The 71270-nt window shown below is 41.9% G+C and overlaps 4 protein-coding genes across 15 annotated transcripts; 2 read left to right on the top strand and 2 right to left on the bottom strand.

Annotated features, from left to right (window-relative positions):
• Window positions 1–15746: 15746 nt before the first annotated feature.
• On the top strand, window positions 15747–27207 carry chrm5a (cholinergic receptor, muscarinic 5a). The gene is made up of 2 exons (XM_034575349.1): window positions 15747–16466; window positions 24834–27207. The coding sequence occupies exon 2, from the start codon at window positions 24902–24904 to the stop codon at window positions 26480–26482; it is 1581 nt and encodes a 526-aa protein (XP_034431240.1). The 5' UTR covers window positions 15747–16466; window positions 24834–24901; the 3' UTR covers window positions 26483–27207.
• A 1-nt stretch (window position 27208) lies between these two features.
• zgc:194887 (uncharacterized protein LOC571819 homolog) lies at window positions 27209–30050 on the bottom strand. Of its 4 annotated transcripts, none has more exons than XM_034575363.1 (3): window positions 29629–30050; window positions 29338–29499; window positions 27209–28587 (listed from the first exon to the last, which is right to left on the bottom strand). In XM_034575363.1, the coding sequence occupies exons 2-3, from the start codon at window positions 29486–29488 to the stop codon at window positions 27893–27895; spliced, it is 846 nt and encodes a 281-aa protein (XP_034431254.1). In that variant the 5' UTR covers window positions 29489–29499; window positions 29629–30050; the 3' UTR covers window positions 27209–27892. The 4 variants fall into 4 exon arrangements, with proteins under 4 accessions (XP_034431254.1, XP_034431253.1, XP_034431255.1 ...); XM_034575362.1 differs by having other exon boundaries at window positions 29338–29494; XM_034575364.1 differs by having other exon boundaries at window positions 29338–29489.
• A 132-nt stretch (window positions 30051–30182) lies between these two features.
• LOC117755509 (KATNB1-like protein 1) lies at window positions 30183–66976 on the bottom strand. 4 transcript variants are annotated; one of them, XM_034575357.1, is made up of 10 exons: window positions 66775–66976; window positions 32508–32620; window positions 32380–32417; window positions 32013–32289; window positions 31808–31923; window positions 31674–31724; window positions 31511–31600; window positions 31280–31384; window positions 30607–30700; window positions 30183–30486 (listed from the first exon to the last, which is right to left on the bottom strand). In XM_034575357.1, exons 2-10 carry the CDS (start codon window positions 32613–32615, stop codon window positions 30454–30456), a joined length of 912 nt encoding a protein of 303 aa, XP_034431248.1. In that variant the 5' UTR covers window positions 32616–32620; window positions 66775–66976; the 3' UTR covers window positions 30183–30453. The 4 variants fall into 4 exon arrangements, with proteins under 4 accessions (XP_034431248.1, XP_034431250.1, XP_034431247.1 ...); XM_034575359.1 differs by lacking the exon at window positions 66775–66976 and adding an exon at window positions 42422–42442; XM_034575356.1 differs by lacking the exon at window positions 66775–66976 and adding an exon at window positions 33571–34124.
• On the top strand, window positions 33199–46486 carry acp7 (acid phosphatase 7, tartrate resistant (putative)). 6 transcript variants are annotated; one of them, XM_034575350.1, is made up of 15 exons: window positions 33199–33283; window positions 34132–34259; window positions 34420–34537; window positions 36059–36259; window positions 36354–36536; window positions 37686–37711; window positions 38612–38709; window positions 42457–42519; window positions 43652–43766; window positions 43948–44061; window positions 44798–44864; window positions 45285–45352; window positions 45450–45521; window positions 45887–46024; window positions 46138–46486. In XM_034575350.1, the coding sequence occupies exons 3-15, from the start codon at window positions 34429–34431 to the stop codon at window positions 46201–46203; spliced, it is 1320 nt and encodes a 439-aa protein (XP_034431241.1). In that variant the 5' UTR covers window positions 33199–33283; window positions 34132–34259; window positions 34420–34428; the 3' UTR covers window positions 46204–46486. The 6 variants fall into 6 exon arrangements, with proteins under 6 accessions (XP_034431241.1, XP_034431244.1, XP_034431246.1 ...); XM_034575353.1 differs by having other exon boundaries at window positions 34417–34537; XM_034575355.1 differs by having other exon boundaries at window positions 34377–34537.
• Window positions 66977–71270: the final 4294 nt, after the last annotated feature.

The following is a 71270-nucleotide window of genomic DNA, read 5'->3' as shown; positions in this document are numbered from 1 at the left end:
CCGCTGGATTTGGGCACATTTTCATTTTTATTTTGCAAGAGTAACATAGTAAAATGTAACTATTGTACCACAAGCTCACTGTGTCTTGTGCCCTCCTGTGTATTCTTGATCGATGCAGTTTAATAGATTTCAAACATGTTTCAGTGCAAAAATGATTCTGTACAGGAGTTGCATTTATTCGATCACCTGAGGCCCAGCTGGTGAGGGACTGTTGTAGCAAAAGCTGCCAACCTGGACAAGGAGTGGGGCAGCTCTGGCACATTGCACATGGCAGGACTCCATATCTCATAGCCGCCCTGAGGTTAATAAAGAGGCGAGCAATTATGTAATTTTGCTCTAGACAGCACTGAAAATGGAAAACAGATACAACAATGCCATTTGCTGCTTTGTGGAATCCTTAAGTGCGTTCCACAGGTAATTTCAACATGACATGAGCTTATAAAGGCAATTTACAATTGTTTTTTACTCCGCCTTATTAAATTTTGTGTCCCAAGACTTGGTTGTTAACTTAGACAGCTTTAGGTTATTGTGCACATAAAAACATGGCAGGCATGTTGTCACCAGAGTCCAAAGCCAGTATCTGTAATGGGTTTTATGCTGCCAGAGTCATCTTGCTGTGAGATAAATGGAACAATAAGTTATTGATTAGAGATACTATCGTGGCTGTAACTCCCACCTTGAGAATATTTTCCTTCTGTTTTGGCTGCAGATGGAACACTGGTGTTGTAATGCGACAGCCACCACGAGGCTGCAGTCACCGTTAGTGATGGGCCGCTACATCTCTGCAGTTTATGAATTACCAGCAGTGATTTGGATTGTAAGACCCAGAACTGCTGTTCTGGGTCTACTGCTTGAGATTTTTTTTCCTTCGCTCTCTTCAACCAGTAGCTACATGCAGAGTTACTGAGAGATGAGGTGGACATGTGTCTGTTCATCAAATAGACTGTAGATAAAGATGGACGACGCATCTCCACTTCCTCCCACTATCCACAAATGAAGCAAAAATATCCCAGATGTGAATCTTGTGTATTTGGAGCCATAGATGGCACAGTAGTGATCGTGGGATGGAGGCATAGTAGTGCGATCCATGCTCGACCAATCATGAGTCAGTCTAAGCTGTCAATCAAGATATTCCACCTCATTTCTATAGCATCAAATAACCAAACCAAACAAACATCAGTTTGATCAAAATTACCAAAATGAGAGAAACCATAAAAATGATTTATTGGATGTGTACTTTGACTCTTTAGTCCCATCAAATAACATGGAGGAGGCATGATTTATGACCTATACTGCAGCCAGCCACCAGGTGGCGACTGAGATGCTTTGGCTTCGCTTTTCGGGGACAGTGATGACATCCATATTTATAAACAGTCTATAGTTCATCCACAGTGTTTGAAAAAAAATGTCTGACCTTCATCACTCATTTGATATCGTCCATCTTTTGCTCACACGCTTAACTGTAACTGCTTAGTACTGTGTGTATCGTTGTGTAAATTTTGCTTTCAACCACAACAAAGTCTTCCAACACCATGCAAGACCTTTGAAAGCATGACCTGTGTGAGTTATTATCCAAAGTGCTGCCTTAGCTTTATTCTTCTTACTCAACTCTGCAGCTTAGTGCAAGTTCAACCAATTAGCACACAGCACCACAGGAAAGTGAATCTCATCAATAAACCATGGCACATTATTGTAGGATGGAAATGAAAGATTCATGCTCGAGAATCCTAAAATGACAAGTACGGAACTTGAAACCATCAAAGTGCACTTTATGAATGAGCTTTGGTTCATCCTGGAACTTTTGGAGGGATGTCACTTTGAATATCTCCTCCACGGCCCAGCTGTATGAGGCCGCACTTCTGACAGTGGATGCATCAGGAGTTCTCAGCAGTTGGGGGAAGCCATCTGTGTTTATTTTCCATTAAGAGCGGCTCTCTCATCTCTCTTCATCACGGATACACTTTACATTGTATGTATTAATTAATTATTCAGCGGTATTGAAATGGGCTGATCTCGCTGATGAGCACTGTACTTACAGATTAAACTTTCCCAGCATGCCAGTGGAGATATTCAGCAGCAGCGTTTCTGACTCATGCCGACTCCATTTATCTACACAAGAAATGAATTGGTAAAGCTGAAACAATATGGCGAGGCTTGCTTTAGGCGAAGCACAGCGAGGTTTCACGAGGATGGAGAATTCAGCTGGGCTTTTGAGATTTAATGCCAAATTCATGAGCTGGGCTGTGTGTGTGTGGGAGCCAGTAATTTGGGCGGGATGCTAAATTGTTTGTGTGGAGGGAGAAGGGACCACATGATGGGCACTGGCTGCACGCCCAAAATAAACACCTTATCGGAGGAGTTGGTGCAGGGTGAATGGCCCACAGACATTAGCCTGCTGAGGACACCTGACAGTTATCTAACCTACTTAGCATTCAGCACCGTGCCGACTGCTTAGGGCAACAAACACTATTTTAATGCGGTGCAATTTTCATCAAGAGCAAGCAGGGGGACTATTGTGTGTGATAATTTTAGTAGGAACTTCAGCAAGTCCAGGCAAGTGCTCAACAAACAAACACACAAGGACGAAAAACACACCAGAAACTCATTATAAGTCTGTAGATGTTAAACGTGCACATTAATACAGGCAAAGTTGTGGCTTCTTGGTTGATCAAAAATAATAATGACATTATTCAAGATAGATTAAATCTAAAGTTGCAGAAGACTCACTCAGTCTACAGGTGCATGAGGGCCAATGAGTTTCTAAGCCACCGTGTCGCTCCGGTCCACCTCCTCACAGCTTCACATCTCTCCCTCACTTCAACCAGGACTTCACCTGTGTTGAAGTGATAGTATTACAGACTAGAATGACACTCAGTAGAGCACAAACCCCCGCCAAGGTCCAACAGTCCCCTTAAATCAAGCTGCACACATTCTTTTCCCCTGGGAAATCTGTGAAAATGATGAAAAACGCCCTATCTCGCAATGTTAAAGAAAGTGAAAAAACATAGCTGGATCCACCCTCTGATTCGGATCCGTACCGAAATTGAATGGGTTCTTTCTTTCCCCATCCCGCATCCTTCCACCAAGTTTCGGGGTAATCCATCCTAGAGTTTTTGTGTAGTCATGCTTACAAACAAACATACAAACCAAAAGACAAACAGACAACGGTGAAAACATAAAATAAAAATATCTTGTGTCGACACACAAAACCGTTGCTGACTGTCTTTATGCACACACACATATACATATGTGAAGCATGTTAATTTAACTGCAGTGAGCTATATTGTTTTGAAGGTTATGGTGCATAATAATGCAGTTTCATCCCTTTTTTTCACTCTGTAACTTATATTTTATTAACGGTTCATAAGAAACCAGGACAGAGAAAATGAAAACCATGACAGAGGGACAAATGATTTGCAAATAAATTCTTAGATTACAAGCTTCAGTTTGGAAAATATGATTCTGAGTGAATTCAGAATCAGGGTTAAGTAAGGTGTCAGAGTAAAGAGCGTGGTGAAAATAATCGGGTAATAAAAATATACTGGTATTTGCATATTAAAGTTCATCCTAATTTAAAAAGGTCATTTAAAGCTACAAAAGGAAAGCAGCAGAACAGGTAATGAAATATTGTTCATTTAACTCTAACGGACTGCGAGGCATATGAATGTGACTGCTGATAACATTTCCATCCCTGCTGGGCAGTGCCGTCCCCAGGTGACATTAGAATACAGCCACAGGCTTGGCATGGCTGGGAAAACCTTTATTTTCAGTTAACTGCGCCGACAAATTACTGCCAAACAAAATGAGAGAAAAGTCACAACAGAGGCCGAGCTTAAAGGAGAAAGCGCTGCCTTGTGTGTCACAACTTACTGAACGTTTCCACTCAGTCAGAGCAACGTCCTGAATTCATGCCTCACATCTCAAACTTTCACTTTAATGGGTCTGACAATGGAATCGCCTATTAAGCTAGTTTTGGCCAAACCGATGTGTACGTACAAATCTGTGTCCCTCGGGTGCCATTAGAAAGGGCGACTGGGTCGGCCCCTGGTCCCAGTGAGGGGCTAAGCTGCTGTAATTTGTGGCTTCAGAGCAGTGAGTGGAGGCAGTCCCACCATGTGGCTGTGTCAGGGCCTCGTGGAGCTCCGATAATGAGGCAGGTTGCCTCATTAAAAGCCATGAGGCCTGCACACAAAGGAACCTGAGATCAAAAGCCTTCAGTATGACTGTGCACACATGCTTTGGACCAGAGTATTAACGGCACAATGTTACACAAACGTCCTCTCCTCTTCTGCTGCTGCTGCTGCTGCTGTCTGGCACATTAAAGCAGCTCAGCTGTGTGTTTTGCTTGTGGAAATAATTTATCATTCTTTCATATTTAACATCAACAACAAAAAAAGAGAAGAAAGATGGTCTCTTAGATCTGTGAGGTGGAGATGACAGAACAGAGATTGTATTTGTAACCTTACTAGACAGAGATTGAGGAAGATTTCTCGTGCATCAGAGATACTGGTTTGAAACGGCACCATCATTTCTTTGCATATTTTGTAATGGTATTTATCCTCCTGACTGTGCTCGGTATGGAATACTTCACGTCTTTATCTCTTACCATGCTAGCTGTCCAGATTGATATCTTAACAATTATTGGATGGTTTTTCATACAATTTCATGGTCCCCTGTGGATAAATTGTAATACAGTACTTTGGTGATTTTAACATGAGCATCGCCATCATGGCTTGGTTCTGCTTCATTTAATGGCTCTATGAAATGTGGTCAGTGTTAGGGTGTGGAATCCCACACCCTAACATTAAGTTGCGTTAGCTCAGGTTATAACATATTGTTTGTTTTTCGTTTATCCTTAACGTGGATCCCCTCCTTGTCACGTCCCCTAAGGCAGTTCATAACAAATGGAGGCTCAAATGGAATAACCAAACCCATTCGCCATTCCTGCTAAAGTCTTCAGGTGCCTCCATTGGTGTTAAGGAACAGTCCCTTCTCACTGTAGTCACACCAAGGACACGCCTGAAGCTGCCTGTCTCCCTCACAGGACACTGATTAGTCTGGACCACTGTGGTTCAGTCACTAGCAAACTTGGATTCTTGGTCGGGAGAAATCCATCCCTGTCATAAGTTTATTTTATAACATTATGGAAAGGTACTACACAGCAGTGCACATATCCTCAGTTGTTTGTTTGTGAAGCCGTCTATAGAACTTTCTGAGTCATTTTAAAGGTCTCCACCTTGCTGCAGGCTTTCTTTTCTAATCCCAATGCAGTTAAGTTGCTCAATAACATGTTTGCGCTCAATAATATATTTTGCTGTGGGCAGTGTAATGCATTTAATGCTTTATGGTCTCTTCAGTTCTCAAAAGTTCAAGAGTATATTTTTGAAAGTAGATATATAAAAACATAAATCACATTTTTTTCATCAAACATGTTTTAACCTGAGAAACTTTAACGCATCTATTCAAGATAAGAGAATCTTCGATATCTCTCTTTTCATAAGCATCACACTTCTTTAACATGGTGGCATAAGGACCTTTCAAACACTTGAATGTTTTATCTTCAGATAAAACATCACCAGCTCCAGAAAGCATGAAATGTATGAGGTGGTTCGGAGTCAGACATTTTGATGCCCATCTTTTGTTGCATCAAATCAATTATACAGCGTGCTACATTGCTGGAATTCCACACAGGTCCTTGAAAACTTGAAGCAAAGAGTCTCGCTGTCATCGACTGAGCCGTTAAATAATTACTCATCTCGTCCTTCCTCTGCCGGCATTTTGCCACTGAGCTGTAAGGAGTCATGGGGGGATTGATGGTGAGTGTGTGCGTCAGGGATCAGATGAGATGCGCTCTGACAGCGCCGCTGCACAACCGCTGGACTGCACATGTCGGGATCCAGACAGCATATGTACAGATAAGAGTGAGAGAGTGGCGTCGTGGCTGTGTTTTATGGGTCTGGGGGTGTATACGTCTCCGTGTCTGTCATCCGTCTGTGGCTTTGAGCGACAGATGTGTGCATGTTGAACTGTGTGAATAGTTTGTTGGAATATCCAGTGGGGCTTCAGGGTTATTGTTTAACTTCTTTACTTCACTGAACACCGGGGGCTGTTTAACGTGTGTAAACATCCAAACACGGGTCCCCAGGTGCATCAGCTGAACTCAGGTTAGTGGCTCTGTCACCAGACACATTCAGAGCTCGTGGAGCTCAGGCCGTGAGGAATGGATGAGGACGGGCAGATGCTCAGGCATGAAATGCTTACCAAGGAATTTCAACAGAGCGATAGAGAACTAAAGTGACAGAAACAGAGGAGGCGGAAAAACTGAATGAGTCACCATGAAGAACACAACGCATATTCTTCTGTTTCTCGTGCAGATGAGTCACAGTGGAGTAACGTACAATGATGTTTTTGATGCTTTTATCCTTCATGTCATATTTTCGCATGATCGCTGGCATTTGGGAGACACGGCAGTGGAGATGAAAATGCTAATCTAGACTTTATCTCTATTTCTGTGCAAACGGTCGATGACGTTGAGCCCAAAAGGCGATGACGCAGGCGCTCAGGGCGGCGGTATAGTGATTTGGGTTTTATGTCAATATTTTCCTGCTGCTGTATCTCAATATCCCAATTAAATGTTAAATAAACAATCATAGATTTGTGCTCTCAACCTCTTCTGGGTTATCAACAGTGCTATGACCATTCGTATTGGTTAGTAAAGGTAACCATACATCCATCCATCCATCCATCCATCCATCCATCCATCCATCCATCCATACATACATCCATACATCCATACATCCATCCATACATCCATACATACATCCATACATACATAATTACATAATTACATACATCCATCCATACATCCATCCATACATACATCCATACATCCATACATCCATACATCCATACATCCATACATCCATACATACATACATAATTACATACATCCATACATACATCCATACCACTTATACTTTGAGGGGTTGTGGGGGGCTGGATCCCAGCAGACATTGGTTGAGATGCAGGTTAAACCTTGGATAGGTCACAAGTCCATCACAGGAACGTTCAAATCCAGAACATTGTCACTCTGAGTGGACAGTGCTAACCACTGCACCACTGTGCCGCCCAAGGTATCCATTATTCATTCTGCATAACGACCAGAATTGCATAAAAAACTCCCCAAATTACACCATTCTCTCTTTTGCTGTTGAGTCATTAAACTGAAGGTAGAACCGAGCCTTTAAAGTCAGCAGTCATAATTGTGCATGCAGTAGCTGGTGAAAGGCCTAAATTCTGGGATATTTTTTCTTCTAAGTAATTAGAAATTAAATTAAGCATTTTAACCTTTTGGTTTAGGGGTCTTTACCAAAACAGACCAACTTATTTAACAGTAGCCTAATTTTATGGAGCTACAGAGACCTCACCACTTCCAAAGTGAATTACTTTCAGTGAGTCGTTGTTTGTGAAAACCTGGTCAAGCCAGTCGCCGCCGAAAAAATTTGATGCTGGTCTGTCTGAGATGTTCTGTTACAGATGCTTTCTTCCCTTTTGGCTGCTCCAAGCTTCAACCTGTACCTACATCTTAAATTGACAAGCATCCAGTTTTTTAGCAGCAAGTGAGTTTTCATTGTGTGGTTTTTGCAATTGTCTTGTGGATATTGCGGTTGTGTTGTGGCATTTGTACCCATGTTGTGGCGTTTGTAGTTGTGTTGTAACTTTCGCATTTGTGATTTCCATTTATGCGCTTGTGTGAGACATCTTGGTTCCACGTAAACAAGAGCCAGTAAACTCTGAAGGTAATGTTGGATCTAACAAAACAGTTAAAACATTCTTTAGAGTAAGTGCACCAATGTATGCTAACAACACATTGCTCTAAGCAAATGGACATTCCTCTCCAGTGATCAATACCCATTAGTTTGGCCTGAAGAATACTTCATTGTGAAACAGCCTTTTCTTTTTTGGCAGTCCAACTTCATGCTGTACTCGCAGCAAAAAGCCGCCCTGGCTCTAATCCACTACAGTGATCTGAATTTATTTCTTACAGGAATGCATTTCCAGAGAAAGGTGTTCCATTTTAAATGGCTTCAAACATCTGATGCACAAATGTCTTGGATTCTTGTTGTTGTGGGATGTTTGCTGTGACGTACAACAGTAATGGATGGGCTGTGAATGCACCTGAGGGCACAAACACTCAAGCACTTGCAAGGGATCTATGTAAGTGTTATGACATGTGAATTAAATGTGAGAATGTCTCTTCATATGTCCTCAAAGAGACCCTGTTTATTATCAGTGACATACAAAGATAAATGAAGAAGCACAGCTCTTGCAGTGCAGCTCAGTATTGGTTGACTCCTTGATCACCAATCACATTTTGAACACCTCCAAATCACATTAGACTAAATAAAATGAGGTAGTTATCTCCGATCTGTGTTTCAGCTACACGCTTTGTGGCTGTCACTCACTCCCTACCCCCATCTTATCTCCATACGTCATGTTGTGCATGATCTATAGCTCAATAATATTTGTCTGTTGGGTTCTGCTCTGTATATCACTCCTGGGGGGGTTGACATATGATATCTGTTTCACAGTGCATTAGGGAATAAGCCATTCCTGCAAATAAACGTATGCAACCATCCACTTTCATCACCTTTATTCACACACAATGATTATTGTCTGAATTATTCATATTTTTTTTATTTTCTTGTATGAAGCCAGTTCAATAATGTTTTCTTTACCAGTGGATTTTTTAAAGCAAATTATACTTATTGTGAGTGAGTGTAAACTGTAAAGGTCGCCATTTAAAGAAATGACCCTTGTTTGTCAATAGATTTGTTTTAAAAGCAATAGTTTGACATTTTGACTGAGAAATCACTTTCTCTTGGAGCTTTAGATGAAAGGACAGATATCACTTTCATATCTGAGCAGTTACTATGAAGCCACCAGTTAGCTTAGCTTAGCACAAACACTGGAAACAGAGGGAACATTTTATAAAATGGTCACTATGAATACAAAAAATATTTTGCTGTGTAAAGAAGTTTATCTTTACATTCAAAGTACAATTCATATTACTGGCATTCACTTGACACGTGTGTGTATATGTGTGTGTGTGTGTGTGTGTGTGTGTGTCCGTTTGAGACAGTGAGTGACGTGAAGCATTTTGCTGAGCTGCCAGGAGATACTGGGTGGACTGCGGAGGAAAACACTGATGATGTATTAGAAAGGAGTCATGAAACCTAAATTAAAAAAAATCAAATCAATTACATTAAAAGAATAATAAATAAAACAACACACCCTGACGGTGTGAGGTGAATGTGGGTAGATAAAGCCTGCGACCCTGGAAAAAAGCTTTCGCCTTTTGACCTATGAACTCACTTCCACATTTACCTTCAGGTTTCAGTGGGACATGTTTGTCGTGGAGTCAACGCCGGCTGTTCGTCACCTATGCGAGCGCAGCTGGCGGACGCAGCAACCGTCAGGTGAAGCCCTGCCAGCCTCACCAGTGCTGTGGTGCTAAAACAAGAATGATCACGGGTTGATGGAGCGACGGCACTCATCTGTGAAGCCAAATTATCTCCCTTTCTCTCTGACACTCACCCAAACATAACACCAGGTTACACGGAGCCATCACAGGTTCGGCTCACTGCTCATGTAACAGAGGGTTAAAGGAGATTTTACCTGCGTATGACTGTATAGACGCATGGCAGCGATTTGAGGTCATCTCGTGCTGAACTGGGTCTATGGGTTAGCAGTGGCTCTCGATGCCAGAGGCAGACACTCTGTCACAGATTGCGTCATGCTGGATGTAACAGTGTCTTTTTGGCCCACAACAGTTCTATCTATAGAATAGTGGAGACTGCTCTGTTCAACTGATGTTGAGCACAAGTCTTTGATTTTGTGACAAGTGGCGCATGTGGAAGTACTTTGTTGTGATGGGCCTCCTCTGACTTCAGACCCAGGATATGTTCAATCTCTGAAGCAATCATTTCTATCATTTTCAATCAGGATGTTGGGGCAGCATTCGTGTTTATTTTGAGTGCACATTCTTTTTGAAGTATGACATGCAAGGTTTCATGACGCTATAGTGGAGCAGAAATTCAGGAGGGTAGAGCTGACCTCAACAAGGTTCAAGCTCCAAAACAGGGGCTGGATATTGTATTAGTGACCGTGTATAGATACACTCTCCACTGTGAGGTGGTGTTGAATGTTTTGATGACCAGATCGAAGTTTGGGTAAGAAATTGCAGTTCAGGTGTCATGTAGTGAAAAAGACGGAAAACAAAAAATGACACGACATCCCATTTAATTTCAGATCCCGCCTCATCTTTCTCTTCACAGCTCCTCTTGCCATCATCTCTCTGAAGGTGATGGTCAAAAGATCAAAAAAGCAATTGAACCTGACAAAAAAGGTGTCATCTCCTTCTGGCAATTTACGGAAAACACCTTTTTGCCAAAGCTTTTTTTTTAGCAAGAGACTTACAGCTCAGGAGGAAAACTGTTTAACTTCAGATCATGTGCTCATTCGCTGTATTGGGGGAATTGAAAGAGAGGGTTGATAACACTTTGCATAAACAGAGAAACAGCCTGACTCCGTCCATGAATTAACACAGTGCATGTTGTTTCTTTATTTCGTTCAGGAACTGCAGTGTAAAAACCACAGGTTGGGGTTTTACATCATGTTGTGTGCTGCACCATTTCTTGGCTGCTGCACAGTGACGTCCCAGAGTTCCTGTGAGGTGACTTGCCAGGTTGTTAATGAGCTTTAGAGGTGCCAACTATAGACTGCACAAGAAACGTGGCGGCTCCGCAAAAAACGAATCCAGAGCGTCTTGATCGCCACCTTTTGGCTGGCTGCAGTATTCTTTATATATCTTACCTCCTCCATGTTAATGGGTGGGATATGGACCAAGCTAAAAAAAACTAAGTTTTTGTCAAATGGAGCGAAGCTTACAATCTAGTTCAGGCAGCCAACTCGAGCTGCACTCCTCCAATAATGTTATGCCTCATTGTCTCACGTCTGAGCCTAGACAACAAACACAAACTATGTTCTGCTGCAATAAACATTTCAAACGTGAGTTGTCTTCTGTCACTTTAGATAGTTCTTGTCACACTGATGTTTGATCGATTAGTAATTCTTCTGGCAAGTTTGGTTTGAATTAGTTATTTGATGCCATGACAAGAGGGTGAAACATCATGTGCAAGATTGCAACTTCGTATCCAGGAAATTTTGGCTTCATTTCTGGATAGTGGGTGGTAGATAAGTAGAGACGCTTCTGTGGACAAGTTCTCCTTGTCTCCTAGGATTATTATTAAAACGACAGCACTTTGCTGCTGTGTGGCAAGTTGAATGGTCTGTCTGTTTCCATCTCTCACCTCAGAGAGAGGCAGATGGAAGCATTCAGCGGGTGGTCCTGAGTTATTTGAATAATAAAAAGACACAGAAGCCCATCCAACATGAGAGCGGGGCTGTGCCCAGACAGACGGGCAGGGTAATGGAGACGGAGATCAGATATTGATCACTCTCTATCAATTATTTTACTCCTTCTGTGTCTCCCTGGGGTCAGACGGGAGGGTAGCCATGTTCGAAAAGGTGTTCAGTTTAGTTTTTCTCCTCACAGTGGAAATTTGGCTGCTGCTGATAAGAATGAGACATTGGGCTGAGCTCCTTTGAAGCCTTGAGTCTGGAGACCAATAAATCAGTCGAATGGAGGCTGGACAAAATGATAGAGAGGGAGTCTGGGCAGTTTGTACACAATGTCCACAGCAGGGACTGCGTCGGGATGCACATGAGCAAGTACACATATCACACGACTGTAGACATAAAGATAGGCGTTAACCCATTGAACGTGGTGTGAAAAGGAAAACTATAACTTGGGTTTGTAGCCTCATGGTTGATGCATTTATTGTAAGTCGCTTTGGATAAAAGCGTCAGCTAAATGAAATGTAATGTAATGTAATGTAATGTTTTCTTTTGGTAAACATGAAGCTGTGAGGGTGTGTTTTCAACTATGGGTGGAGATATGGGTGTGCTGAATGGTCCTTTATATAAGACACACCCACTACAAGTAACATTTACCATGAGACACACCCATTTCAGGTATCATTTACTATAGGACACACCCACTACATGTAACATTTACCATGAGACACACCCATTTGAGGTTTCATTTACTATAAGACACGCACACTACAAGTAGTCAAACTATGAATCGCGCCCACAACATGAAATGTGTACTATAAGACACGCCCATTCTACGTAACATTTACTGTAAGACACACCCGCTACATGTAAAATGTACTATAAGACACGCCTACTGCAAGCCCACACGCATATTTCCAACGGTTTCTGTCACTCATTATGCTCATGCAAAAAGCTGCTAAAACAAACCTATGCCATACTTATATACAGTTTTATGTCCAACACATCTTAATTAACTTAGTCTTTTTGTGTGTTTGGTTCCTTCATTGTGACGATCCGATCATGTGACAGGATGTGCACAACAGTATAAATAATTGCTCTGTAATTCATGGTCTGTAATCTAAAGCTTCACCCACATGGATTACGTTGGAAGTGCTTATTGCTCTCGTAACATGAACACACGTGCAGAGGTCCGCGCGGCCTCGTCTCACCCAGACAAGGTCACTGTTGTTGACGCAGGAGTGTCTGAAGTGTTGGTGTTGGATGTCGGTATAGGAGTGCAAACCACAGGTCCACAATAACAGCTCAATCAAGGCCGCCTACTAGCTAATCTCCTCTGTCAGTGCAACATTAAAGTTGCATTGTAGAGAGGGAGAGCTTGTGTGCCACGAGGCCCCAGCTGATATCTGGAGGAGGTGAACAAAGCTGGTGTTTATCGGAGACATGGATACTGCCAGATTCTAATTTCAGTGTCAGCACGTACATATTCATGACCTTTCATTCTGTATAGCTTTTAATAAAATATTGAATAACTTTCTTAAAAGTCGCACAATCATCAAGAGTTTTTTTGTAAACAAGGTGTTTATGTGGCAAAATGCTTGAAACCGGCAAAACCATCGTCTGAAGAGCTCCAAACACACCCGTCTTTTATACTCGGGTATAAAAGTGAGCTTCACAGCGGGGGGACTTGTAAATCCACTGACACGGTACAAGGTATTGGAAAATCATTATATCAAAAAAGGAGATTTTGCTCGGGGGCCAGCGGGAGACAGAAAACAAAAAAGGAAAATAGGCAGGCACGTCGGCAGATAAACATTCGTTGCACATCAAAGCCTCGGAGAGAGGGAGAAGGCCGGCGGAGGAGTCGATACTTTCAGCCGGCATGGAGAGACATACGCCAGGGATCAACTAGATTAAAGGAGGCTGCGGAGTGAGGGATTGATCATGTCAGCAAGGTTATTCTGCTGGGGCTTTATCGTTTATAGTGATGGCGGTTAATCTCTACTTTGGCTAATAAAAATAAAGCCATCAACAAAGTGTTGGAGGTCATTATTCAGCTAAATTAAGCTCACTTTGGACCTGTCCTTCGCTCGAATTAATGAAAAGAAAGGACAAAAATGGAAAGGAGGAAAAAAAAGACGTCACAATTGCACCGTGTAGAGGCTGATCTTTTTTGCCAGCATATGGGTGCACAATTGGGTCAGGGGATAAGCAAGCCCCTGTGGACTGTGGACAGATGCAATCCATCTCCGGCTGTGTTGATGTCCTCCCCCATCTTGTCTCTCTCGCAGGCACGCAGTGATCAGACAGTGACCTGTGGAAAAAACAGCCATGCCTTCAGGATGCAGATGAGGATGAGAGGAGAACGCTCTCTGAACGACGGCAGATTTCAGCGCTCCTCTGACATCTGCTATCATGACGTATCATTAGGAGCTTTTGCGAGTATGCCTTCTCCGGAGAGGATGAGGCAGGGATGATCAAATTCAAACGGATATCATGAGGGGGGAAAAAAGAAAAAGAAGAATTGGAAAACCATTATTTTGTGGTTCTCATGTTAAAGGTCATTGCAGTTGTCAATTTCCAGTCACACGTTTAATTTTGAAGTTAATAATGCATCGGTTTGTCATGATTTTATGATTTAATCAATACGGCAAGTTGTACAAAGATAATCAATATGAACGAGCTCAAAAAGGCGGCATCCTTGTACGTGTGTGTGTGTGTGTGTGTGTGTGCGCACCTGACCCCGTGTGTTGTGTAATGTATGGTAATATCAAATGAAAAATATGACGACCCTATAAACTTTGTGCAGGTCAGCGATTCAGTGGTAATGATGAGCCAGGTGTCTGTCCCTTGGCCGTGTGCCTGGAAACGGCATTAGATTAGACTGTCAGGCAGGGCGGGAAGTGGAGGGACGGTAAGATGGGTGATATACGGCGCTCTGCGGAACGGACATGGCGGGACTTTCATGAAACGCATCAATCATGTCATCAGCATACAGTGGCGCTCTGACCTAGTGGCAATATAATTTCAGTGTGCATTATGATGAGTGTCAATGTGAAGTATGGGAGCGTGTGTTTTCCGTCCATTATCCGCTAACCAGATTTTTCTGCTTCTCAGGGAAAAGTGCAGGTCTTATTCTGAGTGTGTTTGCACAGAAGTCATCGGGTTATCTCCACGGCTACCGCCTTTATATTTTTAAAATCTATTCTATTTATGTGTTTTGTCTCCAGATTTTTTTATCTTTTGTCTTTTATTTTGATTTGAACTATTCTAGGTACTTCATTTCTTTACTCTTACTTGATTACACTTGCACTTATTACCTATTTCTTTTTTTTATTTCCTTTTCTTTTAAATGTAATTTTTAACACGTCCTTATGTTTCTTAAAATTTGATTAATATTTTAACATGTTTTTATCTGTGTTGTATGTGTAGCACTTTGAGCTGCATTTTTACGTACGAAAGGTGCAACGCAGGTAAAGTTTATTATTATTATTATTATTGCCTGATATCAGTATTGGTATAGGCCCCCAAAACCTGTCCTGGGTTTAAAATGCGAACAATCATCTCAGAACCCCTCACATTAATCCTGCTGCTCCTTGGGAGGGGGGAGGGGGGGTGTCCCGATGATCAGATTCTAAATCACTTTATTAGATTATACAAAACAACAGCCGTGCTTTAGACTCCGTGCTTAGAAACCCTCCCCTGCAATGAATAAGCATCAGATCAGCAGCCACTTTCGTCCTGTGACCTTGCCATCATTTGAATGGAGGGAAAATACCTACTGTATATTCTACAATACAAAGTACTATATTGGCCGCAGCTGGATTTATTAGTGTGTCTCTGTGGAGATTTGATTGGAGCTCATGGCACAGATCAGCCCCCATGATCCAGATTAAAACATATAAAGACTTTACACCCATCGAGGGCAGTCGCCTAATGCCGAGCGAATAATTCCCCAATCAGGACAATGGCCTGCATGATATATAAATGCTGCTTATCTGGACCTGGCCATGTCACTGCTCTGCCATGTGAGCACAGAGGCAGCGCTGATGTTTTATGGTCTGGAGATGAGTGTGCTGATATCCACCCAGAGAGCAGAGCGAGGGCTGATATCAAGGGTCACGCTCTCTTGTTCTCGCTCCTCTGTAAAGAGGCGGACAAATGACATGCAAACAGAGGTAATTAATGCTTCGTGTGACACTGGTGTGCAGCCACACAAAGACAGGGCTTTGGTTTGACTTATTGGCTTGAACACCACCCCCCCCCCCCCCCCCCCCCCCCCCACGTTTCCCAAACGAACCCCCTTGAAGCCACAGGGCCACCTCCTTCTCTGCCTCACCTCCCTCTGTCCCCCCTCCCTCACTCTCTCCGGTCTAAGCTGCATGCTCACTGTCCCGAAACATGATGAACCATTCAGCCCTGTGGGAATTTCTCCTCCCTTCTAGCGAGCGTCAGCTACATCTGTGTCTGTCAGCCAGAGTGGATGCAGCAGCAGCAGCAGCGGCAGCAGCAGCGGCAGCAGCAGCGTGGCAGCAGCAGTGACTCGTCTCAGGCAGCCTCGCTGTGACATTCTGCTTCAACTTGACTCAGAGCAGCTCATTCAGCTCAGCCCAGGAAAAGTTCCTTCCTTTGCTGTTTCTTTGGCTCCTGAATCAGATTCCTACAAAGTCATTTATGACAGAGGAAGGATGCTCTGCAGTTTGAGGATACCCCTCTCATGTGGACTCACAGGGGCTGTTTTCGGACGGATGATGGGAACATGATGCTGTGCTCTGCGCCTCTTGAGCAGGGATGGCCGAAGCCTTCTGGTGTCCACCCCCCTCCTCCTCCTTCTCATCTGTCTCTGAGCTCACACTTTTCCTCCGAATCCCCCTGGCATGCGAGGTCAAGTCAGCAGGCTCCCTGAACCACCTCAATCCTGCCTCCGACTGTGCTGTGATCCTGCTCCTCTGTGCCACACTTGACCCGAAGGCTTCCCAGGCAAAACAAAGGGATTAACCATGAACTTCGCTCCGACCAGGGGACACAGCTCTGATGAAAAGTCAACTGTAAGTATATGTATTTATATTTTTTCCTCTACATCAATGACTTGTAACCCAGTCTGCAGAGAAAAAGGACTGATTGAATATTCACTTTTTCATTGATGCGCACAGGCGCGACCTGGATTTAAGGGGAAATAGCGTCATGCGTGCACAAGTGCATGTCTGAGAGGTCTGAGCATGTATTTTTAATGTAGCCTTTTACCCTAATGAAAGCAACAGAGGGCGTGCTCCCGGAAAGGTGTGTGTGTGCCTCCGTTCTTCTGGAAGACTTCATACATAGAAAAGTGCGATATTTTTATTGGATGTGTGTTTATTTGCTCATACATGAGGTACATTTTTAAGCCTATTAGATATTTATGAATAACAGGGGGGAAAAAATGTGTTTCCATAGTGAATACCTTTTTATAGCGCAATCCTATTTCTCCCACGCCCTGTCGCGTCTTTACTCCAGCTCCCTCTAGACTTGTCTTTAATAGTATATACAAATTTCAACTCCATGGTTGAAAAATGTGGATTTTTAAAAGGAATATATATATTTTATTCCAATACCAATACAAATGACATTTTTCTTGAAAATCTCAGGTCTCTCACCTCCGCTCCCCTCTTCTCTTTGATTAAGGGGCAAATGACAAAACAGGGGAGGGTTAGGCGGCGAAGCATGATTTTAACAAGTCCCCCCAGTCCCCACAGATTCTGTGAGGTGTCACAATAGATATAGAAAACTGGTGCTCTTCACAAAACAGCTATGGTTTGGTAGTTTTCGGACAAATCGTGACTGATGTGTAGACAGGTTTTGTTCTTTTTTCCTTTCTGCAGCTTTTGTAGTTTAAATAGTATTTTGAGGTTGGAGTTGTCCAGCAAGCATCAGACCTGGACTCATTTTGCTCTTGTTTTCAAAAAGCTAATTCCAAGCATTGATCTGAGCTTGAGAGGAAGATGCACAGATCTGTTCTGTTGTCCTGGTGCTTTTGTGTGTTTGCTGCGTGTGTGAACAGCACAGAGAAAAAAAAACACCTTTGCTTTTTCAGACAAATGTAACATCACCCCGAGGAAATGTGATGTGTTAATGAGTTGGGAACAAATGACATATGATCCCGGATTCAAACTCTTCACACTACATTGTGTTACTGGCGGATCATGATCTAAATGATGGGGCGTTAATGAAATGTACTCACTCATTAAACAGAACTCCTCAAGGCTTTAAGTGTTTTCATTCCCGTTCCCTTCAGAAGCAGCCAAAACCACTTTGGTGTCCACAAGCGAATCATAATATTCATAATGATCATTATCTCTCATCAGAGCAGCAATGACACTGGTTTATAATTCCACAGAAGAATTTCTATTAAATGTAATCAACGACAGAGAGAAGTGTGCGTTAGAAAATATGCATTCAACAGATGTCTCCCCCCCCCACCTGATCTTTTTATATATGGTGTAAAGGCTGTGTTCTATCTTTGGTCACACACAGATTAATATTGCAGATTGCATGTTTTGGAGCAGCCGTTAATGTGAACATGTATAATCCTCCTCCGATGCCTTATCCACAGAATGACTCAAGGTCTTCTTAGGGTCCTTCATCCAGGACACCACATATGTACAAGAATCTCAAGCATGGGTCAGTGGGCTGACAACAACACGCCCCAACCATTGTGCCAAAGAGCTCGGGGCTGATTTGCACATCATACATAGTCACCACCACGCAGACACACACAGCGTCCTTCACCTCCTTGGCTTTGACTCTGCGCTCTTTTGCTCCCTGCTTCTTTTGTCTTATGTTGGTCTCTCTCATCTTCTTTCCCTTTTATTTCACAAATGCCACACAGAGACACACACAGAGACACACACACACACACACACACACACACACACACACACACACACACACACACACACACACACACACACACACACACACACACACACAATGTTTGCTTTCTTGTGTTCTGGTGTGCAGAGCAGTTGTGCTGCAACCACATAGGAGGGTGTAGAAAAAGGTTACATATGTCTGGGAGGCCTGGTGGGGGCCAGCGTATACGGAGCCACAGCACCGGAGCAGTGATGGCCAGGTGCCAGAAGGACCTGCAGGAACTGCCACCGTTCAACACGTCCACCTCTGCAATCAGTCAGGACGCTGAGGACAGATTTGTGCTACCTTGTCCGTCTGTTAATCACTGGATCGATGGCCATCACTTATACGTATTTCAGAAAGCAGTTTGATAATCTTCGGGATGTACCATGATAAGGAAGACGTGGGTTTCTTAGCAAGAGTGAGATTTCTGTGCACCACTATTTGTCACTGATTCACTGCAATGCCCTCTGGGTACTTTACTTAGCATATATATATTTATTTTAAAAAAACAAGTCGCAAACACATGTGGTAAAATTGTTCCGCATGCAGAGCCTTTCTATTTCAACCCCTTCCGCCCTTTTTATCCCCATGACCAGCGTCACAAAGCTCTTCGAGACCATGAGTCACATCTGATACCAAACTGAATCTATGAAAACTTTAAAAAAAACAGGCCAGAACAAACCATATTCACTATTTATAGTGTCTACCCCACCCTCAGAGCTCTGAGTGTACCATTAAAATGCTTCCTGCTTCGATTTAGAAGCTATTAGCAGGCTTGACTTGTTCTGCCTCTTGAGGTCAAGAGGCAAAACAAGTCTATTGTTTGTGTGTGTGTGTGTGTGTGTGTGTGTGTGTGTGTGTGTGTGTGTGTGTGTGTGTGTGTGTGTGTGTGTGTGTGTGTGTGTGTGTGTGTGTGTGTGTGTGTGTGCGTGTGTGTGTGTGTGAGTAGGCTTAGTAAGACAAACGTCATCGATGAGTCAGGATTCGTTGTTTCTCAAACGCTGTACCTCTCGTCATTAATAACTTCTTTTTATGGAGCAGCCATCCACTTTTTGTTCTGAGGAAGAAAAAAATCGAAACTACTACTACACTGCCTTTAGATGGCCGACACCCAACACTGTAAAAAAAAAAAGGCTAACATCAGTGTTGATATGTACTTTAGTTTGGCCCACGTCCCATCTGCTTACATGGAGGAGTTGGGATTTATGCTGTATACCACAGAAGGCCAGCAGGGCGACGATTGGGACGCTTTAGATTAACTTTTGGGGAACTATATGTCTTCCATCTTTGTATACACTATGGTTAACACTTGCTAATTAGCAATAAACTCACTTTGTTGAATGGTTGAAATGCTGAAATGTTGCTGTGTGTTACTTCCCCGATATTGAGGAAAACATCCAAAGAGCCCATGGCCATTTCATTGTGTTTGTGAGGCTCTACTAAAAGGGATAGTTCACCCAAAAAGGAAAATTCACTCATCATCTACTCACCACTATTCACTCATCATCTACTCACCACTATGCCGATGGAGGGGTGGGTGAAGTGCTTGAGAAACTCCAAAAAACCTTTGGAGTTTCAGGGGTAAACAGTGTTGCAGCCAGATCCAATACAATTGAAGTTACTGGTGGCTCCTTCTTTAAACGTAGAAAACAACAGAAAAAACCCCCAGAAAATGCCTCCATACTGCTCCTGTGGTGTCATCCAAGAGTCCTGGAGCCCTGAGATTCAATTTGACTGTTAAAGTTTGTAAAAAGCACAAGAAGAATGAAATGTCGTGACACCCCTACCTTCCTCTCCACATGATGTAAATATCAAGGACAGTGATGCTCTGGGGTGAAGTCACCTTCTAACCATGTTCACCATCGTTTAGTTTATTAATACTTTAACATTTACTAATTAAAAGAATGACAAAATACAGCTGAGGCTTGTGGGAATCGCCGAAGGCTAAAATGCTTGTAAGAATTTCCCTCCCCTCTGTGTGCAAAAGGAAAACCTCATTATCAGGGCATCGTGCCTCATTACCAGGGTTTCTGCTGAGGTAAAACGGTCCATACCACAAAACCGCTGAGAATCTGTGGACAGATTAATGGCACCACCTCTTACAAACAGTGTAATGATGTGGGGAGTTGAGCGATGTAATATGAAATGTCCTTCTACAACAAGACATGGTACGATCCAAGTCCTGCAGGAGGACCCCCGCAGTGACTGGAATTTTATTTGTGTTGGCCTCGGGCTGCTGCTGGCACTGCTGCTAACCTGGCACTGTCAACTCAATGGCAAGAATAACAAAGTTATAGCTCAAGCATTGTTTTTTATTGATTGTGTCCAAAATGTTAACGTGGGTATAAACTATGATACATCTTAGAAAGTAGTAAAGAGAGATTTCCATTTACTAGATCTTAGAAAAGGGTGAATTCGGGTAATCTGGGACATGTTTAGCAAGATGTTTTCTAACCACACCAGAAGAAAGAATGGAGATAACATACAAGGACACAGCTATTTGGGTTCTAATCTGGGACACTTTGTAATCTGGGACACTAGTATTAGGCTTTAAAAAAAAAAGCCTAAATCACTTTTCTTAAAGCATACCAAGCTCAATATTACCAATTTCATTAACTCATATTTACATATAAAAAATGCTCATTGTCTTGAATGGGAAAGGGGACTGAAAGACATCACCACAGCTTTTAGCTTTAATGCTCCGAGTCCCTGGAACTCTCTACCTGTTGAAATCTTTTAAACGCAAGCTTAAAACCTTTGTCTTTAGCCCAGCTTTTAATATAGTATGGTTTATAGACAATATTGTATTCCATTTATGTTTTAAAGTCAATTAAATTTCTATTTTACCACCACTTTAGTATTTACCCATTTTGTTGACTTTTATTTGTTCTATTTCTTGTGCTTTTTAGATTAGTTTTTATAGCCGTTAAAATCTATTTGATGGCATCTCATTGTCAGCATTTTTATTTGCTTTGTCTGATTTCTTACTCATCAGTCAGTTGTGATGCACTTTGATCTGCACTAACACTAAGCTGTGTGAGAGGTGACCAACTTTGATTTAAAATGTGATTGATTTATTGATTGATTGCTTGATTGCTTGATTGCTTGAATGCTTGGTTGCTTGACTGCTTGATTGATTGATTGATTGATTGATTGCTTGATTGATTGCTTGATTGCTTGATTGATTGATCACCCTATTAGAGAGCCGGAGGTACATTTAGTAAGTTCTCTGTTTGGTATCTCAACCTCAGAGAGAAGATTTAGCCAACTTTCTCGGGTTCAGTTCTCCAAAGTTGATAGTGGTGATCTGATTAAGTTGTAAGAAACTCGAGTCCTGGTGTATGGACAATGCGAGTGGTCTGGACTGGTCATTCAAGTGTGGTGCTAATACATGAATTCACTCCTTTCCTTGCTTCTCTGTGGCCGTGTTTTGACGGATCATACTGGCTAAAGTTGTGAAAGTTTAAGCAATCTGTTTTCCCGAATACGTGCCAGAGTATCTACACCCTTTGCCTGCTTTGGCTGATGGCCTGGAGGTTCAATTCAATTTATGCACATTGAGGATTTTCTCTGCAGAGGTGATGTACCCTCGAGTTCACCGTCGCTTCACACTGAGAGCCACACAGCATCTGGGCCTCTCTAATCGTACATTTATGCTCTCTGGGTGTGGGAGTCATTTCCAATAGGTAGTAACGATTGTGGAGAATCTGAATTTTACAGCTTGGAAGGTCATGCACTGGATACAGATGCTCGTCGTGGTGCTGAAACTTCCTCATTTTAGGCAGAGCAAGTGGCACAGCTGAAAATATGAATGTCACGGTGCCCAGTTGGCAGGGGTATTTCCTGAGGGAGAGGAGTGTCCTCTCTGGAAAGCTGGAACGAGCGGGTGAGAATTTATTAACCCAACTGACAGTGTGGAAAATTATGACACACCAAAGCTTCATGCTCATGTAACTGGATGGGTACAAGTCTGTGTTTTCCCCGGGCGTAACCATTGGCATACGTAAGTGTCTTCAAACTGAGGGGATTTAATGCTGCTTCAATACATATCTACTGAAAAACCTGCGAGGCAAGCACAAGACCAAATGACACAGTCATGCATTTGTAGGTCATGAAAGGAGAAGGCAACACGCCGTAGAATTTTCCTGTGGTCTTATTTTGAAAACACAGGTCCAAGTTGGCATGAATAGCCCCTCATCCACTATTAATTGTTGTGTCCAGCACCCAGGGATGAAATGTGCATGCACACCACTGCTCTAAGCCGCAGAGTGGAGGGACCATCTGAGCTGTGAGCTTTTGTACCTGGAGGGTGTTTACTGCCCTCTACTGGTGTAAGAGGATACTAGAGAATGGATGTGGCTTTGTTATTACAACAACAGCAGTGATACATTTTTCCATCATGCAGTACTAGGTCAGTTATGGACAACTTTTCAACTCCCCCTAGTGTTTCCAAGTGGTATAACTATTGGTGCAACTGTCTTAGTGCTATAATGAGACTGAGTAAAACCAGTAGCTTTAATAAATAGACTTGACCCAGGTGCTGTACTCGTGGCCTATAGTAGAAAGAGAATTACACTCAGTAGAGCTACGCCTCCTCCAAGGCCAAACACTTCTACGCATCTTTGTCTAGCTCTTAGCTCTGGCTCGATAAATCAAGAAATAATAATTTAGCAAATTCATAAATCTGAAAACATGTCTGATTTTATACTAATGTGTGTTATTTTGTAGTTGGCTGTGGAAATGTAAAGAAATGTATTCAAGAGAGAAATTACTGCACAGACAATTCTCTGCTGGCCAGTAATGGTCTCTGTGATTGATTCCATAAGGGAGAACAGTATATTGCAGGACTAAGGTATTTCTGAAACTCTACACACAGCGGATGTTTTCTTGTTTACTACAGTGCAATCCCTCTCAGAAATGAGTTACACACTGAAATAGCAAATTTGATGCTTGGCTGATAAATTAGCCGGCGGTGAGTTTGAAACGCAGGCAGAGATTTTGATGTTTCAGCAACTTCAGAGCTGCGGCACAGATTTTGTTTGTCATAAACTTTTAACACATTTCATGACTGAGTGAACGAGAGTGCATCAGATTGATTTTCTAGTCTCGGTGCCTTCTAGCTGTAATTTCTCGTAGTGTTTTGGAAATTATGTTGACACATTTGGCTGGTAGAAAGAAATCATAGCAGTTTCTCAGTATTATTTGATAGTCTTTATTATTTATACTTTATATCAATCAATCAATCAAATTTGATTTGTATAGCCCATATTCCCAAATCCCAATTTGTCTCATAGGGCTTTAACAGGGTGTGACATCCTCTGCCCTTAACCCTGAACAAGAGTAAGGAAAAACTACTAAAAAACCCTTTTAACAGGGTGAAAAGAAAGTAGAAACCTCAGAGAGAGCCACATGTGACGGATCCCTCTCCCAGGACGGACAGAAGTGCAATAGATGTCAAGTATATATATATATATCTGTGATCAAGAGATAGAATAGCTCACATAAGTAACCTTGTATTTTTGGGTTTGGAAATTGACTGTAACCATACGGGTTTAGACGTATTTAAGAAAATGGTCTTGGATACTTACTTAATTTTTGAACCTGTGCTTAAACCACTTTTATATTGTCTTTCTTATATTTGTTTTGTCTTGTTCTGTTTTTTTATTTATTCCAGTGTATTTTGTAAAGCAATTTGTAACCTTTTTTAGATAAGCGCTATAAAAATAAAATGTTATTATATTACCATTATTATTATTAATTTATTCTTCAAACAATAAATTTGTCTTCTATTGTCCTGAAAACTTGCAGATGAACTGGAAATTGTTTATAGGTTGTGAGTGTGAATGGACTTGTTTTGTTTCTTGCAATCATTTTTACTAAATCCCTCAATGTGTGTTGTACAGAAAATAGATTTAAAAAAAAATTGAAGTGACACTTTCTGCAAACAAAGCAGATACTTTATTAAAATTATATTTATTATGATATTTTTGATTGGATGATTGATTTAGTCTAGGATCTGATTTCAGACATGTGAACTCTCACAGCAGCAATGCAAACAGACTTTTAAGGCCATTAACAATCCCCATTATCCTTTGTTGGGTAGATTTCCCTCAAACTAGAACTAGTTGTCGTATTTTGTTATTCAGGACGTCACCGATAAATTTCTCTCTTAATGAACAGAGTTTCAGCTCTATTAATAAATCAGCACAGATTTAGTGGAAGGAACAAAATTATGTGTTGACCTGGATTTTTAAAATGTGCCACAGATGTTTGAGTCAGTCTCCATGTGGGAAAACTCACATGATCTACGTCTGTCTTCATGCTGTCTGTGAACTGCATGAAGACAGTATATTAATGATTCTTTCATTAGATACAGTTCACAAAACATGTTAAGCTTTTATTTTCACCTCATTTAATGTGAAGACAAATGTGACGATACTCAACATGCTGAAAGGAGGCCATCTAGTGGCAATGACAAAGACTTTTTTTTTTTTATTGTGACCTTTTCTTTCTTTTCTTTCCAGAAGATCTTCATGACGATGAGAAATCAAGAAAAACTTGTCAGGGTCGGACGCCAATAAAACTCAAGACCATGGAAGGAGAAAATTTACTGAATTCCACTGCGAACAGCAGTACGACTGATATCCACCTGGTGTCACACAGTCTGTGGGAGGTGATAACCATTGCAACTGTATCGGCCATAGTCAGCCTCATTACCATTGTGGGGAATGTTCTGGTCATGATCTCCTTTAAAGTCAACAGCCAGCTAAAGACTGTGAACAATTACTACCTGCTGAGTCTGGCAGCTGCAGACCTCATCATAGGTGTTTTCTCCATGAACCTGTATACCTCTTATATACTGATGGGCTACTGGGCCTTAGGAAACCTCGCCTGTGATCTGTGGTTGGCTTTGGACTATGTAGCCAGCAATGCATCGGTCATGAACTTGTTGGTGATCAGTTTTGACAGATATTTCTCCATCACCAGGCCTCTGACCTACAGGGCCAAACGGACGCCCAGGCGAGCTGGGATTATGATCGGTTTAGCCTGGCTGGTGTCGCTCATTCTGTGGGCTCCACCGATACTATGCTGGCAGTACTTTATAGGGAAACGGACCGTCCCTGAGAGGCAATGCCAGATCCAGTTTTTCTCTGAGCCTGTGATAACCTTCGGGACGGCGATCGCAGCCTTTTATATCCCCGTGTCAGTCATGACAATCCTCTACTGTCGAATCTACAAGGAGACAGAAAAGAGGACCAAAGATCTGGCTGAGCTTCAGGGGATTAACTATGCCACAGACTCTGGGGTCGCTCAGCCTCCAAAGACCATTATCAAATCCTGCTTCAGTTATAAACTAAGATCGGCTTCGCAAGACAGGAACCAAGCATCCTGGTCGTCTTCCAGCAGGAGCAACGCTGCCAAATCAGCAGCCACCACCAATGACGAGTGGTCCAAAGCAGGTCAACTAACCACCTTTAACAGCTACGCGTCCTCAGAGGACGAGGACAGGCCTGTGTCTCCGGGAGGCTTCCAGGCCTCGTTCAGGAACCAGGCTTGTGAGACCAGCAAGAGTGTGGTGGGCAGCGAGAGTGAGCAGCTCAGCAGCTACGACGAGGACAGCTACTTCCAGACACCACCGAAAAGCAACTCTCAGAAGAGCGGCAAGTGCGTGTCATACAAGTTCAAACCTATGGCCAAAGAAGCTCAAGCGGAGCACCAGGTCAAGAACGGAGACACCAAGATGGCATCGTCAACATTTTCCTCAGCCGAGTCCATGAGCATCCCATCGACGTCCTCGACGACCAAGCCCATCGACGCCACTCTGAAGAACCAGATCACCAAGAGGAAGAGGATGGTGTTGATCAAGGAGAGGAAGGCAGCGCAGACTCTCAGCGCCATCTTGCTGGCATTCATTCTGACATGGACGCCGTATAACATCATGGTGCTGATTTCCACCTTCTGCTCAGACTGTATCCCCCTCTCCCTCTGGCATCTTGGCTACTGGCTGTGCTACGTTAACAGCACCGTCAACCCCATGTGCTACGCCCTGTGTAACAAGAATTTTCAGAAAACCTTTCGCATGCTCTTACTCTGCCAGTGGAAGAAGAAAAGGATCGAGGAGAAACTTTACTGGTACGGACAGAACCCTGTGGTCAACTCCAAACTGACATGAACTATTGTTTGTTTGTATTTTTAAATGGCATGTGACGAAGGCTGTAGATCTAGTGTTTCTACTGATAATCTTGGCTATATAAACTTGAATTCTACATAGAAAAATATAAATATTAAACTAAGACGCTGGTCAAATTTGTAGAGTTGCCCTAAACTCAATAGTACAAGTTAATTACTGCTCAAACTATGAAAATGAAAGACCCCAAAATTGTCCGAATACACTAAAACTATTAATAATAATTTAATCAGATTCAAATATATTGAAAACATCAGTATTCCCCCCTTAAATTGGCGCATATACACAAAATGCCAACGATTTACACACAGATTATTTCATATTATACTGTATTTGTATTCCAGATGCACTGTTGGATACATGAGACCCTAATAAAATTGGTCTAACCTAATAACTGATGCTTTACAATGGTTTAAAACTGTTAAAATTACCAATTTCCCCTCCGAGATGAACGTAACATGAAAAAAAAAACCGCAGATCTGTTTTAATATTGTAGCTAATGTGCTTGTATTGAGGATGAACATTTCAGAGTTGCTACTTTATTTTAAAGGGCTAACATGTGTCGTATTGATGTCGGAATCCGCTTGCAAAGTTAAGATTTTAACTTGATGATAACTGAAGCCTTTTCACACGTGCCGTCATCATTTGTAAGATGTTCTGCAAAGATTTCAGCGTAATTATTTCATAAATGAAAAATAACACCAACCCTTCAAAATAAAAGACCATTTTTACTCAAACAACATGACAAACATGCTAAACAATATCACATGTTTACATAGAGAACGGTCTGGAGGGTTTGAGAGCACACATAGTTAAATATAATCTGTTTATTACTCTTCATCCTCAGGATTTGTTTTTGTATTTTCCTTTGAGTATTGAAATACAGTATTTGTTTTTTTCTGAATTACTGTAACTAAATCAAGTTGTCTTCATATCTTTATTGTATTTCTGGCAAACTTGTAATGTACTGTGGCAAAAAATGCTCTTTGTTTGTGAAATGTTCCTTTCTGTAGACAGTGAGAGGAAGACGATGCAAAAGATGTTTGATAAGCTAAATGTCATGAAACCCTTTTTTCGTTGTGATGAAACAGAAATCTGCACTTGCAATTTGGGGAATGAAAGACATGCTTTGCTTCATGTACTGACTTGCTGGAAACATAGCTAGAGTTGAAACAGTGATGCATTTTTATACTGTGTTCCAAGCTTGTGATTCTTTTTGTTTTTTTCAGTATTTTGTGATTATGTCCATGGATTTCTGAATAAAATGTGGTGAATTCAACGTCCAGCATGAGAGAAAATGATTGATGTTACCCATCGCAGAAAGAAAACCTTGAAAAAACATAAAGCTGAACACTTAGTCCTTAATATTTATCACTTAGCTCTTAATCAGACAGCTTATAGCTCGTCCCTGATGCAGTCTTTGCTGTGAATCACTTTTACCGTGTCTGAGGGTCTCACCATCATCCATGCATATTTGCACAATCGCTCCTTGTTGCAGTCCTTTTGCCAGTAGATAACATTCCTGCGGTTTAGATTGGCTCCGGCGCAGGCATCGTACCACCAGCCTCCACCGGGAACCCCCTGAAACTCCAGCTTGGCACAGTTTTGGAAGTAGTTGTCATTGTCTCTGTCTTTCGTGGTGAATTTCTGGTTGTCGTGCAGGTAGTTCTCTGTGTCCAGGGTCAAAGCGTCTACAGACGTGCCCTGGAACAACCCCAGCCTCAACCTGTACGCCGACGCTTCGTCCTCAACTAGTAAGGGGTCGTACTCCCCCAGCTTGGTGACGGCGTCCGGGCCTACTAGTTTTACTCCTAGTTTATAACGTCCAGGGCCGCGCGTGAGCTGATGAAGGTGTTCATTCCCAAGCCAGTGATCCCCAGACAGCCCCCCGAAGCCGTGCTTGTACTCGGCCCAGGTACGGTCAAAATTCACGCTGCTGTTGACGGTGATGTGCTGCACGACAGTCCACCCTCCCTCCTGCATGGCACAGTAGGCCACAATGGGGGAGTCGCCTGGTTGGATCAGGTAAACACCATCTGTGGCCTGGCCTGAAGAGATCATCAGCATTTCATGACAGTCTCTGGGCAGCGCTGATGGGCAAATACACACAACAGTCATGACTGTGAATTAGCACAGGGTGATTACACACATATTCCTCAGCCGCAACAATCCGTGAACATTTTTGAAAAGATGCCGGGGTGAGTTAGAAAGTTTTAGAAAGTGTGTAAAAGGTTTACTCATATTAGATACCCATGATGTCAGTGATGTTGACCGTCCCTAAAAAGCTAGGTGGCGCTAGACTTGGAGGACACATTTAGCTTTTCCACCAGTTGCCCATTTACTCATTCAAGAATTATTCAGATTTACATTTCCCTAAAATCTCAGCTTATTCCTTTAAAATCACAACGTCAAAAGCTACACTGTGGTAAACGGATAAGCACAGGGAGGATATAGACGTTATATTGAATGTAACGACAACACTGCTTCTCAATGGCTTCCGGGCAAGTCCTTGATCAATTGCTAAACTACTACAACTGTCTATCTCCCTGAGGTACACAAATCACCTCCCGGGACACAGTGAGTCACTGAGTGATTTGTATCTACAGTGGAATTTGACCCACGCCCACAGGAGAATACACAGATAATCGGAAATAAAGTTATTGCAGCATTTCAAAAGCCTAACATGGGAGTTTCATAGCAAATAAATACTCTATTATCAGCTAGAGTTTGGAAAATTCACCTTCAAATTCATTGCATTTCATTTCATAACAAAAACAACTAGATAGACAGCAGAGAAGACAAGTCAAACTGAAAGCGACAGGCTACACGAACAAATGTACCTCTCATTTCACGGTTCCGCACCATGTTCTGCTCCTCCGGGGGAAGCAGATGCAGGTTCTCAGCTTTGAGATGCTCCGTGTCAGTTCCAGCGACACAAAGCAGAAACATCAGGGCCACGGCAGCTGGCACCCAATATCTCCAACACCTCATCCTGCACTTTCCTCCATCAAACCACGAGATGTTAGTTATTGATACAGGGCTTCTAATTGAATTCAGTGAAAACACAACAAAACTGTGCTCAAGAAAATATACATTTACGGCCTCTGACAGTTTAAAGTCTATATGCTTACCTTCAGTAAAGCGCCTTGTGTGAGGTGACAGAAATATGTTGTCACTGAATCTTCACACACAGTATTAGCCTCCTCTGACGGAATGACAAAGCACCAGAATGCAAACAAGGCCGGCGACCGCTGAGTTCAGATTCAGAGTTCAGTGAATGGCAGGTCTCTTCACACACAGCCTCCTCCTGCCCAGCCACAGCTGGACTTCAGCCTCGGGTTCACATCACAATGACAGACACCAATTCTCCACTTATCTGTGTCAAGTGAGATAAAGCTGTGTAGAAAACAAACCCATATCTCTGCCTCATTTAAATCACTTCAGTGAGGCTGAAGTCCAGGTGAGACTGAACTGAAGGGATTAACTGAAGTCTGATGCTGTGTTAAAACTTGAGGTAAAGAACAGTGAGTTAAAGTACAATGTCTCCTGTTGCAGAAAGGTTGTGCATTGTTTTTATTTATTAACAGAAACATATTTGTACATTTTCTTCCAACAAACAAAATCATAATAACATCCACAAATTGTATCATCAGGGAAATCAAATTAGGTAAACTCAAACAACATATCAATGACACAAATTTTGATTCTTAGTCATCGAACAACCACATTTCTGTGACAGAACTTCAGAATATGATCGTTTCACACAAAAAAATGTATATTGCACAGCCTCAGTATTTAAACTGTTCAAGTTCCTTTGTAAACTAATAAATACACCAACCTCTACAGACACGGTACAGTACAATCCAAGGGCACAATCCAGGGGCAACTCTTATCTTTTTGAATATTTCAGGTCACTGTTACCAGAGAAACCTCTGTTATATGGCTCTTTATTGCTGTCAGGTAAGTTGAGACAGGTAAGAATCAATGACCTGGGGGGGAAAGATTACGTAAGTATGTAAGACACACATGTTTGTACAGTTTGTACAGTTTAAGGACACTCACAGTCAACAATGATGATGAAATTCATCATGTATTCATACAGCACTGACCTTTGCCTTTTTTCCTGCAGCTCCTGGAACAAATTTCAATGAAGGTTCCTCAAGCCATAACTCCACCAACCGCTGATTAAAGACCTGAAAATTCCTATAACAAAAAATAAAAAATAAATAAAAACTGTTTAAAATGTTTTTTACCACACATTGTGACTAATTCTGACTCTGGGCTTATATCTTAGACTGTATATAAAGATGGACGAGGCGTCTCCTCACACTATCCAGAAATGAAAGTAAAATACTCCTTTCCTCGCAGTAGCAATCTGGGGATGTAGCTGCAGTAGTCCTCTACCAATCAGGCATCACTCTCAGCTGTCAATCATGATGTTTCACCTCATTTTTATATCACCTAATAACTCACTCCCATCAGCATGTTCAGAACTACCTCAAATAAACCATCTTTGAAATAAATTTATTTGACGTGGTCCATCTCCCGTCCATTAACATTGAGGAAGTGGGATTTGTGACCCATACTGTAGCCCGCCAGCAGGGGGTGATCCAGACAATTTGGCTTCACTTTTGGGGAGCCATCACGTCGTCCATCTTTATTTGCAGTCAATGTTTTATATACTGTATGTTATTTTACTGCATCTTAATATTGTTTGTTCTTTGACAAGACAATGTTGTATGGGTAAATGCAGCATGTTTTCACATCTCATAAAACTCTTACTTCTCTAACACAGCTTCAGATGATCCACTGTAGCCGCTTGCTCTTAGTTGCTGCCACCATTTTTTCAAAACTGAATGTATCCAGTTCAAACCAACTATAAGATACCTGCAAGCATAAAAGACAAACAATCATTTATTTGCATTTATGTAATTACTGTCCTGTATGTCCTTCTGTGCTTTATTTTTGCAATAGTTCTGTGAAATAAGAGTTTACTTCAGCAGGGATACTCACTCTTCATACGGCTTGGTGAGGACTTCCTTAACTAAAGGAAATAGGTCAACACAACAGCCAATGGTAATCCTCAGAGAGTCCTCGTCAATGCTGCGGGGAGATTTGGATTTAAATAAAAGCTGCAAGCGGTATTTCTCAGGTTCTTGCCAAATACAATGCTTACCTTCTGCTTATCAGTGGGAGAAAATCGACAAACACTCCAGTGTCTTGGATTCTGTACAAAAACAGTAATGCAACACTTTTGAAAGTTGAACATATCGCGTGTCACATGTTTAAAGCCAAACACACACCACGTACCTCAGGAAGTATGTCAATAGCTCTCCAACATTTCTCTGCCACAATGTGAAAGCTACTTTCAGTCTCAGATTTCTTCCAAAGAGCACGTCAGTCATCGCACTGTGATCCTTTGAAAGCTGAAAAATAGGATTGGGTTCAGATGTATACTGCATGTTAGCGAACCTCCAACACTAAGGACAGAAATATACTGAGCCGAGTGGCCAACCTCAGAAAGCGCATAGCAGTCTGCCTGCTCATAACCAGTTCTACCAGTCCTGTGGTTATGATTGACATTCAGTGGGAACTCCAGCGGGTCCATGTCAAATATTTCCTGTTGCACGTCCTGTAGAGAGCTCATCTCATTCTCTTTGTTTGCAGCATCGAATGTCCTCCCAGGCCCGAGCTGCTTCCTCCGAGCCACCGTCAGGTGATGGGTCTTCCTCTTGCACGACACCACCCGCTTCACTCTGCCTGCGTTGTTACCAGAGCGACTCGCTGAATACCTGTGTGAGGTCAAATGTTCAAACAGTCTGGGCAAAATGAAAACACATAATGCATATGCTGTAGTGAGCACAAGGCAAGCACCAATTTACCTCTTTTTGTTGAATTCCTCATTCTTATCATAATCCACCTGTATAGAAAAATTGGTGGTGATATACTATAGTAAACAGTCTATCATACAAAAATACATTTCTGTTATGTAATGAGTAACGCAGCTCACATCTGTGATGGTTCTCCAATGAGGGTAGGTCACTCTGTACTGAGCTGCATCATGATGGGAGGCATGTTCATGACTTTGATAGTCTCCGTCCTCACTGTTAGAGTCCATTATATCTAAAGAGAGAAGCACTTTTAAGTTAGTTACCTAGAAAAAAACTTTAGTATTATGAAGAAACGAGGCAAGACGTGTGCTCTGTCCAAAACAGTTCCAATAAAAGTTCAAACAAAAGACATAACGATGTAAACATCTTGCATTTAATTAAGAAAAATAAAAAATAAAAGACTGAATCAAAATCTTTGTACTTTATGTCTGAACACAACAATCCCAAAGTTCTGAGGTACCTAAAACAAAGCTGAGTAAATAATTAATAACAATGCTTAAGACAAGTATTCCCCCCCCCCCCCCAACCAAGATAAAACTGGATCAAACTACAAAGGAGAAAATGCAACTCTAGAGCTTCTGTTGGGATTTTCAGGTAAAACACAACAACACACACACACATAACACACACATAACACACACATAGCACACACATCACACACACATCACACACACATCACACACACACACACAGTTAATAGTATCTCTATTCAAACACACTCACACGTTGTATCGCGGGGTTTTAAAAGAAAGAATAACTTTTTCAACATCCAGTCTCGCAGGTTCTCCAAGCTGAAGAAAAAACTCCATTTCCCACAACCGCCGGCGGCACTGTTGTTCTTCGACACGATGACGTAGTCAGGAAGTGCTCTCGGAGACAAAGCTGAGATTTTATTGTGAGTGTTTTTAAATTATTAATGGAACATGAAGTTAACCTGTTCGGCTCAGGGAGGCTTTGTGCTCACGGGGAATATGTATCCATGTCTTTAAAGTGTAAGTGTCGTTTAGAGACACATTCAAAAGCGTCATATTTTCCGTAACATCAGAGTCAACGTAGCTACTGTTACCGCGGCCAACCGCTAACCTTAGAAAACAGCTGGTGCCACAACCGCTGGTCTTAGAGACAGGTAATGACAGTGTGTGCACACGTCACAGCTCTTAACGTGAAATATGTTGTACTCACCTTGTTTTTCTTTTAGTTGGATAGATGTATAGATGTATAGATGTATAGATAGGTAGGCAGACAGACAAATAGATGGATAGATAGACAAATAGATGGATAGATAGACTGGCTCAGCTAACACACTCTTCCAACTGACACTGACTCATAATACCGCCCTTTATTGGAGAATAAAGCCTCCTATTCATTCTGCAGCTCGTGCCATGTGCCCCCTCTAGTGACTGGGCTGCTAATGGTGCAGGTTTCCTCAGTAGAGAAGTGTTGGAGCAGTCAGCTGATGTGTCTGGTGTCTCAGGTTAAAATGCAGCAGATGCTTTTGCTTTCCTGCCCCTGACATTGTCCTTTTTTTATTTTTTTTGTCCTGATCAATGAGGCGTATCGGCTGTTTGCCTTGGGACCTTTATTGATTCATGGCCTGCAATCCCTGTTGTACTTGAACTCACTTTCACAGCCCACCTCCTCCCTCGAACGCACACTGAACAACAACATCAGCTGCTTTCATTGTCACATCATCTATTTCCGTGCTGTTTCCGCTGACGCTGCTGTTTTGGGGGGTTTCTGCAGTTTCATCGTCTAGGTTGGCTGCAGGTTGACTGATGGTGACCTCTCTTCAAAAACCACAACACGACGTGTGCGCGTGTGTGTGTGTGTGACGCTGCCAGGGAGCACTGTGTAAACTCTCACTAAGTCAGGTAAGTTGTTGTTTACTTTCTGTTTATATCAGTGCTCTAGGTGTCATGTGATTTTTTTGGAACGATCGCTTTTTTGAAGATCATGTGATTGATGTGGCCAAACAGTTTCATTTTCAGTGAGTGTGTTGCTGCTCTAACCAGCCGTGTCTTTCTGAAGCGCAGTGATAAAATGGAGCCTCTCCACGCTGCCTGCGCCTTGTTAAGCCTTGCACCCCTGTTGGTGCTTGGTGTTGTCCCCATTTGGACTCAGCCAGAGCAGGTGCATCTCTCCTATCCAGGTAAGTGTCTTTGCTGTTTCTGCCAGCTTCATGCGTTTTCACTTAGGAATGCTATTTTACTCTGTATGAATACAAGCCAGTAACCGGTTCATATGGATCACAGATTTGCAGATGTTTTGTACATATCCCTCAATATTACGAAAACTCAGAGCTCTGGTATTTTTAGAAGGTTGAACTTTGCTGCACTGGAGCTGTGCCACACAAGTTCACTAAAGAATATACAAATTCCAAATCACTTACAGTTATCTTTTTATTAAAAAGACAGGGTTTAATACAGCATGAGAATTAATGGCTGACGTCTTTGATGATACTTTTAGGTTTGTTCCCAGTAAGAAACGCAGCATGTTCTGCTTTCCTGGTGCATAAAAAAGGGAACTTCTTTCTGTCACATATATTTAATGTTACAGTGTCGGCTGTCAGTATTGAATCTGCCCAAAGTTTTCAAATAATGAGGCTGCTCTGAACACTAACTGCTCTTGGTTCCCGTGGTAATGAGCTGGTGTAAAAACCATTTAAATGTATCAAGTCAAACACCAGAGCAGAGTGGAGTACCATATTTTACCACTAGGGAGTGAAGTAACACTATGATCAGAGGGACAGCTTACTGACACAACCATTCAACTTTGTCGGCTTCAATTCTGAAATGTTTTGCTGTCAGCTCCGTCAAATTTCTTTGAGACTAAATCTGCCATGTCTCCTCTTGTTGTCACCCCAAACTTCACGATCTTTCTACTAAACAGACACAATCTGCCCAAAGCACATTTCCTGCTCAATTTTGTTCCTACTATTTTTCATTCATTCATCCTCTCTACAGCTCTTCTCACAAAACAGTCTACTCAGGCTTATAGAAAGATATGAGACGTTTCTATTTCCAAACAGTTACACTAATTTACTTACTCGTAGCTACTGCAGAAGTTACTAGGTTTACAGTTTGCTTTAAGGACCCCCACTCCGAGAGAATTAGGCGGTACTCAGAAGCACAAGAAAGTCGGCTGTGCTAGTACTGTTTGTTTCAGTCAGAGACTCTGCTAAGGGGTTGCATAACAGGCAGTTTGAAATAAATGATGAGTTTTGTGAACCTGAACCATGCAACACCTCTCCAGAATAAAAATATACAAATGTACAAAATATTCCCCCTTTAAACTCTGTAAATCATCTCTGTAAATCATTTTATTGTAGGTTAAACACGTCTTATAACTGCCACACAGCTTGGATTACATGATTTATAGAGTCAATGCCACAGAAATGCTTTTTGTCCCGTCCTTATGAAGGTGAAACATGTGGTAGTCATTTAATGAATTGATGTCTTGATGAATTGAGTACCTGGCCAGTTGTCAGCTTAACTCAGCTGTGTGATGGGTGTATCTTGCCAGCGGCAAGATCAGAAGTGCCACTCTTGTACAAAGTCAGCCTTTTCATAAGCATCTGTTGGCTTTCTAAAATGCAGCACTAAGTGAATCCAGTGTCTCTGTCAGATCAATCTACATCGCATTTTTAAAAACTGGAAACTTTTCTTCACAGGAGTGCCAGGCTCCATGTTAGTGACCTGGACCACCTTCAATAAAACAGAGAGCATGGTGGAGTACGGCCTTCTGGGGGGTCGGCTCTTTGAGATCAGCGTCAAAGGTTACACTACCCTGTTTGTGGACTCAGGAGAAGAGAAGAGAAAGATGTACATCCACAGAGTCACGCTCACTGACCTCAAGCCTGCTGCTACTTATGGTGGGTAGTGATTTAATACTAATGACTCTCTCTTTGGGTTGGCCAAACTGTCTCAATAACATGTGAAGATTTAAACCTCTTTGTGTTGTTTTAGTGTACCACTGTGGCAGTGATGAGGGCTGGAGTGACATATTCTCCTTCACTGCTCTCAACGACAGCAGCCATTTCAGTCCCAGGTTCGCTCTGTACGGTGACCTTGGCAACGAGAACCCTCAGTCTCTGGCTCGACTACAGAAGGAGACTCAGCTCGGCATGTACGACGCCATTCTGCACATAGGTAAGCTCCACAGTGATAAATGTACTGCGGCATTTTACACTGTTAAAGCTGTTAGAGAGTCATTATCAGCCCAAGACATTACGCAGGACTCACACATATGCGTTGCGTTAAAAATTCTTGCTGGCACAATCTTCATGAACACAAAACCCATTTACACTTTCCTACTCATCATAGCTGTTTTTTATGTGAACATACCATGCTAGCTGTTATTTGTGATGCTAAAGGGAAATACACAGGAAATAAATTCAACAACCAGGTTCGCCAGCTGCCTCTGCCTCCTCCCTACAGGCTCATATTGACTGCTGATGTCAGACAGGACTCCTATTTGTTATTTCATAGAGTTGAGCAGAACCACAATGCAGTTCAGCAACACATGATGTCACCGCATTCAAAGTGAACGAGCTCCGTTCTACATCGAAATCTCCAGCGTGTACGTGTGTGTGCTGCGCTAGTCACCAGATTGTATGAACAAAAGTCAAATCAAGTAAACTAGCTGATATCCAACAGAAATATCTATTGAAGGTTGTATTGTAATCATCATGACGTAATCCCTAATTCTGCAATTTTTGCTTCAGAAAAATATGTGTTGGATGACGCACATGTCACTTGATTTCTTTATTATGTTATTAAGAGTCTAAATCTAAGGCGAAGGATTATTTTGACCTTTTAGGGGGAAAAAACTTAATCCCTTTCTTGCTGAGTATTAGATGAGAAGATGGATGCCACAGTCATGTCTGTGTACAAAATCTGATGCTAGGAGCCAGCAGATAATTTGCTTAGCTTAGTAGCTTGGAAACTGTTAGGAAAAAAATCTGCCTACTAGCACCTCTTATGCTCAGTAATTAATTAGTTCTAACAGCATAGGCAGATCCAGACTAGCTGTTTCCAGTCTTAATGCTTTGCTAATCTAACCGTCTGCTGGCCCTAGCTCCATGTTAACCATAAAAGTGCTTCTCATTTTACTCTATGAAAAAAAAATTGCATATTTCTCAAAATGTTCCTTTAAGTCTGAGTATTTAAAAAAAACTGAAACTAATTGGGGCAGTTCTGAAGATATACAGTGTGTTTAAACTATAAAGTGTTGGTAAAGAGTAAAAATCACTTCCAAACAAACATATTCTAATATATTTTTCTTTGCTTCTTTTACAGGGGACTTTGCCTATGATATGCATGAGGTATTTTGCCCCTTCTATTTTCCTAATATCATAAACTGTGATGATACCTGAGCTCAGTTAATATCACTGACGGCAAATTTCTTTCATCAATATCTTATACTCGTAAAGCTGCTCTTTTCTCCCACTAATTCCACAGTGACAGACATGATAACTGCTTTACCTTTCCCCCCGCCGCCCCCTTCCCAAGACTCACCGCTGTTTATTATCAGTGCATATAAAGGCACTCAGCTGTGGTGGAGACACACAGCTTATGATTAGCACTAATGTGAAAAGCCTTAAGCCTGCGGTGAAAGATGAGAGTTCGGCTAATGTCGCCCAACTATTTCATGGATAAAGAAAATGTGCCATTCAAAACACCCTGAACTTTGGTCCCAAATCACATATTTGCTCATTTGAAAACCTCCCAGCTGTCATCTGTGATATTTAGCAGACATAACCTCGTCTCGGATGATGATATTATTTTTTTATGAAATGAGTTCCTGCATTATTAATGCCTTTCTTTTAATATGGAGAGAAAGCTAAATGCAATCAGCAGACTCCTGCAAAAATTAATTGTGTTTTCAGCTTGTGTGTGCGAGTACATCCTGCGCTTTCACTGATATTATAAATAGAAAAACAGAGAGAGGGAACTTTGTCTGAAAGGTCATTAATGGCTCGTAAATGCCGTCAGAACAGCCATGAACCGCAGTCTGTATTTAAAAGCTGTGTCGCCAGTATGAGGATATCTAGGACAAAGAAACATCTCTTTTGGTTTCACTGAGGTTTTTCATTACTTTGGAAAATAGACTTAATTTCATAAACAATTGAGCTGAATTTCAGTAAATGTAGAAAAATAGAACGTTGTTGTGAAGCAGGAAAATCTTTGGCGTCATGTATATCGACTGAGTGTTATTTTCCCAGGACAACGGCAGGATCGGGGATGAGTTCATGAGGCAGATCCAGTCCATAGCAGCCTACGTGCCCTACATGACCTGTCCAGGCAACCACGAATCTACATAGTAGGTGGAACTCGTCAGAACGTCTCTTGACTCATTCTGATATTTTGAGTGTAGCTCAGACTCACACGTGCAGCACAGAGCTCTTTACTGGACGCGTGGTCGGTGAGTCCACATGTTCTCTGACTGTTTTGTCTGTTGTCTGCTTATTGTCGTCCAATGTTTTCCTTTTCGTTGCAAAACCCCCAAAAACGTTATGGTCTGCCACAGTTTTTCCGCTATAGGAAACACTATGGTCATTCAAACAGATGGGAGCTATTTTGGTCTGTGAAGCCTGGAGCAGCGTCGGGAACCACCAACATCTAAACAAGGCGATACTCTCCAAAACTAACATTTATCTGAGTGGGAATCATCAGCTCACTATCTGTTTGTGGATTCCCATAGACGGGATGTGGTGGTGGGACGTGTCTCCATTTAGACTCATCATCACTGAATGTGGTGTCATAAGTCTGGGAGAAAGAGACACGACAGTGAGGAGAGAACATAGCAGGGACCTGACTGTGTAGAAACAAATCGGAGACAATAAGTTCATTTTTGTTCAGTCTTAATTTGATAATGAACCAAAAGTCACAATGAGCTCATAAGAGAAAAAATGTATGTAGACTGAAATTCTTTGGATGGCCAAGGCATACAACCGCAGGGGAGTTATCCAATAATAGACAGATAATTAATGTTGAAAATAATAATTTGTTGAAGTCTAAACAAATCATAGTCGTCTTTAGTCCAACTGTACATAGTATTGTACATAGCTGTTACAACATATTCCTATTAAGTATTCTCCTTATTAGTTTGATATTATGACCCTATATCGTGCTTTATTATTATGACGGTTATTTGAGTGAATCTGAGTGTATTTGTAGTGTCTGTAATTTGTAATGTCTATGAATGGTACGCTCGTATGCTACCTTTCTCTTACATAACTATAATGTCATATATCAGTCTGTTGATAGTCAGATGTTTTCAATAAGTTCCGAGGTAAATCAGAAATTCAGTTTCATGGTATTTGGAAGCCTCTCAGCAGCCTTCATATGCTTTTTATACTGAGGATCAGCAGCTCATATGTGTTAAATTCCAAGTACGTCTCCTGGAGTTAGTTGTGTGTTTTTCAAGGTGCCTGATCCTGTACCATAATATTTACTCACCACGGCTGTACAGAGTCAGTCCGCTCCTGGCCTTGCCATGTGCAATGTGACTACTGCCTGGTCTTTATTATGGAGCCGCTAACAGTAGTCTCTTTTTCTTGGCGCTGCATCCTGACATAAGAAACTGATAATCAAGAAGCGGCTCGCTACATTACATAACCTAGAAATCCAGCCCCCTCTCCTATACATAAATGTGTGTTTTGTTCCGCGGTGTTGTTACGAATCCAAATATTCCCAGCTGCTGGCCCCGTGCATTTCGTCTTCACTCTATGTTGTGCTCCCTCCCACTAAACTTCTCTGTTCCTCTCTCTTTCCAACCTCAAAACCTAACGGGTAAAAGGCAATTTAAAACTGTGCTGACCGCAAAAGTTTTCAGTCAGCATTCCAGCAGGATGAGAACAGCTCGTCCACAGAAGATGCTAAGGCCCCAATCAAGACAGTCTTTGTTCCTTGAGCACAATGTATGGGTTCATCAGGGTCTCCGGGGGGAACTGGGACATTGCCGTCACCGTTTGAAACAACGTCTCGTGATGGGAGTTAGTGATATGCTTCCCTGACGACTGTAACTGGCTCCCTCTAATTTCTCCGACTGCCTGGATTAAGCTCATCAGATGATGAGAGGGAAGATTTGCCGAGGAGGGAAAATCACGTAGGGTCAGTTTAAGAGTCAGGTTTTTCGCATTGAATTTGACATCCGCCGGATTTCTATCTCAATTTGATTTAAGTGGAAAAGCAAACACACGTGGAAACGGGTTGCAGAACGTGAGTCACATGTCACACTGGACTTTTTCACGGGGCAGATTAATGACACTAATATAAGCTTATCATATTTGTTCTCAATCAGATTTTCCACAGATGAGCCGCAAAACAAAATACTTTAAAGCCTGTGGTTGACTTCATTTCTACCGGCTCATCCTTTCCCTTAGGGCATGCCCAGTGATATCACTGTGTTTGGATTCCCGAGATTATATTATTCCACTAAAAGAATAAACTTTTTTAAAAGGTCCTTCACAGACATATCAAAATTGTTGCCTGTTCCCTTCCCAGCCACAAGATGGAAGTATAAACCCATTTGTGAGTGTTCCTGGTTCAGCATCACGACTGAGAACTCGGCACCTTAATTGATTTTCACAGGAGCTCATCCCAGGGGCTCTATTTGAACTTGTTTGCTTAGGATTTACCAAGTCCAGTTGATTGATAGTTGTTAACGATTTTACATTATTTTCAAATATTTATCCTTAAAATCAGGAATTAAAATGGACATTTTGAAGGTTTAGCTATATGTTGAGGATTTATATCTTTGACTGGTCACAGCTCCTAAATTGACCTTTGCCAGGTTATCATACTGGTCTTTTAAAGCTATCTTCTGGTCTCATTAGACTCAGACTTTTCACAAGATTTCTGTGATCCTCCTTTTGTGTCCCCGTTCCTGCCCTTTGACCTCTAACCCTGCTGCTCTCTACTTACCCCTAACCCAACATTAACCCACTCAATTGAGCGATCTGTCCCACCGACTCGGCTGCTAACATGAATATTGACCCCTTTTCTCTTGTCGTTCTTCTCTCTTACGTAAGATAACAAAACAATCATTCAAATCGATGAGTTAATGGCCCCTTGAGAAGACTGGCTCCTGCTTTCATGCTGAAATTAAAAACCTTGAAAATAGACTGGCAGATTGTCGACGTTTCCATGAAAGAGATTTTCCCTGTTTGCATGCTGCTCCCATTGTAATATTTGTGTGGATGATGCTGCTCTCTTGTTGTCCCAGAGTTTTTGAAGTGTGTTTTAATGTTGTCTGGTGCAGTATAAAAAGTCTAGAAATGAGTGGCGGTGATTGTGGTGGCAGTGATACACACAGTAAGTGTAGTGGCAGATTGATCACTGTAAGCACACTGCTATATCGGGATCAAGCAGGAACCACCGTGACTTGATGCTAAAACCGCTGTGGAAATGCTTTAAGATGGGATTCCTCTAATGGCTGCTACATCTAAAATGAAAGCCTTTTAACAAGATGTCACGGTTTAAAGAAGGGTATAGTTAGAGGCACGTTTTCTTGATTGACAGGTGTAGTACACTTAGTCACTGTGGCTCCTGCTTGCTCATCCATCGCCGCTCCACCCTGGCTTCCCCTGCGTCGCCCAAATTTTGATGATCTGGCTCCAGAAAGTGACCATGATTCTAAGCTTGAAAACATGTTTTTCTACAGCCTTTAATTTAGCGGGGCAACCATTGATGGCCCAGCTATAGCACAGCCTATGGTTTCTCAGAATGTCTAAGAATGGCTGGAAGCAGATGTCACCACCACATGATGGTCATCTTTATCCGATGATATACCATCCTGTGTTTTCTGCCAAGTTGAAGCGCAAACTGAAAATGGACGTAAAACACAGTGATTTAAAGAACTACAGTCTCATTGTACAGCAAAGCTTGGAATTATCTAGAGTGAGTTCTGAATGCATCATAGCTTTTTTCAGCTCTGGTGGACGCACCACAAAAATAAAAGAGCAGCAGTTTGCGGCGTTGATTGCTGTTTGTTGTATATTCAAAGAATTTAGATTATATGATCAGCCCACCTAATTACGTTTCTCACGATCTGGTTTGTTCACAGCAACTTCTCCAACTACAGGAATCGCTTCAGTATGCCGGGCCAGACCGAGAGCCTGTGGTACAGGTAAGAGGACAGAAGATGATATAAGTGAGTGAGAATGATGGGCTTTGATTGGCTTACGCAGGTGAAAGAATCAGAAACAGTTGTGGTCATTAGAAGACGATTTCACATGAAGAGCGGATGGTCGCTGCACACTCGAAGCTTGGAAGGAGAAATCATTTATCTTCCAATAGAGGTCCTGTGTAAAGCATCTTTGGAAAGTGTGCCAACCCTCCTCCTCCTCTGTTTCAGCAAGCATTAATGTGCAGCCCAGAGAAAGTGGAGGCAGAGGATAGCAGCGCTCCCTTCTCTCAGTTTAGTTTGCCTCTCCTATCTCTGGAACATGGGAGCGATACAGAGGAGATATACAAGCGACTGTGTGACTCATTGCCCACGTCAGATCAACTTCTCTCAGACAGTAAGATAGTACCAGGCCAGCTGCCCACTCCTCAGTCCCTGGGCCTTGATGCAAGTTGGCCATTCGCTCATGTTCATGGCTATGAACAAAAGGAGGCAAAGAAGAGCAGCGGATGGGCAATATGATATCCCTTAAATGCTACTGAAACATACAGTACACATGTAGGCAACATGTGTACACAACAAAATAAACAGCATTTCAGTTAAAGGGTTTGTAAGTTATTCCTTCACGTCCCTATCACCATCGATAAAAAAAGTCCACTGGAAGAAAAGAAGAAAGAAAAAAGCTGATATCTGTGGCCCCCCCAGGACAGTAATAAATACAACCAATCATATCCTGGCTCACTGGTCGGACACTAACTGAACTGCCTACTTGCACAACTTCAGCCAGGGGGACACAGGGACACAGAGATGACAGGTAGAAATTAGCGAACATGTCACAGAAGAGTTGGCTTCTAGCAGTTGTCAGGCAGTGCACATTCATGCGATTTAGGCGCGTAGCTTGGACAACAGGGCCGGTGAGAGGCGGTGGGATGTATCGGTTGCATATTTTCAAAGTGTAGCCCCTTGCTAGCTTTTCCAGGATTACCAACCCAAGCCTTAAGGCTCCATCTCTTCTCATATCAAGGTAAAAGTGAACCCTCCTGTAGGTGGGAATGATTGACTCATCTGTTTGCCAGTGACACGGTCTGCTGAGGGTTGAAGTGGCAGCTGTATGACAAACAATGTGTGTCCGCAGCTGGAACCTGGGGTCAGCGCACATCATCTCCCTCTCCACTGAGGTTTATTTCTACCCCGAGTTCGGCCCGGAGCTCCTCTTCAAGCAGTATGAGTGGCTTAAGAAAGACCTGGAGGTTAATAACCACACCATTAACACACTGATGACAGCTCTGCTTTCTTCCCACACTTTCTCTCTCCAGCTTTAAATTCAGTTGTCTCATTCTGTTTGGCTCCATCATAAATCTACTGATACGTTGTTCTTTCTTAAATAATAGTACCCCTGTGATCTATCTCACTTCTTCCCTCCTGATGTAGGAGGCCAACAAACCCGAAAACAGAGCAGTGCGTCCATGGATCATCACCATGGGACACCGACCCATGTACTGTTCTGATGATGACCAGGACGACTGCACCAAGTTTGACTCCTATGTAAGTTCAAACCACAGAATCCCATCCATTCGTTCATATGTTTCCCCTGGCCTACACAGTAATCATTCTTATGTAGATGGAAACTACACAGATCAGCCACAGCATTAAAACAGATGAGTGGTTTTAATGTTGTGGCTGATCGGTGTAGGTCTATAGAAACCGTACAGTCTCACTGAGTGACTGAGGATGGTGCCTCTCATATTCATGCTTGGTCTAAAGTGTAAAAATTCCTGATGGCAGACATTTTATTAGCATAATTATTACTATTTTGGTAATAGGACTCTAACTGAAATGGCTATATTTAATTTGGACAAGCTACAGAATTAAATTATTGTCTTAAAGCATTATATAAATTGCCTATAAAGGGCTCATTGTTTATTGTTTCCTGTGTTATATAAAGAACAGCACGGCTTCGTTGTGGAAGCATTTATTTTCTTACATAAACGCTTTTGTAAGGACTATTTTCTGGTAGCAGACGTGTCGCACATGTTGCACGCCAGCCAGTCCGCATCACAACCCATGAGCACGTTGAGTACAGTTTGCTGTCATAATCGCTGTAATTTGGACCAAATAGTTTCCAGTTAGAATAACTCCTCTCAGCGCTTGGCAGTGTTTGGAGTCAAGCTGGCGTTGGTGCAATGGGCTTCTACCAGGTAGCGTTTCAGGTGGCAGGTAGAGTTTCTGACATCAGTGCCAATTCTTGCCAGTGTTGTTATTCCTCTCTGCTCTGTCTCAGGTCCGACTGGGACGGAACGACACCAAACCGCCAGCCCCCGGTCTAGAGGATCTATTTTACAGCTATGGTATGCTCCCTATTCGACAACCAGCTGTGTTCTGCTAATGGGCGCTTTAAGATCACAAATTTGCACACTCAGACAGACTAATGTCCTAACAGTTGCAGAGAGTGGAGCAATCCAAAAATCATTTATTAAAAAAGCAGACCTTTGGTCTGGCTGATCTCCCACCAGCCGTTTCCCACATGTTTTTCTTGTCTTACATTACTCAGACTTTTGTTTGTTGCATTTAATTATTTAAATTGCGGTGGAAATTTTGAAAGTTTTGTTTGATCTGATCCAAAGCATTTGTTGTTTGCTGAGAAATCTGAAATGAAACGGGCAGAGGATCTGAGAATCAATAGATAACGGAGCAGCAGGATGTGTATGATTCAGTTGTTGTTGTAGTTGTTTTTTACAGAAGTTTGCTGACGATCATGTCTTTCACAGGAGTGGATCTGGAGCTGTGGGCTCATGAGCACACATATGAGAGGCTGTGGCCTGTCTATGGAGACAAGGTCAGCTTTTACATGAACTTATTCACAGCACTTTACATGTCTGTATGGCTCGTCTTTTGGCTCAGAGAAAGATGCGTGCTCTTCTTTTATTCTTTAGGTGTTCAATGGCAGCAAAGAGCAGCCATATGTGAAACCAAAAGCTCCGGTACACATCATCACAGGCTCTGCTGTAAGTACTTTCACTTCACTGCATCACTGTTAATGCCTCTCCACCAGGATCGGTGCATGAATTGGACAGCAATATCAACAAAAACAATGTTATGTATAGTACCCAGTCCCGTCTGTGTGGCAGCTGGTCCACCACAGAAGTTTAGCTCCAGCTGTTTCTCTGGTAAAGTGTTTTCTTATGTGGTAGCGAGCAGCACAGGGCATGCTTTGTCATGCAGCCGCAGAGGGATTAGTCATATTGAAATGCAGCCAGACTCACACCGAGGCACAGCCTTAGTTGTAAATGTCGCACAGGCCTTGTGGACGAGGAAGACACGAGGTTCATCAGTAACAGACTCAGTTTTAACGCTGTTGGATCCTCTGCAGGGGTGCAGAGAGAGGACCGACCTCTTCAATCCAAACCCCAAAGAGTGGAGCGCATTCCGCAGCACCGACTATGGCTACACCCGCATGCAAGTGGTCAACACTACCCATGTTTACGTGGAGCAGGTCTCCGATGACCAGGTGGGCACACATGGAGGACGAGTCGTACAAGCAACACAAACAGAAGAGACACGAAACATTTTAAGCACAAAGAATTTTCCTTGAGTCATAACAAAACCTTTTCTGTCTTCCAGTATGGTAAAGTGATTGACAGCATATGGGTGGTGAAGGAAAAGCACGGCTTCTCCGCCTGGTTCTGAAGACCGACATCCTCAAAATGAAGTGTTCTGCTCAGGAAATGAACTGAAAACATGCACCTTCTTTTATTTTTCTGCGCCTCAACACTTATGCAGTGATTATCAAAATCATGTTTATTCATGAATCTTTTAATTTCAGACACTTTCCAATCTGTTTTATCCAGTCTGAGACATAATACCGTATCCAATGATCAACAACTGTGAATGTATATAATTAACTGTTGTCTTCTCTTCAAAAAATTGCTTTTACATTTTAATAAATTGTGATTTTTTGTTTTTAACTAAGCATGTCTGGATTTGATCACTGCAACTTCACTTTTATTTGGTTTCAATGTCGGTCCCTACCTCGTTGCATGAATTATCCCCTGACAACAGACGTAGACTCGCAGCAGCATAAGTCTGGCACACACCAGGCCTCATTCCCTTCGGAGCATAATTTTCATTTCAGGAAATACACTCAGACAGATCAGGTCTCGCCTGGATCACTCTATCAAGATGACAGATCCTCTCTTGGCTTTTCACATCAGGATATTGGAACCTGGTTTCATTGTCCATCTGTGTGGCCGTCGGGAGACAAAAAGACACATGGAAGCTTAGACGCCAACACAAAAACGGCCGTTATGTAAGTCAGGGATGCTTTGCGGCTTTGGCCCAGAGGAGTGTGGCTCATTCCTTGACTCACCACTATGGTTGGTATTAATCCCCAATAACAACATGCTGCCTCTGATGAATACTGGCAGACAACCTGCATGGATCTGCATGCGTCCGTGTTTTAAGTTGTCAAGCTGTCTGCTAGTGGCAGAGTGTAATCATCCCTCTGCATAATTTTGTTGACACAACATGGTCTACATATACAAAATCAGTCATTCATTAATACCCCACACATGAGTTAACATACGGGACGTTATTCGCCAGACGTCTTTATCCAAAGCAAATGTGATAAAAGGAGACTCTGTAAAAGCTTCAGTCGGAGTGCTGTATTTTTTTTAAAACCCTGCGTTCAGCCCCCAAAAACAACCAGAAGACACAATTGTAGCAGATTTTACAAGTCAACATGTGTCACAACATGTTAGCAGCAATGAGCTCAGAGCCCTGAAGTGGTCAGGCGTCAGTAGCACGTCAGTAGCACGGCAGTAGCACGGCAGTAAATCTTTGGAGTTGTTGCACTTCTCTCTGATTTCGACGCCCGGCAGCGCAGCGGTTTCTGGCAGGAGCAACCGACGCATGCGTACAGTGCTCACACCTCACACTCACATGCTCTTGGTGTTTCTACCCACTCATAACTGCCACTCACACACACACACAGCCTCATGATTGCGAAAGTAGCTTTGCAGAGAAGGCCCTCGAACCACTGAGTTCCTGACCTCCGACCTGCTCCCGCTGTACTCTGTATATTGTCGTCTCCCACCGAGTGAGAGACACAGGAGAGAAGCGGTGCAGACTGCACAGACCAGACGGGAGCTGCAGAGGAGAGCATGTGCTGCCAGACTGAGCCTCGACTCCGTCTCTTTCTGTTTCCAACTGTTAGCGGCCACATTTATAGTCCTATAAAAGGTGTTTGTTTTTCAGCTCGTCATCTAATGTATGATGCAAAAATTATGGGTGGAAAGCCCTTGTCTTAAATAGTGAGCAAGTCACGAGGCGTGCGTGTTCTTTATCTCTTAAGTTCATGTGATTTCCTGAAGAGTTGAAAAAAACAAAAAAAAACATTGATCGCAATCCAGGAAAAAAAGAGCGAGGAGAAAATAACATGTCACATCGGATCGCATGCCTGTTGGTGAATTGTAATGTGCTTATTACCGCCTCTGATAGAGGCACAGCAGGTTGTGGTGTTGTGGGTAAAAGCCTTTGTTGACAGAAAGTGATTCTTGCGTTTTAACAAGGCAATAGCTTTTCTAGCATTTCTTTGTCTTCTTTATGTTTGACAATTTAAATCTTTCAAGTCAGATTCGTCGAATTTTTTCGACCAACGTCACTTTGAGTAATCACCTCTTCACATTTTCTGGCATGAAGCGGCTTGATAACAACTGTTAGAAAGACTCAACTCCTCTCTTTGATACCTCTTGCACACCGATGCTCCTGCTAGTTCGACGTACCACATTGACTGGACTTTGCCCTGAGTGTAACATTGGAATTTATCCCCACTTAAAGACCTAGTAAAACAGAACCTGCTGTTTGGTCAGACTACTGAATATCCCGAGTCCTCGACATGACCACACAGCCTTTCCACTTCAGTTCATTTCTTTGCAGCAGGCTAATTTCTAATGACACATCAACAGCTTTTTATCCGTTCCCAAGCTTGTGGCTCAGTAAAGCCTGTAGTCTCTTTCTCTTCACCAAACAGCCGTGGGACTTCACTTAAGTCACTTCCCCTAATCTCTGCGGTTTACCAGCATTATTTATCTATTTTCAAAAGTTTGAGGCGCTCTATAACGCAGGACTAGAGAGGGCATCTGTGGTATATCCCTCCACGGCTGAGGGAGCGGGCCTTTGATCAGGGCGTTAAACCGTGTGGACTGGGGACATGTGTAGTGAATTCAAACCCCTCAGATGCTGGATCTCAGGGATATTTCATCAAACCAGAAGCTCAGCGTTCTTCCAGAACCAAAAGCGCCGCTACTAGGCAGCCTCAGACCACCACCGCGAAAAACAGCCAAGTACGGTCTGTGCAGGAACATCACTGCACATTCTAACCATAATTCCACTCCCAACATCAACACCACAACGGATTACAGCGTTTCAGAGTGTGGCATCAACAGGAACACTGTGTACTGAGAACACGCTATGCCTCAGTAAAGTGACACAGTAAATCTGAGGTAAAAGTTATTGTGACACAGGGTGTTTGTGTAAAAAGTATGCGAGGGACACACATTTTCTCCATATGAAAAAGGTAAATTGAAACAGATCAGACTGGGTGTTTGATAAGCAGTAGATCATAGGAGGCCGGCCGCCTGGGTCAAAATAACATACACTGATAAAACACCACAGGGAGGCCAACAGCATGAATCCTGTCTCCTCACAGCACTGAGGGTGTGAATCACGTCAGTATAGCAAGGAGACACATGATTTCAAAATGTGCAAAGATTGTTTACATTGAACACGTGTACTATAGGTTGTTACAGTACGTAGGAGCCAACATTGTAGATCCTGGTTAAGGATAGAGTTACCGATGGTGAGTGTCTGTTCACTGAATCCTACAGTTAGCCTGCCCTGTTGACATTAGCTTCAGCTAACGGAAAGTAATGATTCCCAACCACTGCAGGACTTGCAAAGATTGTAGAATATTTCAACTTATTTGTCAATTGGCAGTTACAATTGGATTTTATATCCACACTGAGTCAGCAAACATTTGAACACTAGGATTTTGTGATTTAAAGCATGATGTCTAAAAATGTAGTAGTGAACTCACAAGTGAACAAATTTAATTAATTAATTAATTAAAATACATTGAATAAATGGATGATTGCTTAAAAAGTCGAATGACTGAATGATTGAACTTCACCTCAATGGTAGCCGACTGCTATAGATTGAAAATAAAGATGGACAACATGACAGCTCCCCAAAATTGAAGCCAAAACCTCTTGATTGCCCCCTGGTGGATGGTTGCTTTAAATTCCCCACCTCCTCCATGTTAGCAAATTGGACACGCCATATAATTTATTTCCCCCCCAAAGAGTTTTTTCTGTTATTTAAGGTAGTTGCCATCACACTGATGTTTTTCCAAATGCTTATTTTTCCAGTAAGTTTGGTTTTAATTAGTTATTTGATGTGATAAAAACAGGCAGCACAGTCGTTATTAACATCTGAGACTGGCTCGCGATTGGCTAAGCATGTGTATCAACAAGACCTCAATAGTCTGGCTCCACACCCCGATCACTACTGTGCAGACTCCAAATTATGTCACCAGTGGAAGGTGGCAGCACCTGTATCTGGCATATTTCAGCTTCATTTTCAGTGGGAGGAAGTAGAGACGCTTTGTCGACCAAACAAACCTAAAAAAATTTTTGGGGTTCCATTGAATTAAAAAGCATAAACAATATCCACCTTTGTATTATCAGTATTGGTGTAAAATAACATCCAGTTCAAAATGAATTCAGATTCTGCACCTGGATCATCAGTTATTGTTGATGAAGTGGCACCTGATGGAGCTATGGGGGTACCTGACAGAGAGGACAGGGAAACACTGGTGTACAGGATAAGTCTGTATAGAACTACTCAACCATCACTCATTACATATGGAAACATTTCCATTCAATTCTGACCACAAGCACATAAACAGGAAACTTCAAAATGAAGCTTGCAAGTATCAGTGGCACATGTGAGGCAACCATCCAGATGAGAAATGCAGCAATTTATCAGGAAGACATTAGGTTAACTACTCTAATTTAGCCAAGCAAGAAAACTTCTAGTTACTGGAGGGCTCATCATCATCATCCTGCAATTTAACAGTGAAAAGACTCGGGGCCCAAAATTTTCTCCTCCTATCTTCTCATTTTTAAGTAATTGATCTTTCACACAGAGCTTCAGGAGACACAGGTCATGTTGTTCTGCAAACAGACAAGGCCAACCTGAGACTCCTCTCAGTCTGCAGGAAGCACTATCTTGGTGCCAGGGGGCAGAGATTCCACTCATTTACTATGAGCGCTAACACTTGTCGGGTCCTTGAGAGCTATAACAGGGGTGTGCTACCACATCGACTGCTGTTGGCAGGCAGAGCTGTTGCATGTCACTTGGTTAGAAAAGTGCCAAGCATAGTTGGGTCAAGTGAAATGATACACAAGTTGGATCAGTCAACAACATGATGTCAGACCTTTTGCCATCGATTGACTGAGAAGAAAAACTTGCTTGCATTCCCAAATTACCTTTTTGTCCATGTAAATTTGCAGGGTTACACCTAACCTGTTGTGTTCTGTCATAGACACCATGGCTGTGGACAAACCCTAACCATATCCTGGACTTGAGGATTCAACCCATTTAACTCCTGCACATGCTGTCTGGGCTCCGTCATGCCTGCTTGCTCAAGACAAATTGCACGGCAGAGCTGTTTTCTGTGCCAGGGCTGGCACTGATGACCAAGTGCTCTCACAGAACGCATGCTTTTACGAACAATACCAGCCTCATTGAAGCCTATCTTGTCTTAAATATTGTTCCTGCCAGGAAGTCTCTTTGGGCTCCAAATATCACCTTTCATTGTTGGAATTTTTGTCATCAATGCATTATTTTTGTCTACGTTCAGATCTGTATTTCTTTTTTTATGAGGTAAATACCTCACCTTTATCGTCTTGAGTACAAATCCATCACGCCATCAGCTCTTGAGATCTGACCTGTAGCAAAGGAAAGGTCAGCGGGAAGTCCAGAGATTTATAGGAATGGTAACACGAGCTCCTTTAAATCTCCCGTTTTAAAACCATTTAGATAGGAATGAGGTGATTAACAAACGTAATGGATTTTACACTCAAAACTCTCAACTCTTACCATCTGAGCCTGTGTATTCTCAAGCTCCCTTGCACGTGTAGTGCCATACTTCACACTCCTCACGTTGGGAAACAAACAGCGGGGAGCTAACCACAAGCCCTTTTGAGCATTTTAAACACATGCCAGCTGCTGCTATTTCACATGACAATCACACAGTAGTGAGCAATCCTAACAGTGCCCAGAGGAAATCGTATCGCTCTGTGTCATGACAAGGGCTTAACCTCACTCTAGCCAAAAGAATATATTTCAACACCTAATTCTCCATGGGGAGTTGATAGAGGATCTTTAGGAACTTCAGTGGTATCCACAGAGCCACTGGCAGGACAGCTGGCAGTGATGGATCTTTTAGCACTCAGCAAAAATACAGCCATGTCATGGAACGCAGCCAAAACTTTTCCTTGTCTGACAAACAGGTTTCCTCACCTCAGGTTCATGGGGAGGCCTCCCCTCAGTATGGAGGGCAGTATACTCAGATGGTCTTAAAGGCCCCGTTCAGACCTGGTATCAACATCCATCCCAAGTGATCTGATCAGAAGTGGAAGCTCTCAGTTCGTCAGTTCCCACTTCAGATCAGATCTCACTTCACGCGTTACTCAATATCAGACATGAATTCAGGAGAATGTCCACACAATGAGTTGCAGACTTCTTTGGAGTTTGCCTTTCACATTTGAACAACGCAGTACGAGATTCTCGATCAAATGCGATCAAACAGCACATCAACATTAGCATCAATGTACTGCTCGAATCTCCTTGGTTTCCTGACATGTCATCTTCGTCTATGTCTTCTACGTGTATGCTACCAGTTTTTAATCCTAAAATATTTTGTATTTTTTTTTGTATTTTTTAGATTTGCGTCCATCGCGTCATAGAAATGTCAACAACAGGACCACTCGCTTCCAGTGAATCTTCTGGATTATCTCTTGCTGTATTCTTACATAGGCTCGTTCGAACAGTATCCAGAGTTTTTACTAGGGGGCTTTCAGGAGAAACTCCAGAGAATGTCCGCCGTTACTCACTCGGACATTTGCGTTCTTACATACAACCCCCCACGATAATTTAGGGGAGGAGTTCAGGACATGTCTAAAAGCAGATAGTGTCTCGCATGCTTTCACACCTGTACTTAGAGCTGACCATTTGTGATTGGATCACTAAGGACGGATGTTAAAACCAGGTCTGAACAAGGTCAAACACTCAAGAGTGCCCTATGTGACTGGTGGTTCTGTCTGAAAAGGGGTCAGGAATGCATGTGTGTTGAGTTTGGATGGAGGATTGTCTGTAATTGAGCAAGGGGTAAAATAAAAAGAGGGTAGTGAGAGAGCAACATTGAAATCTGTCTCTGTCTTCAAAGCCACATTTCAGGCTGTAAAGGTAATCATCTTTGGGAGATGGTTTCTAGTGTTGTTTTGAAAGAATGTGATCATACTAAAACTGTCCTACTGACGTTAAGGTGGTTTTCAGTGTTTGTAAAGAGCTCAGGGATAAAAAATGTGTAGCTCTCCGACGTAGCCTTAAAAGAACAAACTTCTCTCCTCCATTCACATCATGGACTACAAAATATTCAGGGAATCTGTCCAGCAGCAGCAGACGGTTTTGTCATCAGTGAACAGTGATGTCCTTGGCCTGATGACATGCTACAGTTAGACTCAGACAGATAGGTATGTCCCCTGTCTGGACCCGAGAAGATACCTTACGTGTCTGTATCTGGACCATGTGGATCAGTCTGATTCAGACCAAATTAAACTTGCCATCATTAAGTTAAAATGTAACCAGAGAACAAGGTGCTGTTCTTTGACACCACAGTTGGTGCAGAAATGTTTTACCCATTAGTTACACTGAATTCATTAGGCTGAGATTGAAACATTTGAACAACTTTGGATGGATTGCCATAAATTTCTGGATGGACATTCATGGTCCTCAGAAGATGACTCGTCGTCTAGCGCTACCGCAAGGCTGATATGTTGTATGGGAAACATGGTGAATACTACATCTGCTAAACGTCAGCATTGTAGCATGATCACTGTTAGCACTTTAGCATTTAGCTCAGTCTCTGGTCAACATAAAAGCACCCCCTCACAAAGGGGGTGATAACAGACACAGGTGGAGGCAGGTTTTGTACCATCGCAAGCAGCATGGAAGCAAAGAAAAGTCGGAGTGTTTTTTCTACCTTGGAATAAGTATGTTTGACTAGCCATTAAATGGGCCGAGGCATGAATTTGGGCAGAGAAAAGCAAATCATCGCAGGGCTGGGAATTGGTTTTGTGTGGCCACTGGCCACCAGAGGAGCTTGTTTAAACAGAGCCAGACTGAAAGACTTAATGACCATGCTGACAGCAGTCATACGAGATGTCTGGTGAGGCTGGTGTTCTGTGGCTGCACAGAGAAAAGGAGGGATGTTGTGGTTGCCACCTCTTTATGTAAGCTCCGGAGAAAAGAGGCGCATAGGAGTCCTTTTAAAATCAGGCTTCAATATTTGTTCTCCCACCAAACCTAAACCAACATGAATATAGGATACACAGTCCCGTGGCAGACTGCTTTGTTTTTCCTGCCACCTCAAACGTGTTCTGCTGTCTGCTCCAATGTCATCTCAATTAGACATTAGCATGCGGACAAAGAACAGCTCAGACTTAAAGGTAGGTTTGTGTTTTCGAAAGGTATAGTGGTGAGTTTGGGTTGCATATCCTTAATATAATCACACATATTTAAAGAATAAAATTCTGCTGATTCAATTGAATCCCCAAAACCCATGAGCTATTTACACGTGCTGAACACATGCTAACCAGCGGGGAATGTGCGTATGTAGAGAAAACAAGATGGTGCAGTTACAGAGAAGCAATGGATGGATGTTTTTTCAAGTGTTCTCAAGAACTGATAGACCTATCTATTTATTTTTTTATTTAATAGATGATGTTTACATGCACGAAATATTCAGTTCTTGGCCCTTATTTGAAAAAGACTGAAAATGAATATTCCTGTTTACTTGCAGATATGCAGACACCAATAACCTAAAATCGGACTATCTCTATCTCAGTCTTACAAACTGTTGTCTATTTGGATTCTGAACAACACAGAGTCCTATAATGTCCTAACTGGAAACTGCTGATATCAAAATAAATGCCACATTGGGAATACACAAATGGAATATGGTGTTAAGATGACGGTTTAAAATTCTGAATATTGTTATATTCAAAATAATGATTGGGCATGTACAGTAAATGACTGTTACAATTATGATAAACCTACAGATCAACACTTTTCTAACTGAGTTGATATTTCAGGACTTAATCACAGCCTCCAAACGAGACTTGGACTTGCTCAATAATAGACATTGTACTTCATAAATTATGACCTGGGCTCTTGAGGGTAATTGTTATCTGCAGCCCCTTCATTCTTCAGAAACCCTGCTAAAGAGACCACACACACTGCATACACACACACACACACACACACACACACACACACACACACACACACACACACACACACACACACACACACACACACACACACACACACACACACACACACACACACAATCTCTTCAGGTCACTGGGCCTCTTTATATGATGAGTCAGAGGCTTGGTCTGCTGCTATGTGCTGATCTGTAACTTCATCCAAGCAGAAGCAAAGACAAGGATCCACTTTTAAAGCATGAAGATACAGTACTCATCATCTGCACTGCTCCATACAGACAGAGTCACTGAGAGAAGTTACAAAACCAAACGTTATATATTTTTCTGTTTCTATTCAGGATACATGTAGCCTGAGACAAATAGAAAACTCTGTGTGTAAATGAACACGATAAACAAAAGTTTGCTTTTGAATATGACAGTTACATAAAATATAAATAGCTACAGAAAATGTTGAAACAACAAAAATTTCTAATAATTGTGTAATGGTGGCCAAAACACTTGTAACAGACACTAATTAAATCTTCCTGCACACATAATTAAGGGACTTAATAAAACAGTTAAACCTGTAAATTGTAAACACAACTAACTTATTGCATGCCACATTTGTCAGATATTTTGTGTTCTGCAGGTAATGTACAGTGTGTTTATCTGACGTTTTCCGTTGCCTCTGGAGACAACATTGATAAGAGAGGGGAAAGCATGAGTGTGCAGAATATAGAGGGAAGTTTCTGTTTGTGATTTAAGACTTCCCAGTCTGCATAGCTGTGGCTATCGTCCACATTCCAGCTCATAAGTGAACAAGATTAAATATTTCACAGAGGGACGTTGGCTGCTCTTCCTGCTGTGGTTTGTGCAATTGCCTTCAAATGAGAGTCACAAAGGTTATTCTGATGAAACTGTTTCCCTGAGCTTTTGGAAATGTGTTTCACTTTATCTCAAAAGGTCAAAGAGTGTTTTTCCCCCAGTCTGAACCAGTATGATCTCTGCCTTGGTGAGACTGTCTTCATATGAAAAGTTTTATAATATGAAGCCTGTCTTCGCTTTGGGGCATCTGGTCATTGTGAGGACAGAAACGGATCGATTCTTTAAGCAACAGAGATATATCATGTCGGGTGCACATGATGGATCTGACGTGGAGTCATATTTGGAAGACAAAAGACATGTTGGAAACAAAAAAAAATGATTTAAAGTGTCAGCCAGTTTTTATGTTATGCAAATCGTCTTGAATGGTGCTGCCAGAATTTTTAACTCTTCAGGTATTTTGCCACTAAAAGAACAATGAAAGTGTCGGCTAAAGATTCCACCAGCACCACTTTTACTGCAATATGGCACCATCTTTCTTATTGTTAGATCACATGACCTTGCTCTTTCTAAAAAAAAAGAAAAGGTCTTTTTATTTTTATTTTTTAATTCTGAGTCTGTACGACAAACTGTTTTACAATGAACATTTTCATTATTATAAAGCAATATCAGTGATTGTTGCCTTTTTTGATTGTAGCCCACAGCTACACTGGAGCACACTGTATATCCTAATAAAACGAATTATCCCAGCCCATAGACAGTGATGAAAGACTTAAACTGTATCAGCAGCTCATCTTTGTAATCGAAACAGTTTCTGACATCCTGTCAGGGTCTAATTTTAGGATTTGATTTAGAACCAATCTGAAGTTACCTATGGGTTTAGCATTAAGCTGAGATATTCCACTTGTGTCTGGTTTAGTAATTCCTTTTGTCCTCTTTGTGTCCACATAATCCGTCTCTATATGTAAACTGTCACAGACTGAGCTAGATTTAGCTCTTTTCCCCTGAATACACTTTTCTTTATATCCACATATTGAAAAGGTATAACTTATAAAAAGTCCTTACCAAACCAAGGCAACACACATTTATCTTTCAATTATTATGACATTAACATCCAGCTTATTTAACCACATTTAAATTCACTGGATCTGGATTTTTATATGGATCTGCACCAGATTGTACACATTTAACCACATCTCCCCTCCCCGTGATGCAGGAGGAATATGGTACAGTCCAATTAGCAAACATTCATACCAATGCTGGTCTGATACAGCAGGGACTTCTCTAACTGACCTGCGGGGGAACTCCAGCTGTAACCCCGTGAACTGGTTACTGAAAGAAATTTGATATAACTTCATGACAAATTAAATACCTAAAATTACTGGCTGTTGGAGCAAGATTTTTACATTTCAAAAAGATCATCAATCAGAAAATGACCTTTTTGAAGCGTGTCTGCATGTAAATTTGCATATTTGACTTTTGACTTACTCAACAAGTGAGTGGGCTCGTCAGCACTAGCTTCTGTCAGACATACACATGTGGAGTGTCTTTCCAGTTGTGACATAGACTCCGTCATTCCCACAACTGTGACGGCTCGAGGCACCAGTCCCACGACCCTGCCGAGCAGCATGATTCACTCTTTTGTGTTGCATGACTCAAAACCGTCTTCCCTGCCTCCACATGTCCTCTTCTCACCCCCAACATCCTCTGTGTTTGCCATTTGACCTGCTGTCAGCTTGGATCCGTTCCGCCTATGGTCAGCTGTGGGATCATATACAGCCTCTCTACATAGCAACAGTTTCCGAGGCACACACACGCAACAATGACAACAGATGGCCGTGGAATGGCATTTATTTGCATAAATTTAGCATTCATTTTTTTTCTAATAAAATGATTGCTGGCCTTTTTATACACAATGAAACACATTCAGCTCTAGCGGGAAACAACATGTGTCGATTGTTGTCTTTGGAAAGTGGAGAAATTACTGCTTCATGAGGTGGCAGTAAAAAAATGACTTCTTCCTTTAAACTGGTCCAACAGCTATGAAGAAAAAAAACAGTATTTGCCAGGTCCAGCTGAAGTATCACGCAAAGACTGAGCCCATGCGGCCGGGTCATGTGACGGGTGTTAAAGAGGACCAGATGATGATGTTTTCAGCAATGGGGTGTCTGATGACTATACTTTCTGAGAAGAAGGAGAGCTGCAGATGTTGAGGCTTGTTTCTGCCGCCTTTTCTTTGTGCTCATCTAAATTCAGATTGAGCACAAACTGACAGCGATTATGCAAGATCTGCTCCACAGCTCTGCCTTTGTCAGTTTCTTCATTTGCTGATCTCTTTGGACTTGCCACTGCAGCATCTACCTACTAATTCCACAAATGTCTGTCTGTATGTGGAACCTATGTCTTGTGAACCATTCAACTTATTGGCTTCACACTTGGCGTGTGTATTGCAAATTGTCCGAGAAAGTACAGTGCATAATTTGATGCGATTTGAACATGTGATATGTTAAATGTTTAAAAAGAATTAATAAACAGGCGACCAGTAGAAGTCAGTGGGGGTAGGGCAGTGTTCCATCAGTCTGAGGACCGGGTTGAACGTGTCTTCTACAGCTGCATTCGACTACTGGCAGCCTGCGGCCAATACTTCATTTTGATGATTTGACTATTTTTATGGACTGACACAGACATTCATGGGTGATCCCTGTCACGGCAACCACATTCATAGAATTACTTCCTCTTTAGCAAGTTTTTGTAGTTAAAGCAGTAAAAGCACAATGTCGGTAATGCTTTCCATCGAGTCGAACTACAGAGCTTTTATTTTGAAAGGTTGTGAACTTGAGTCTGAAGATTGTGTTGCTTACAAAGACCTTAATAGTCATCATACAATCTATGAAATAATAACAGCAGTTAAGTAAATCATTCAAAATCATTAGCCACACGAGAACAGTATTAAAGAAAATTCAGTTTCCTTTTATGAAAACATTGACTGTAAAATCTTCAATGCAGATAAACCAGGAAGGATGAACACAAAGTTTTCTAACTTCTCTCTGCACAATAGACGCTCTGAACACAATGTCCAGCACACAAACAATAAAAAGTTACAGTATATTGTAAAACTGTATGAGGAGGACTCACTAATGACAAGGATAATTCTGAAAGGCTGCGGAGCAAATGGCCCATTCCAAACAGCCACGATTCAACAGGCACAGCACAAGTATTTAAAATGGGGTGTGAAGCGGCACCTCGGACAGAACATACCCAGGGCGAGACAAGGCTGAAATAAAATGACCTCAGAGTGTAGAGACTGAAAGTTTCCAGTGAGGCCCCTTTTTTATTTCCCGAGTATGCTGTAAAAAAAATGAAAAAAAGTTCCTTTCCCGCTCGTGTGAGCTTTGAAGTAATTTATTCAGTTTCTCATCAGAGCTGTGCAGAATGTGAGAATATGATAGAAGCAGTCACTGGAGTTAAATGAGAGGGAAAGTTCATCTGGCTGGCGTTTAGAGGCATGGTGTCATGGAGGCCTGGGAGCCAAACACCACACAGCAGCTCACACACAGGGAGGAATGTCCAGTCTCTGTACATCCCACAAGAGCCACGGAATTTGTTTAATAGCCCACAACAGGCTAATCTGTGTAACGCTTGTCAATGTCCAACAATAATATCTTGATCATTATCAGTAACTGTTGTCTTAATGTAGATCTACACAATTAACCATTTAGTCACGTATTACACTTAAGTGATCCTTTGTCCCAATGAAGAGCAATTACAGTTGAGGACAATCAGCATTCACTCAGAGCATGGCAGAGCTGTTCCATCTGAAATCAGTCCAGACATCTTTATTAAATCCTTGCTGAAGTCGAGAGCGTTGTTGTTCCTGGTGATAATTCCCCTCAGCACGTTTCTCCTGGGCTTGGTTGGTGTCCAATGCAACACAAAAAGGATCTGTTTGTAGCTGTAAAAGAGTTGGCACGACTCTGTAAACTTTATAATCAAAAAATGATGTGCTTTCTTCCTGTGATGTGTACTGAATATTCTTCAACAACATCCTCTGCATGCCTTTGATTTAACAGTCAGACATTTTGGAAATATGCTTCATTTGCTCCCTGTTGTTTGAGTTTTTGAAAATTTACACCAAATTTTACATTATTGTGGAAAAACAGCTTTCCCATGCACATGCTTTGCCTTTGTTGTGCATGTAGTTCGCTCTTTACCCAAGCTGTGTTGACTTTTGTTGTTGCAGCCCACCACTGTTGACCAAATGTTTGTTAACAACTGTACAGTAACAAACTGGCCTCATATGTGGACAAGACCAAAAGGATTTTCACCAAGCAAAATATCAACGAGCAGATGCTGCTACATTTATCATGTTACAAAAACACAGTTTGAGTCCCTGTCAGAGCAATCGGCGAGCTAGCAACATTAGAATTGTAGCTAAGGCCGTGCAATTCTGTACAGATCTGCAGTGGTATTACTGCAATGATCAACACAGAGTCGCACAATGTTTTGATTTCTGGGGTTTCATACTACTGGACTACTTGGATTAAGGCAAAGTATATTCTTTAATAAGCTTCTCTGCTAGATTACTATTGTATCTGCTGTATTAGGTTAACTAGATTGATAGTTTGTACTGTTTGGTCTTACCTTGAATTGTATGAGCTAGGATTTTGTTTAGTGATTTTGTTTCTAGTTTCACTCAAGTGAGTGAGAGTTAAAAGGGAACCAGCTAAGGTTAAAGTGCTTGATTTTTATTCCAATTCTGTTAAGGACTAAGTTCTATCTTACTTTCTACCTTTTGAGGTAAATAGTCTTTGTCCATAATCAGTTTTTGGCAAATTAGGAGATTTTGTGAAACTCACCTGATCACTGATTAAAGTGACAAGTTTCTCTTGTGTTGAAATCTGCTGAGTAGCTATTAGTGGGCCATTACCACCTGGTGCCTGATTGACTCATGAGCAGGGGGTGTGGTCAGCACAGCTGTAGCCAACCATCATCACCTCTGGTTTAAAAAGCATGAATTGTTTGAAGCGTCAGCTTCAGCGTCTGTGAAGACTCATCGTATGAAGACTCGGAGGATAAAGACAAAGGAGTCTTTCGTTGGAGTCTCGGAGGATCAGACTGCAAGGAACCTGGGTGTGACACTCGACAGCCAACTCTCCCTTACTGCCAACATTACTGTAACAACACGTTCCTGTCGATTCATGCTGTACAACATCAGGAGAATACGCCACCTTCTCACTCAGAAGGCGGTACAGGTTCTGGTCCAGGCCCTGGTCATCTCACACCTAGACTATTGTAACTCCCTCCTGGCAGGTCTACCTGCTAGTGCCATCCGACCTCTGCAGCGCATTCAGAATGCAGCAGCTCGACTGGTTTTTAACCTAAATTCACTCACACTACTCCGCTCCTCCGCTCCCTTCACTGGTTACCGGTGGCTGCCCACATCCGTTTCAAAACATTAGTACTTGCGTACCGTGCTGCGAACGGATCGGGTCCAGTCTACATCCAGGACATGGTCAAACGTTACACCCCAGCCCGTTCACTCTGCTCTGCATCTGCCAATGGGCTTGTTGCTCCCTCACTGCGAACTAAACACTCAACAAAATCACGACTGTTTGCTGTCCTGGCTCCTAAATGGTGGAATGAGCTCCCCATTGACATCCGGACATCAGAAAGTTTACACATCTTACGCCGCAAACTAAAAACACACCTCTTCCGACTATACCTTGAATAACATTTTCAAAACTAACAATTTAGTAGCACTTAAATGGCACTTACTTATAGCACTTTGTAGTTTTGTTTTTTTGAAGAAATTGTACTTTCTCTATTCTTGTTGTTCTGGGTTTGTACCCTCATGGTTGAATGCACTTATTGTAAGTCGCTTTGGATAAAAGCGTCAGCTAAATGAAATGTAATGTAATATGCTTCGTGCTGCACAATCTGCTAAAGTACATATACCAATTGTATAGACATAAGGTGTGAACCATAGTCTTTACATAAAGATGGACAACGGGTCCTCGCACTATCCAGAAATGAAGCCAAAATATCCTGGACATGAACATTGCCATCTTGCACATTTACAGCCCAGTAGCAATTACGGGATAGAGCCACTGCAGCGAGTTGCCACCGGTACAAGCGTTTGAGCAATCGTGAGTCAGTCTCAGCTGTCAATCATGACATTTCACCCAGTTTTTATTGCATCCAACCAAACTTACAAAGAAGGCATTGTTGTGTTCTCTCTATATCCATGCTAACACCTCACTGTGGCTGGTACTTCACTCCGTTAGACTCCTCCCTGCAGCTTTTAATACTGATCAACTGCCAAAGACATGCCAGATACCCACATTAACCTGTAGAAGCACTAACAAAGTGGAATTTGCATGCTATGTCCCCTTTAAAAGTACTACGATATAGAGTTACACAATACACTGAATGGCTATTGTGGAAAAAGAGAATGGAGAGGAAGTATGTGCTTCTACTGGAATTCATGGTTTTATTTACTTTCTATGATTTAATTCTGCAAAGCTTTTAGTCATTATAGACTACATCCCCAAGGACAACAAACTGTGCCCAATCATCCTCAGAGATAATGTTTTGGATCAATGAATGGATTTGCTCCAGACATCATTGACTGAAAAACAACAGTGCCTTGTGCTTTAATACGAATTTTGCTTGCCAAAGTCAGTAAAGCTAAATTTTGAATGCTAAACAAAAGGTTCCAAGGAACAATTATTAGGTAAAAGTGAGCTCAAGATTTTATCTTGCTCTATCTACAAGGCAAAACACATTTGGTTCTTTCCACTGCCTTTCTTAGGAAACTGAGGACTGATGAGGTGAAGCGATAAACTACACATGAAGAAGTGGAGAAAGGGGTTTCGGGTAGGTCCAGCAGAACGCCACCTGGAAAACAAAACAGGTGAAAGGTTGGCAAGAAATGTGCGTGTCTCCCAAGAATTCAGGCAGTATTTTCCACAAAGCCCCGTGGATAAACATCAAGCAGAATGGGCCGTCTGAGAATGAGCTGTCGGTGGGCAGTGACAGATCCAGCTCTCAACTCCACCGCAGGGCCTGCATGGTCCAAACAGAAGGGACATCAGATTCCATAGCGACTCCTCAAATAAGCAGCACACGCTGTGACGCCTCCTTTACAGGAAAACGGGGAAGGAAGATGAGTTGGAGCGAGACAGAGACCTGCCTGTCCTTTCAGCCAGCGGAATGGGAAAACTAAACACCGTGGTTTCAACATTCACTCATGGAATCCACTCGTTTGTAATCAACAGCTCCGACAAAAATAGATGCCTCCCATTTTTTACGGCTCATTTTGATTCTCCGAAGTAAAACAAAAAACAACCTGAAAGAATTTGTTCCGACGAGAGTTCCAACGCTCAGGATCAAACGGCGAAAAGAAGTTGACCAATCGCAGATCGTCCACATCCTCCCTTACACTACACAGTACAGCTGCTTTTTTTAGCCATGCTAGCATCATCATAGGGAATCCCTCAGAAATCGGTCCACCGCTTTGGCCCATACTGAAATACTTCAGTGACTTTTGGATGGATGAGCATGAAATTTTGTACAGACATTCACCGTCTGCCTACACACTTTCCTCTAGCACTACTGGCAGGCCGACATCTTCAGTTTTAGTCTCATCTAAACAAACATCGGATTGAGTGTCTTTAATTTGTATAATAACAAGGTTATTTCATTCTTGTAGATGGGGAAACACTATATTTCCCATGTTTACATTGGCTTTTAATCGCATGTCACATAAGAAATATAAAGGAGATGCTTATATAACACATAGGGAGCAGCCAAGCCACTGTAAAGATTATGTATAGAGGTCGTCAAAGAGTCAAGTCCCTAATAAGAGGGAGTGTTATTGTAAACCCCTGCTCAGCTGTCGAGGCCTGTTTCCTGCTGCTGTAGGTGGCCTCTGAGAGAAAAATAGCACTCATCTCTATAGCTTCTATTGGGAAAACAAAGTCTTGAGATGAAGCAGTAAAATTTGCCGTAGTATACTTTCCAAAGTCTAATAAAGTTGTTTAAAAACAAAAAGCCATTGGAAAAAACACATAAATTACAAAAATCTAATCATCATAGATGTTATCATTACAGGACTTTATGCCGCCACTGAATATGTCTATAAAAGGGTAAAGGGGAAGTGATGTTGTCAGAGAGTAGGGATTCGGCAGCTGGTCTCCTGTGGAATCCTGGGCGATACCGGGGATGACGGAGACCAGCTGCCGCTGCTAAATCAGTGACTCACTTTTACCTCAGCAGGGAGAAGGAGGGAAGGAGCGAGGGAAACGGCAGAGCAGCAACTCTCGCCCAGACAAAAAACAGACTCAGCCAGCTCCAGCAGAGAGAGTGGTCAACATAACACTTCACTGAACAATTTAAAATCTGCTATTTCAGTTTGTACCGTCCTTTGCCTCTGGCATCGCACTCGGATCATGCTGGAATGCAATCATTTGGTTTATAAACAAGATTTGATGGAAAGTCGTCATAAAAGTATTGGTCTTTTGTTTTTCCTCAGTGATTGGTGTGGGCTAAGTGTAAGGTGAAACTCTGGAGAAAGAGTTTGTGTGTGTAACTTTCTATCTCCCAATTTTGTTCTACGAATCACGTGGGTTAATTGTGTCTGGGTATTGAGTTTTATGGTCTGACAGATGAAAATGGATCCGTGGTTCACACAGTCCTGGCAGATGGAAAGGGCTGGAACAATAACTGATACAGGCTACTCATGGAGAGATGAAATTACTTAGATTGGAGTACAGACAAAAATAGTTTATATTCATTACAATACTCAAGCAAAAGTATCATTCAAAAGCTCTTTTTAATCCCACTATCATAAGGATTTAACCATATATAATAATATTTCGTTATATTAACAATGTACAAAATTGTAATGTAAAATGGTTCCCTCATGAGGGCTGCCATAGTTTGCGCAGTAGCGATCGGGGATGCAGTCACGGTATTGAGGTCCTGCCAATCATGCGCTCGAGTAATCGCAAGTCAGTCTCAGCTGTCAATCAGAATGTTTCACCCCATTTTATAGCATCAAATAAAACTTGATGGAAGAATTATCACTTGAACAAACCTCAGTATGATAACATAAAATGACAGAAAGCATCTTTTAGAAAAATGTATCTGATGTGTTCTTTGACTTTTTATTTTGACCCATGTCCCATTCACTTATATGGAGGAGGCAGGATTTATGACCTATACTGCAGCCAGCCACCAGGCGGCGAATGACGCTTTGCCTTCACTTTTGGGTAGCCGTCATGCCGTCCATTTTTATAAACAGTCTGTGGGGGGAACCTTTGCTGTTTTGGTTCATTCTCCTGGTTCTCATCACCCACTTCCAGGAGCAACAGGGAGGTTCAGGGAGAAACTTGTGTCAACATTAAATGGCAGATAGACGAAGTTTGCTTATAGGATGTGAAGAGCCACACATTTTTGACATGAGTTGGTGGAAACCAAAACAGATAAGAGTGGCAATCGTATCAGATTTAAATTCATAGAAGGGCCAAAACACGAATGCAAAGGAATGCTGCTAATGTCTGCTAACTTTTTAGCTTCATCAAATTTACAGAGGATATGTCAGTGTTGTGTTCATATAGCTTGTGGCAAAAAATGTACCACTGCAGGTTCAACAAGGTTGTGCCTTAGTTCCAGAAATGTACCAACTCCTCTAAGTGATGCTGTCAATTTCTGACACAAGGCAGAGTTGATAATGGAAAAGTTGTAACTTGACGAAATTAAAAAACGGTTTTCTTGCACAGTGTCCCAGTGGTGATGCAGCATGTACAATGCTTGGAACTGGCTCACCTAAATGGAATGCAGCCACTGTCAGTGTTATTAATTACACTAGGCTTTTCCTGCTATGACATGTCAACGGCCTCTATCCTCCCAACCTAATAAAAACATAATCCATTTTCAAAAGTATGGGTACAAAACCTCATGAAATACATCACTTAGAGCAACTATTACATAATTAGATGTACAAACAAATCATTCTAATTAGCTGTTAATGTACTAATACTGTACTTTACCATGGCCTCCCAGAGGTAATTGTATTTGGAGAATGCAAATGACAACCACTGGTGTATAAGCACTACTCACCACATCTGAACCCAATCAAATGCATGAACTCTAGTACACCTAATTGAGCCCACACGCACACACGCACACAAAAAAGTCATAAAATGTATCAAATATGATTCAGTCTCCCTTTTGTATCTGGGAATAGAGCGTCTTCCCCTGTAAGCTATTAGATAATTGAAGCATCAAATTTCTTTCAGATCTGATCAAGTGTTGCTCTCAGATGTCCCAGATGTTTTATTTCACACCCCTAAAGTGGCCAATCCTCACCACAGTGAGTCTGGGAGGCATGCGAGTGTGTGCGTTGGTACCTTTGAAGACGCAGCCAAATTATAAAAGTCCTTTCAGCCCATTTGGCAACCATAAATAATAGAGATTTGGTGATTGCAGACACACTGCTTTTGATTAAACTCTTCCCACAACTGGGAGTAGTTCATTCTGAAACAATGTCCTAATCATCATTAGACAAAACACTGCAGAGTCCGTGTGGCCCAGTAGCACATCCCCAGCTATAACAGTGAATATGACTCTGCTTGAATATGACTCTGCGTGAGCAACAATCATTCAGTGCATTCAGAGAGTAAAAATCCCATCACATCAGCCGTGACTCCAACTGAAAGAATCTCTTAAGAACAGTCACCAGCTCGCAGACTTGTATACAAACTACTGATAACACAGATGACGCCTAAATACTCATGTGAAAGAATAAACGCAGAAAGGAACCCTCAGCACAAATCAAAGCGAAAAGCTGTAGGGTGGAAATGATCCTTTTCTTTAGTGTACATACCATTTCTGTCTGGGAGATTTGGGGAAGTTTCGCGATGACACAGTAGCCTTGCCCTTATTTGGAAAGCCGCTGTCCTCGTATTGTGTCCTGCCGAGAGCGACAGCCACTGTACAAGTCTCAGGAGCAGCTGACTCCAATTACATAAGAGACTTGGCAGTGACTCAGTGTGTATGCTAAAGGCTTAAAATCTTGAGCCATGCAGGATTTGTCAATGGAGGTTGCTGGAATGTCTGGTATGGCCCGTGGTACCACCAGGGCACAAACCAGAACAATCTGCTGTTTGTTAATCCTGCAAAGAACAATCAGGCCTTTAATTGTTGTCCGAAGTGAAATGTTTAGGTTGTGTAACCAAAGCAAACAAAAAGGGAAACATACAGTGTATGAAGATCCCAAACTGTGACAGTAATACCAATGATTGTTCTCTCAAGACATGACGTCTGCATTCGAGAATCGGGGGGAGGTTGACTTCTCGAAATGAATCAATTCCGGCTTTTCCACTCTGCCTATAATGTCTGATGAGACCCCTTTAGATTCTTTTACCGAAATCTATGACTCAGAGTTTATTTGTTATTTCTTCGAAACTGAACATCTTGTTTGGATTAGGTCTGATTTATTTCCCCCTTCAGTCTGCACCTGATCGATACACACCACTTGGAACGACATGTCTAGACTGATCTAGTGATGTGTCATTTTACGACAAATCACATGAAAACAACATTAAAGTTGGTTCCAAAAATAAGAGGTGACGGCACAGAGTATTTGTTAGTTTATTGTAGGTTTTATTGTATATTACCAGAGAGAAGAATGTGTGAAGAAATGTTGCGTTGTTTCCCCCAAACTGCATCTCGTCTTATCACACATCTGCAACAAGTTTGCCTTATAAGTACACAACCAAAAAGAGTCATACAGATTCCTTGTTGCAGTGCAGAGTGGCCTTTAGGGATCTTTGTGGAGAGGCCTGAGTAAACACTGTTGCTATGCAATGAAAGAAAACTGAAGAAAATCCTTAATGCATCTGCAGTTATTCAGGGATGTATGTTCAGATTCAGCTTGTATACGTCAGACTGACATCTGACATGACTCTGAATACCTAATACTAAAACCTACTACTATGTATATTACGAGCTACTACTGCAGCATTTTCAGCATGTTCACATGAAATGTATGTTTGCTGATGACAAACAAAATCTTACTTTATTAATTCATATGAGCAGTAATTTACTATCCTGATTCAAAAAAAATTATAAGGTTAGATATTGATAAAACGTTGAGCTTTGTTTCATTCTTTTTTATTTGAGATGCTGTTCTAGGCCAACACCAAAAACCACTAACAAGAGAGACACCTTGAAACACTCAACCTGTTTATTTATCACAGCCAGAAAACCTTCAGTGATCCAATCACTGGGTGATTTTCAATCCGTCTACATTTACACGTCAGGAGAACTGGATCCAACGCTGGACATACGATACGAAACACAATCAACGATCGAGCAGCTACAGAAAGTGAACTTCAGATTTTGTTCCTGGTCAGGATGCAGCGGTTCACAGCAGCACATTTCTGTGAAAACATGTTTCATCCTTTTATTGGACATGTCACTCCTTTGGAATTTGCCAAAGGAAGAGCAAATGTCTGTTATAGGGCGGTCAGCATCTTATCGTTGTTTACGGGAAGTGCTTCTCTTCAAGGTCAGTCACTTACTAAACCTTCTGTGTCAGAGATTATGAAAAGGCCACGATGTTCCACACCAGGAGAGTAAACATGGTTGTTAATCTTGCCAGATCGTTGAGTTTTAGAAGCATTTAAAAAAAAAAAAAAGTTTTAGAAATGTATTTGTATCTGACAACAGGTCTTATATCACTTTACATATGACTGATTAACATTAAGATATATCAAGATCATATTCAAATTTTAAAGCACCTGTAATAAATATTCTATACCTAAAAATGTAATAAAATTACTAGATGTCTGTGAAAAAGGATGCAAGTAGGGATGCTTACTCTGCTGTGCCGCTCAGCTCTATGGAGCATTTTAGTCTTTTATCTATTGTTTCGGATTTTCTGACTCAACTCAATGTACAAAAAAGAGAAATTTTGCTCCTCCTAAAAACTTTCATCCATCGATAAAAGTTCAAGCTCATACTGTTTGTGTTTTATTAGTACACTCTGTTGGGCCTATACAGTGTTCAAGTGCCTTACCAGAAAAGTAATGAAGATAGGGATAACTGAACATCTCTTTCAAAAAATCTTTTAATTGTGTGAGTTGAAGACATATGTAACAACTCTCTCCTCGTACTTACATGATCCAAAATGTTTCAACAATGTTCAAACCCAGAAAAATCCAGAAATTCATTTAAGGTAACAGGACGATTCATATTGGTCGCCTTTTAATTGCGTCATATCCGCTTTACCTGTGGCTTTGATGGTCTCTGATGTTACTTCCGGTGGCTAAGGAAGTATGATTAGAGAAAAACACACTGCTAGCCAGTTAGCCAGTTAGCTGTTCTTTTCATTCCACTGTTTGTAGTGGTCACATGTAATAGGTCCTGATTATTCATTGCTGTTATATTCAACTGCTGCTTTGACTGCTTGAATTCACAGTAGCCCAGTTGTAGCTGTTTCCAGTTATTTTGCGTTTCATATGTAGTTTTTTCTGCAGGTTTTTTACATACTGAAATAAAGTTTAATGTAAATTGCCCGTTTATAGTGTTGAAAGAGAACTTTTGAAGTGGGACGTGACATTGTGCATTCAGTCTAAAGAGAGGTGCTGAACTCGTTGCCCAATTTTTTTAAATGAATGCGGCAAAATGTAACACCAAAGTCAACGCAGCAAATTTCATGTTGAAGAAAGAGGCTTTATTTTCCGCTCCAGCTGTGGCTGCTCTTGTTGGCAGCACGTTTCTTCTTGAGAAGAATCCTGGCCACGATATGAAGAGTGTCTCCAGCTGAAGTTCGAACTCTGGGCTGTGATAAATTAGCGAGAAGTGCTGTAATTCACTCCTGCTCTCTCGTGGGTCCTTAAAGACTGGTGGTACTATTTCCACCCAGACAGTTGGCTGGTAGCTGATGTTGTCACAAAATGTACTTAACGTGGTGTTCTGCTAAGGACGACTGAGAAGAAAAATCACTCTGAAAATGATCCAAAGAAACAAAATGTCTGCATATTTTGGGGTGAAAAGAAAGACAGGTTGCTGTTTGTGAATCAGTTGTGAGTCTGTCTGAGACATTTGGGAAAGTCAGACGGTTGACTCAAAGCCCAGTGAGAAGTCTGACGGGATATATACAGTTTAAAAGCTGTCTTGTTTAAATTATATGAAGCCGGATTAGAACAAGGCAACTGTGTTTATGTGAAGCTTCCCTCCATTCATAACTGTGGTAAGCCACTGCATTCCTACAACAGATATCATTTTAGTCATACCTGCTCCCATGCACAAGCCACAGGAGCAGACAGACACCCAAGAAATCCTTCCATTGTCCAGATGTATACACCGAGCAGCCACCCAAGAAATGGTACGAAGTTGTACTGCTTAAATCTGAGTGACGGAAAGTCTGAAGTTGGCAACGCAAAACGTGACGAGTTATTAGTGATAATTCCAGCACTGCAAAAATCCAAACAAAATGTTTTTTATTCCACAGGGTTATAGGTGGATTTCATGATGGATTTATGGAAATTACAGCTCTGTAATTATAGCTCTATAAAGGGAACATATGTGGAAAACTAAATCCTGGTGGCAAGATATGCCTTGTGGTTTTCCTGGTGTGTGGCTTACTAATAAATGTCAAGGAAGATACGCTAGCTGAAAGCCAACATGCTACATGTGGGCAGATAAAAGTGATTTCCAACTTATTTGACACTATTTATGTGTAACAACACATTCCTTCTGTTCTTGTCGGAATTTAAGTAAAGTCAAGAAACGAAGGAGCTATTATCCAACACTAAGAATCTTCAGTAAATGCTAACACCTGTGTGATGCTTTACTTTGGGACATTATTGCTTTGCGCTAAATGACAACAGCATCACGCTAACATGCTCACAACAATAATGCTAAACATGCTCATCTTTAGCAAATACAAGCTGTGTCTCAATTCAGAGGCTGCATCCTTCAGAGAAGGATGAACGATCCTGCATTTGAAGAAGACGTCTCAGAGGTGCGACTAGGCTCCTTTGTATGCTCCTTCAAATGTAGCCGACAAATGCATCCTTCTATCCCTGAGAAACGAAGATGGGTGGATCCTTCATGGCCCAGCCTATCCCTGGATTTATTGAGATTCAATGACAAACTGTTTTTAAAAGAGGTAATGGCACAGGAAACCGATGAGACATCCAGTGCTTGAGTTTCACGCATCAACTCAACCCCATAGGTAACAGTGCATGTTAAAAAACAAGTTAGCCCTTCATTACAGAATGTAGAGTTTTTTCTTTATTAATTTATCATAAATTAATCATTTAGATTATAACAGTTTTACCATGACGAAATTGTCACTATTACTGCTATTAA

The sequence above is a fragment of the Hippoglossus hippoglossus genome, chromosome 22 (assembly GCF_009819705.1).
Source record: "Hippoglossus hippoglossus isolate fHipHip1 chromosome 22, fHipHip1.pri, whole genome shotgun sequence".
NCBI lineage: Eukaryota > Metazoa > Chordata > Actinopteri > Pleuronectiformes > Pleuronectidae > Hippoglossus > Hippoglossus hippoglossus.
The sequence above is the reverse complement of the archived record's forward strand: the minus strand, read 5'-3'. Positions and strand labels throughout refer to the sequence as shown.

What these genes read in the sequence shown, in the direction of transcription:
- chrm5a (XM_034575349.1), top strand. Translation starts at nt 24,902, where the DNA reads ATGGAAGGAGAAAATTTACTGAATTCCACTGCGAACAGCAGTACGACT.
- zgc:194887 (XM_034575361.1), bottom strand. Translation starts at nt 29,488, where the DNA reads ATGAGGTGTTGGAGATATTGGGTGCCAGCTGCCGTGGCCCTGATGTTT. An exon ending in GCGGAACCGTGAAATGAGAG is followed by an intron (nt 28,588 to 29,337) that starts GTACATTTGTTC and finishes TTTGCCCATCAG; the next exon opens with CGCTGCCCAGAGACTGTCAT.
- LOC117755509 (XM_034575357.1), bottom strand. Translation starts at nt 32,615, where the DNA reads ATGGACTCTAACAGTGAGGACGGAGACTATCAAAGTCATGAACATGCC. An exon ending in TCTGAAGCTGTGTTAGAGAA is followed by an intron (nt 30,701 to 31,279) that starts GTAAGAGTTTTA and finishes TTTTTGTTATAG; the next exon opens with GAATTTTCAGGTCTTTAATC. An exon ending in CTGCAGGAAAAAAGGCAAAG is followed by an intron (nt 30,487 to 30,606) that starts GTCAGTGCTGTA and finishes TTTCCCCCCCAG; the next exon opens with GTCATTGATTCTTACCTGTC.
- acp7 (XM_034575350.1), top strand. Translation starts at nt 34,429, where the DNA reads ATGGAGCCTCTCCACGCTGCCTGCGCCTTGTTAAGCCTTGCACCCCTG. An exon ending in CGACGCCATTCTGCACATAG is followed by an intron (nt 36,537 to 37,685) that starts GTAAGCTCCACA and finishes CTTCTTTTACAG; the next exon opens with GGGACTTTGCCTATGATATG. An exon ending in GGCAACCACGAATCTACATA is followed by an intron (nt 38,710 to 42,456) that starts GTAGGTGGAACT and finishes GTTTGTTCACAG; the next exon opens with CAACTTCTCCAACTACAGGA.